Below are 72089 nucleotides of genomic sequence, written 5' to 3'. Positions count from 1 at the left end.
CTGTGATGGCCGCAACCAATGCAAATACACAGTTGATCATGCAAATTCTTCAAGAGTGCAATCAAGGCGGTCATGGGAATCAAGGCAGCAATCAGAGTCACTTTGCTACACTCAACCAGTTCCTTGCTAACGGGCCAAAGACTTTTAGCAATTGTGTTGAGGCAACCGATGCTGACGATCGGCTTGTGGATCTGTGTAAGCATTTCGAGTGCAGTAACGTCAGGCCTGAGTACTTTGTCAAGTTCGTTTCCTTCCAACTCAAAGATCAAGCTGCAGAATGGTTCCAGCAGTACAAGGACTCCAGAGGTGGACGTGTTATCACTTGGGATGATTTCCGTCGAGATTTCCGAGCTCATCATATTCCGCAGAGCGTGGTTGAAAGCAAGCGTGAGGAATTCTGCAATCTGAAGCAAGGCTCTTTGTCTGTCTATGACTACAACAAGTTGTTCCAGAAGCTCGCCTGCTTTGCGAAGCAGGACGTCCCTGATGAGAAGAGCATGATTTATCAGTTCAGGGGTGGTCTTAGAGAAGAAATTCAGCTCGCTCTTGTCCTCTTCGAGCCCTTGAGATACGATGAGTTCTACAACATGGCACTGAAGCAAGAGGCTGCTCAGTTGAGGTGTGATGCTTCCAAGAAGCGAGTCAGAGATGTTACTCCTTCGTCCTCTACTCAAGTGGCCAAGTAGCAGAAGTTTTGGCTTCCTCCTCCTCCGTTCCGTCAGCCGTTTCAGCAGAAGAGCAAAGGTGGCAGTGGTTCTTCCCACCCACCCAACCCTGGCTTTCAGAACAAGACTTCGTCTCAAGCTCCAAGATCGAGTGCTCCGTATCACCGTCCGCTTTCATAGGTCACGTGCAACAAGTGCCAACAGAAGGGTCACTATACCAACAAGTGTTTCAACCAGAGGCGTCTTCCTCCTCCTCCTCCTGTCAGATCGGCAAGTACAGCTGTGGTCAAGCATAACCCCAAGTCCTTCAAGGTCAACTTGATGAATGCAGCTCAGGCAGAGGACTCATCAGATGTGATCATGGGTAACCTTCCTGTTAATGATATTCCCGCAAAAGTTCTTTTTGACATGGGTGCATCGCATTGTTTCATCTCAAGGCCATTTGTTTCTAAGCATGAGTTGCCTTTGCAAGGTTTGCCTAGACAGTTATCTGTTGTTTCTCCGGGTAAATTCATGAATACAAGCGCTTTTGCCACAGATGTTTCTATCACATTGGGCGATTACAAGTTTCTCTCTTCTCCGGTGGTTCTTGGTAACTCGGATATTGATCTTATTCTCGGAATGGATTGGCTTTCTAAACACAAGGCTCAGCTTGATTGTGCAGCCAGGCAGATTCATTTGACTCATTCGTCTGAGGATGTAATTGTCTTTGCCGCTCGTGATGATAGCATTCGTCTGTTTTCTCTCAATGAGAAGGGTGAATTGGATGCCATCTCTCAAATTCCAGTCGTTTGCGAATATCAAGACGTCTTTCCAGAAGAGCTCCCAGGAATGCCTCCGCACCGGCTAGTTGAATTTGTTATTGAACTTGAGCCTGGCACGGAACCTGTGTGCAAACGTCTTTACAAGCTCGGACCTAAAGAGTTGAAGGAGCTGAAGAAGCAACTCGATGAGTAAGAAAGAATGGGTCTCATCCGGCCTAGTTCTTCTCTGTGGGGTTGTGGTGTTCTTTTTGTGAAGAAGAAGGATGGAACGGACCGACTTTGTGTTGATTACCGTCCAGTGAACAAGAAGACCATCAAGAACAAATACCCACTTCCCAACATAAATGAGCTGTTCGAGCAACTCAAAGGTGCTCAAGTATTCTCCAAGCTTGATCTCCGTATGGGTTATCACCAGATTCGCATTCGTGAAGAAGATATTCCCAAGACAGCATTCAGAACAAGCTTTGGTTCATATGAATACACTATCATATCTTTTGGCCTCGCCAACGCTCCTCCGACGTTCTCTCGCATGATGAACTTCATCTTCAATGCCTACACCAATGACTTTGTTTTGGTCTATCTCGACGACATTCTGGTTTTCTCCAAGAACAAGGAAGATCATGCCAAGCACTTGCGTTTGGTTCTCGATAAGCTCAGAGAACATCAATTCTACGCCAAGTTCTCCAAGTGTGAATTTTGGCTTGATGAGGTTCTTTATCTTGGTCATATCATCTCTGCCAAGGGCATTGCCGTGAATCCTGAGAAGGTGTCCGTAATTGTGAATTGGGAACCTCCTCAGAACATGAAGCAACTCCGCAGTTTTCTCGGTCTGGCAAGCTATTGCCGAAGATTCATTGAAAACTTTTCTAAGATCGCGAAGCCTCTCTCAAATCTTCTTCAGAAGCACGTCAAGTACGTTTGGTCTCTGGAGTGTGATATTGCTTTCAACACTTTGAAAGAGAAATTGATCACTGCTCCAGTTCTGACTCCGCCTGATGAATCCAAGCCGTACGAGGTCTTTTGCGATGCCTCTCTCCAAGGTCTTGGCGCAGTATTGATGCAAGAGAAGAAAGTTGTTGCTTATACATCTCACCAGTTGAAGCCTAATGAGAAGAACTACCCCACTCATGATCTCGAGTTGGCGGCAGTTGTGCATGCTCTTTTGACTTGGAGACATCTTCTATTGGGAAGAAAAGTGGACATTTTCACTGATCACAAGAGTCTCAAGTACATCTTCACTCAGCCTAATCTCAACCTCAGGCAAACTCGATGGGTCGAAATGATGCAAGAGTATAATTCGAGTATCGAGTATACTCCAGGCAAGGCCAATGTGATTGCTGACGCTTTGAGCAGAAAGGCTTACTGCAACAGTCTGATTCTTAAGCCTTATCAACCCGAGCTTTGTGAAGCTTTCCGCAAACTTAATCTGCAAGTTGTTCCTCAAGGTTTCCTTGCCAACCTTCAAGTCTCTCCTACCTTAGAAGACCAGATTCGCCAAGCCCAGCTTCTTGATGCTATGGTGAAAAAGGTGAAGATTGGGATTGCCAAGAGTCAGTCCAAGTATAAGTGCTACCGCCTTGATGACAAGGACACTCTCTTCTTCGAGGATCGTATTGTTGTGCCCAAAGGTGACCTCCGTAAAGTGATCATGAACGAGGCTCACAGTTCTCTCCTCTCCATCCACCCTGGGAGCACGAAGATGTATCAGGACCTTAAGCAAGCTTATTGGTGGACTCGAATGAAGCGCGAGATCGCTCAAGTTGTGAATGAATGTGATGTCTGGAGAAGAGTGAAGGCAGAACACCAAAGGCCAGCAGGTCTCCTCCAACCTCTTGCCATTCCAGAATGGAAGTTTGACCACATTGAAATGGACTTCGTGACTGGGTTTCCAAAGTCCAAGCGTGGCAATGATGCTATATTCGTTGTCATCGACAAACTCACCAAAGTGGCTCACTTTCTGCCTATCAAAGAGTCGATCACTGCAGCTCAATTGGCGGAACTCTATACCTCCCGTATTGTCTCTCTGCACGGTATTCCTCAAGTGATCTCTTCAGACCGTGGCAGCATCTTTACCTCGAAGTTTTGGGATTCTTTCGAGAAGGCCATGGGCACCAACATCCGCTTCAGCACAACTTTCCATCCTCAAACAAGCGGTCAAGTCGAGCGTGTCAACCAGATTCTTGAAGATATGCTCAGGGCTTGTGTGATCTCCTTCGGCATGAAGTGGGAGGATTGTCTTCCTTATGCCGAATTCTCCTACAACAACAGTTTTCAAGCAAGTTCGGGCAAGGCCCCTTTTGAAATTCTGTATGGCAGGAAGTGCCGTACCCCTCTCAACTGGTCTGAAACTGGTGAACGTCAGCTTTTGGGTAATGACTTATTCACAAAAGTAGAAGAAATGTGCAAAGTCATTCGTGATAACCTCAAAGCAGCCCAATCCCGTCAGAAGAGCTACTATGATAGTAAGCACCGCGATTTGGCTTTTGAGATCGAAGATCATGTTTACCTCCATGTCTCTCCTATGAAAGGTACTCGTCGCTTCGGTATCAAAGGGAAGCTTGCCCCTAGATACGTGGGACCTTTCAAGATTGTCAGTAAGAGAGGCGACCTCGCCTATCAACTCGAGCTTCCTTCAAACTTTGCAAATGTTCATGACGTTTTCCATGTCTCTCAGCTTTGAAAGTGCTTCAAGACTCCGGACCGCACCGTCAACTTCGAGGACATTGAGCTCCAAGAAGATCTCTCTTATCGTGAGCACCCAGTTGAAGAGACTGAACGCAAGACTCGCAACAAGTCAATCAAATTTCTCAAAGTCAAGTGGTCACACCATTACGACCGTGAAGCTACCTGGGAACGCGAGGATCACCTCCGTTCTGAGTACCCGGCGTTCTTTCAGTCCCAGATCTCGGGACGAGATCCTCTCGTAGTGGTGGAGTGTTGTAACACCCCGGATGTAACTTTCCCTATTTGTACTCCAACTCTTGCCGTTTCCGGTGTTAAGTTATATTTATTTCCTCGAGTTCGGGTCTTTGTCTCCGTGTGTTGTTGTCGTTGTCATGCATCTCTTATCATGTCATCATGTGCATTGCATTTGCATACGTGTTCGTCTCATGCATTCGAGCATTTTCCCCGTTGTCCGTTTTGCATTCCGGCGCTTCGTTCTCCTCCGGTGGCCATTTCTAGCTTTCTTTCGTGTGTGGGGATTAAACATTTCCGGATTGGACCGAGACTTTCCAAGCGGCCTTGGTTTACTACCGGTAGACCGCCTGTCAAGTTTCGTATCATTTGGACTTCGTTTGATACTCCAACGGTTAACCGAGTGACCGAAAAGGCCTCGTGTGTGTTGCAGCCCAGCACCCCTCCAATTTGGCCCAAAACCCACCAAACTCTGCTCCATGTCCTAGAGCGTTCGATCACGACCGCGTGGCCGAAAACTGCACCTCATTTGGACTCTCCTAGCTGCCTCTATGCCTATTTAAACACCCCCCATTCCAAATCCCGGGTCTCCCCCTCGTCCCTAACCCTAATCCTCAGATCCGCGCCGGCCGGACACGTCCGCCCCGGCCGGACGCGTCCGCCGCCGCCCCCTCGTCCAATCGCCACCTGGCACGTGGGCGTGCGCCCACATCCCCGCCGCCAGGCCCGGGAGGCCCAAGGCCGGCCCCCGAGGCCCAGTCCTCCGCCGCCGCCGCACTGGGGCATTGCCTCCGCCCCGCCGCCTCGGAAGCCGACCCCGCCGCCTTGCTCCTCCTCGTCGGCTCGCTGGAGCCCGCGCCGGCCACCGCCTCCTCGCCAGCCGAGCTCGCCCGCGCCGCCCGCCTCCGCCGCCCGCCGCCGCCGCCTCCGGCGCTCCGGTGGCCGCCGCCCGGAGCCGGCCTCGCCTCGCCCTCGCCGGCCGCCGGCGTCCTTGGTTTCTGCCAGTCGGGAACAGTGCCGCCGCCACCTCAGGAGGCGCGCCCAGATCTGGATCGGGGTTGCTACAGTAAACCCTAATCCGGGGTAGTTTTTTTTACCAAGTCCCAGAATTTTTAGTTCATATGCCTATGTTCGCGGCTCCGTAACTTAGCATCCGTAGCTCCGATTCATGCATATAGCATATCAAAATGTTCATCTCAGAGAGTACATCATTTCATTCCATTGCATCATTTTCATTTGAGCTCATCTTGATGCCCGAAATGCTGTTAGAAGAGGGCTACTTGAGTTAATTGTCAGATCTGTTACTCCGTTTAGCACTTTTGTCATTTTTGCGATGATTAATGTTGCATGATATGCCCGTGATTTCTTCATATGTTTTGTTAAGGGTTTTGTCATCTATCAAGAGGTGCAACTCATGTATTTTTAGGATGTGTGTGGTGACTTGTGCAAGCTTGCAAAGAGGTGCACTTGCTAATTCTGTTTTCAGGGACTTAGTGATTTCACTAAGTCCTAGGATTGTTTAGTTCACGATGCCATATGTTCTCGTTGTTTCCTAGTGATCCGTGCCCCTTTTGAGGATGATCAGTAAGGGAGTTTTGTTAATCTTGTAGTGCTCTATCCATCCATGTCTTTTTTTGCAATTATGGAGCAACCTAGCTTGAGTCAATCAAGCTCTACTTTTGCTTCGTTGCGAATCTGGGCAGATCATCAACTTGTTTGCGATTTTGCCGATGTTATTGTAGTTGATCCATGCATGCTATGCTATTGTTCTTGCCATGTATAACTTGTATTTTGTGCCTTCTTAAAGGATGTATACTTGTCTTGCCATGACTTGTACCGTGGTGAGTGCATCGAGCTCGTAAACATGCCTTTGTGAGTTATGTTTCAGCATGTCCCAGTTTTCACTAAGTCTGAAAACTGATTATGTTTTTGCTATGTTCGTGTGCTTGTTAGTATATTTTGTGATCCCTTTTGACTCAAGGTCACTAAGGGACTTTTGCTAAGATTGTTGAGTAGCTCCATGCCATGTCTTTCTTTGTCATGTTCAGGTCCTGTAGCATGTTGTTTTGTTGCTCCGAAGAGGGCTATATGATCTGAAATTCCAGACAAGTGTTAATTTCACTAAGTCTGAAATCTGGTTACCATTTGCGTTTTTGCCATGCTTGTTTGAACCTGTTAGTGGATGAATTGGCCGTAGCTCAGTGCTAGACCTTTGTTAAGCATCTTGTGTGCATCTCTGCCATGTATTTTGTTGTCATTTTTGGTGGCTGTAGCATGTTCATTTCGTTGCATTTAGATGCCTACTTGCTGTAAATCGCAGACGGTGTCATTTTTGAATCGCTTGCCATTTCCAAACCGTAACTCCGATTCCGGCGTTCTTTATATCGTTTTCAAGCGATTTCATCTCATCTTTCCAGTGGCACACTTGGAATTCCAAGTTGAGGCCAGGTTCATGCATTTCCTGTCATATCTTGCATTTTGCATCCCGCATCGCATCCCGCATAGCATATCATCATTTCATCATATTGCTTGGTCTTGCACGTGGTTGATTGTATCCTTGTTGCTTGTTTGTCTTGTTTGGGTAGAGTCGGGAGACGAGTTCGCTAACGAGGAGCCCGTTGAGTTTGCTTTTGAGGATCCAGTCAACTCTGACAACTGTGCAGGCAAGATGATCATACCCTCGAAATCACTACTATCTTTGCTATGCTAGTTTGCTCGGTCTTTTGCTATGCCATTGCTATGATGCCTACCACTTGCTTGCAAGCCTCCCAAATTTCCATGTCAAACCTCTAACCCACCTTGTCCTAGCAAACCATTGATTGGCTATGTTACCGCTTTGCTCAGCCCCTCTTGTAGCGTTGCTAGTTGCCGGTGAAGATTGGAGGCCGTTCCTTGTTGGAACATTTATTTACTTGTTGGGATATCATTATATTGCCATGTTATCTTAATGCATCTACATACTTGGTAAAGGGTGGAAGGCTCGACCTCTCGCCTAGTGTTTTGTTCCACTCTTGCTGCCCTAGTTTCCGTCATATCAGTGTTATGTTCCCGGATTTTGCGTTCCTTACACGGTTGGGTTATAATGGGAACCCCTTGATATTTCGCCTTGATTAAAGCTTTTCCAGCAATGCCCAACCTTGGTCTTACCATTCGCGACCTAGCCTTTTCTTTCCCTTTGCTTCTGCAGACTCAAGGGTCATCTTTATTTTACCCCCCCAGGCCAGTGCTCCTCTGAGTGTTGGTCCAACCGAGCGATGTCCGGGGCTACCAGGGGCAACTCTGGGCTGGCCTACCCGACGTCTAGCTCATCTGAGTGTGCCCTGAGAAAGAGATATGTGCAGCTCCTATCGGGATTTGTCGGCACATTCGGGCGGTGTTGCTGGTCTTGTTTTAACCTGTCGAAGTGTCTTGAGTTACCGAGATACCGACTCTGATCGGAACGTCTTGGGAGGAGGTCTATTCCTTTGTTGACCGTGAGAGCTTGTCATGGGCTAAGTTGGGACTCCCCTGCAGGGATTGAACTTTCGAAAGCCGTGCCCGCGGTTATGGGCAGATGGGAATTTGTTAATGTCCGGTTGTAGATAACTTGAACCTTAACTTAACTAAAATGAATCAACTGAGTGTGTTGCCGTGATGGCCTCTTCTCGGCGGAGTCCGGGAAGTGGACACGGTGTTGGAGTAATGTTTGCGCAGGTTGTTCTCTAGTTTCTCGCTTGAGCTTGCCTTCTCTTCTCGCTCTCTTTTGCAATAAGTTAGCCACCATACTTGCTAGTCGCTTGCTGCAGCTCCACTCATATAATACCTTGCCATACCTATAAGCTTAAATAGTCTTGATCGCGAGGGTGCGAGATTGCTGAGTCCCTGTGGCTCACAGATTACTATTACACCAGATGCAGGGCCTGATGATTCCGCTCTAGGAGACGCGTATCAGCTCAAGTGGGAGTTCGACGAAGACTCTCAACGATACTATGTTTCCTTTCCCGACGATAAGTAGTGGTGCCCAGTTGGGGGTGATTGGGACCGTGTCGCATGTTGGGTTCTCTTTTATTTTGGCGCCGTAGTCGGGCCTTGAGTGTATGGATGATGTAATGTTATTTACTTGATTGACGTGGCGAGTGTAAGCCAACTATGTTATCTCCCCTTTTATTATTACATTACATGGGATGTTTGTGAAGATTGCCTAACTTGCGACATATGCCTTCAATGCGATTATGTCTCTAAGTCGTGCCTCGACACGTGGGAGCTATAGTCGCATCGAGGGTGTGACAATGTATGATCCAGCGATGGACGTGTAGATTTATCCACTTACCACAGTGACCTGTCAGATAGGCAAGACCGCGATTGAAGAACGCAATTAGCCTGAAGTCTTTATAATTCGCAGATCTTGTGGGCACTTGGCAGATTACAACCTTGAGCAAATCAAACTTGGTATCATGTTGGCTACTGTAAGATTCCGAGTATTCTGGGCCGTGGTGCCAAAGCAGTGCAGTGTTAATCGAAGGAAGGGGGATCAATCGCCGGGTGTAGACCTCCACGAGCATCCAGCTGCCACGACCATCGATGAGCACCATCCAAGACGTGTTCATGCCGACCCAGTACATACCATTAATGTAGTTGAGGCTGACGGGGATCGGATCGCAGTCAAGGGGGTTGATGCTCGCCACCCTACAATCGTTATGCTATGTGACATGCCGTTTCTGAAGATCAGGCGACATCAGCAAGCAAGGAGCTGGCTTAAAAAGCTCCGGCCTGAGGGCTTTGAGTAAACGGTACAACCCCGACGAGAACGTGACGAGCGACATGATACTGAGATTGTCCACACGCGAAACAATGAGCTTGATTACCTCTGTGGGGAGCGAATTCTAGCCACTCTTTCGGCGGACGCTGCTCGGTTCTGCCATTGTTAGTGCTTGGGTTTCGGACGAGGGGGGAGGCGCCTTAGCGGGGATGGAAGATTGGACGAGATTATGTGCAGACAAAGATGGAGAAGCGAATATGTGCTGCGGGAAGTGGACAGGTGATGATGACTACAACACGCCGCTTGACTTACGAGACACATACCAGCAGCGTAGGGTCATGTCGATGCCAGACAACTTGCTTGAGTGATCACAATACTGGTACTCCCTACAGTGCTATGCCCTAACTTGCTTGAGTAGAGTAGTAGAGTAGGACTCTGCTCTACTACTAGCACCGGAGGAGCAGTATATTCTAATCTAAGATAGTTACAAACTTTAATGCCCGAGCATGGAACGACTACGAACCGTGATCAAAGACCGTGTCTATGTGGTGTTTGGACATGGGCGACAACCTCAACGCCAACGGTGCTGCTCCCGTTGCACCGTATGTGTTTCTGTCCTTCCTGTTCGAAATCGTGGTAGAATTCATGTTTCTACTCTGTATCCTACTACTATGCTAGTCCACATGATTAGTTTCATCTCTGTTATAGCCGTCATGATTTATTTTGTGCTTATTCAGATTAAATCTCGTAGTAACTTGCTCATATATTCAACTGGCGCAACGTGCCCTACAGCCACTCCCGTTTCATGGACGGCCTGGTCGATGCCTCCAAGGAGCCCTTCGTCCACTGCTATGAGTGCCTGATGCCGTTTTATGGCTCGCCGACGGACATGGTGCATCACCTCACGGATGCGTGCAGCAGTCACTGCTGGCCCTTGGCGGAGAACATCAAGTACGAGACGTGCTACTCGTTCGTCATGCCAGAGTCGCTGGAGGATCACCGCCGCCTGCTAGTCTCGGAGGAGGACGTCAACGTCTTCCTCTTGATCATGGGCACCGGCGAGGCCCACGCAGGCCGCCACCCCGTCTCTGTAATGTGTGTCAGGGGTGATGCCGCTGACGCTGACACTGACACTGACACGAGGCCGATGTACGAGTGCGTGGTCAGTGTTACTACCCCTCCGGGTCGCGTGGGCGGCGACACCGACCTCATCGAACGGACTTGGACTCTGGGGAGCTGGGACTATCCCGCCAATGTGGACTTAGAAAACCCATGGCATCCTTTACCCGCCGACGCGGTGCACGGGGACTCCAAGGAGGTTCACCCGGACATACGCATTATCAAGTTAAATGTTGATCATTAGTCTTCGCTCAATGTAACCCGCTGTCTAAGCATGTGGAGACTTCCATGCAGGATCTTGCTCTATTGGAGTATCGCGCATGATTAAAAGTGTATCCGTTTATGGTTTAGTCTAGAATCTTCCATGTATGAATTTTTACTACAGTACTGGTGAAAGACTTACGATGAACCATTTCTTACATCTCCTCTGCCCGCTTGCAAGTCATCCTAATTTAATCCCTCCGTCTAGGTGTATAAGGGCATGGTTAATATTACTTAATAGTATAGCCAACTGTTGACTATAAGAAAGTGCCATGTCATCTGTAGCCAACATGTATAACAATCGATACTCAAAAACTAATTCTTAAAGATCATTTCTTGCAAAGCACAATAAGTGTTATTTCTTCACAAGTTCTGGATGCAGGTTGAACAGTTGAACGCTTTTGTTTGCAAAAGATACCTTTTATCTATTTCACCCGGATGTTTGTGAGCTCTAGAGATGAAATAATATCCGAAGAAACCTATCGATACCCGTTACACATGAGATGACCCCCACATACTTTGTCAAAATAAACTCCCCGATCAATGCATTTCACTCTTCGGTGCAACGCACGAGCACCTTACTACTATAGATTAGTACGACCAAAAATTGAACTAACATTATATATAGTACGATAAATGCTGATGCATGTCACCTAAAATATAATTCAAAACTATGTTCAAATACGAATCCAATGATATAGTTTTTGTTGACATGCACTAACATTTTGTCAGTTAAATCTTCAGTCAAATTCAATGGGGGACTAATAAACCATGACCGATGTAGTACAAGTGTAGAGGGCGGCGCTGCACGGGAGTCTCACCTCTCACCCCGCTCATGGCGCAACAGTAAAGCCTTCATATCACAAAACCCAACCACTCCCAGTAATAAGTGGCCTAGTAAAATAAACGGACAAGCAACCATCACATCCCTCCGTCTTTTTTGCATTTCATCTCTCTGCATTTACTTTCTCCGGTTCATCTCGCACACTCGATCCCTAGCTACTACTCCTAGGGCCAGTTCTTTTGGCGGCTTCCCCAGCTTTTCCCACAAGACTAGTCACAGTGGAGAGTAACAATAAGGTGCCTCACTCATTTATTTGGGCTTCTAAACTACTACTCCATCCTGGTTTATTCCTCACCATTGTAATTTGTGCTAAATTTTGACCAAAGATTTAACTGGTTTATTCCTCATCATTGTAATCCCTCCGTCTAGGTGTGTAAGTCATCTTACGAAAACCAAATAATCCCAAAACACTTAGGCGCGGTGCATTAACTTCTACCTCATTTCTTGTTTCTTGACATATCAACCAATAAGAGATAAAGAATGTGCATGCTTTTAGTGACTTGAGATATCAAACACGACATGCAGTGGTTAGTTCATTGCATGCAATACTATTAATTAGCAAATAAAAATTAACGTTTCTTGTTTTCTCCTCCTCCTTGGTCACGGTGCACAGCCTAAGATGACTTACTCATATAGACGGATGGTGTAGTGCATGTGACATGCACTAACATTTCATTAGTTAAATTTATGATCAAAATTTGACACATATTACAATCGGGACCAATAAACCAGGACGGAGGTAGTAGTTATGGGATTACTAATCTAGAAGCCTAAAAGAACTGGCCCCTGGTACTCCTACTAGTAGTAGTACTCAAGTTGGAATTCCAATTGCACGACACAACTTGTTAGGCAAAAAATTCAATACAGGGTGTAGGAAGCAGTTTGGGAATTTGCATGCCTTTCCAACTAGTGAGATACTCCGTACAAAGTACGACAGAGAAATAACCACAGAGAAGGAAGCTAAAAGTAAACAATCAATCAAGCATTTTTGCATTTGTTCTGCATTGAATCATTTCACAAGCTTGACTAGTGTTGTTTTTCTACTTTTACAAAAACCGCATCGTAATGTTAAAACGTGCATTTGCACGTACATAAGTAATAGTAGTACTCCCTCCGTCTAGGTGTATAAGTCTTCCCTCCTTCTTGGTCATGGTTTTTTTGAATATTTACCGTGGGGTAAAACCCCACAACCCATTTATTAGAAAAGGAAAAGGTCCAACAAAATACAAAGCACTGAGAAAGTGCCAAAACAAAACAAAGGTCTTATCTAATACTTACCTATAGTTACAAAGGGCCATGACCCAAGGTATGGGCTGAAGCTAACCTATATTTACAGAAGTGTATTGACCCAAGCTCTGAGTTGAGCTCTAACGCTAACATTCAACCTATGAGCCAAAAGAAGGATATCATGAACAAAATTGCATCTCCAAGCGGTAAAACAAGCCTGCTCTCCCCTAAAGATCCTCCCATTTCTCAGGATCCAAATATTCCATGCTGCTGTGAGCATCACCTCAAAGAAGAATGGTTGGCCAAAACTGGTTCTGGCATTGGAAACACACTCCTGGGTGTTAGACCCCTGGGACCAGTCAATCTGAAGATAGTTCCACACTCTGGAGCTGAAATTGCACTAGAAGAACAAGTGAGATATGTCCTCATGGACATAAGCATTACATATAACACAAAGATTATCCTCATCTGGTGTCCTCCAGTGCCTTCGAACCAGCATATCTTTGGTGTTAAGTCTATCAAAGAACAATAACCAACCAAAAACTTTAACCTTCATTGTGCATCTGCTCTTCCATAACCATTTGCATGGCATAATAGTGGGCATATGAGAGTGCATGATAGTATAGAACCCTTTGGCCGAAAAGGACCCAGATTTGGAAGGCCACACCCACTGATCAGGAAGGAGAGGATCTCTTTGCAGGTTTAGCAGCCAACCTTCCAGAATTGTTAGCTCAGCAGCAGCTTCTTGGGAGATGGGCAGGTAAAACATGGAGAAAAGGTCCTGGGTCTGAAGCACATCCCTAATTGAGACCTTATCATCAATCACAAAATAGAACAACCTAGGAAGCCTCCTTATAAGGGGCAAGGAAGAGCCAGCCACATGCCATGCATCATGCCAGAACATAGCAGTGTCCCCCATGTTAATATGAACAGAAGCAACGGACCTGTATGTATTATTCAGCTTGAAAACATCCCTCCACTAGAAAGATCCAGTCAATACAGTTGCCTGAGGAACAATGTTGTCATAGTAGGAATCCCAAATTAAAGATACCCAAGGTACATCATGCTTATTGAAGAATTTATGGAGATGTTTCATGAGCAGCCCCTGATTCTGTATATTTAGATTGAGGATGCCCAACCCTCCCTTATCTTTAGGCCTGCAAACCAGGTCCCAAGCTGCCAGAGATTGTTTTGGTGTATCTGTATTTCCTCGCCAAAGGCATTGCCCAAAAATCCTATCCAACTGCTTGATGATTCCAAGAGGTATATGCAAAGTGCGGGGGAAATAAATTGGGATGGAAGTTAAGACTGAAGTCAACAGTTGTAACCTGGAGCCTTGGTTAAGCATTGCAGAACTAGCAGAGAGCCTTCTTTCAATATTATCCACTAGGGGGAGGAGATCCACAATTCTGGGTCTGGTGGTACCAAGGGGTAAACCAAGATAAGTAAAAGGGAGATCACCTATCTTGCAACCCAGGAGAGCAGCCAACCTGAGGGCCTCATCATTAGATATATTCAAAGGTATCATAGAGGACTTGGAAAAATTCACCTTGAGGCCAGTAGACTGTTGGAACACAGCCAACATATCCTTGAGAGCCACCAATTGCTCCTCCACAGCAGGCAGAATGATAATTGTGTCATCAGCATACTGGATGATTGGGTAGTTAGGATCATGGGATGGTATTGGGAGTGTCAGAGACCCTTGAGCCATCATATGGTTAACCATAGACTGTAAGAGATCAACAGCAATAACAAAAAGGAGAGGTGATAATGGATCACCCTGTTTGACCCCACACTTACATTTAAATTGCTTCCCTGGAATGCCATTCAGTAAAACAGAAGATGTCCCAGATGACAGAATCTCCCTAACCCAAGCAATCCATTTGCTATCAAAACCTTTATGATGAAGAACTTGCAGAATTACCTCATGCTCCACTGTATCAAAAGCCTTGGCAAAGTCAAGCTTAAGGATTATGATAGGTCTTTTTGATTGCTTGCATTGATGGATGTACTCAAATGCCCATGCAAGGCAATCCTGAATGGACCTACTTTTCAAAAATCCATACTGGTTCTTATGAATGCACTGCAAAATTACCTTCTGCAACCTATTTGCCAACAGTTTGGTGAGTAACTTCAGACAGCTTTTTGTAAGGGAAATGGGCGTGAAATCATCTAGCCCCTCAGGAGAAATCATCTTGGGAATAAGGGTGATGAGTGATCCATTGATGTTCTCCAAAGATAACTCTCCATCATAAAAAGCCTGGATGAGCTGCAAAAAACCCCGCTCAATGATAGGCCAACATTTCTTAATAAACATGCCATTAAAACTGTCCGGACCAGGTGCTCTTTCAGTGGGAAGCTCCTTTAAAACCTTGTTTATCTCCTCCTGAGAGAAAGGAGCAGATAGCACATCTAGCCCATCCACCTGCTGGATCAACTGTGGGAGATCAAAGCCCATGTTAATGCCTTGAGCATGACCCATCCTATTCTTAAAAGAGGACCACAAAATTCCAGCCATTTGTGTTCGATCTGAGACAGGATCATTCCCATCAACCTTAAGACTAGCAATTGCATTTTTTTCTCAATCTTTCCGAGGCCATTGCATGAAAGAACTTTGTGTTGGGGAACGTTGCAGAAAACAAAAAAAATTCCTATGGTTTCACCAAGATCCATCTATGAGTTCATCTAGCAACGAGTGATCGGATTGCATCTACATACCTTTGTAGATCACGTCCTGAAGCGTTCAAAGAACGGGGATGAGGAAGTCGTACTCGACATCCAAATCACCGGAGATCCTAGCGCCGAACGGACGGTACCTCCGCGTTCAACACACGTACGGTCAGGGTGACGTCTCCTCCTTCTTGATCCAGCAAGGGGGAAGAAGAGGTTGATGAAGATCCAGCTGCACGATGGCGTGGTGGTGGATGCAGGGGTCACCGCAGCACGGCTTCGCCGTTCTGCTGCGAGAGTGAGAGGTGTAGCAGGGGAGAGGGAGGCGCCAAGAGTCAAGGGTGCGGCTGCCCCGCCCTCCCCCCTTTATATAGGCTCCCTAAGTGGGGGGGGGGGCGCCGGCCCTAGGAGATGGGATCTCCTAGGGGGGGCGGTGGCCAAGGGTGGAGTGGCCCCCAAGGCAAGTGGGGCGCCCCCCCACCCTAGGGTTTCCAACCCTAGGCGCAGGGGGTGGGCCAAGGGGGGCGCACCAGCCCACTATGGGCTGGTTCCCCTCCCCACTTCAGCCCATGGGGCCCTCCGGGATGGGTGGTCCCACCCGGTGGACCCTCAGGACCCATCCGGTGGTCCCGATACAATACCGGTGACCCCCGAAACTCTCCCGATGGCCGAAACTGCACTTCCTATATATAATTCTTCACCTCCGGACCATTTCGGAACTCCTCGTGACATCTGGGATCTCATCCGGGACTCCGAACAACTTTCGGGTTACTGCATATTCATATCTCTACAACCCTAGCGTCACTGAACCTTAAGTGTGTAGACCCTACGGGTTCGGGAGACATGTAGACATGACCGAGATGGCTCTCCGGTCAATAACCAACAACGGGATCTGGATACCCATGTTGGCTCCCACATGCTCCTCGATGATCTCATCGGATGAACCACGATGTCGAGGATTCAAGCAACCCCGTATACAATTCCCTTTGTCAATTGGTACGTTACTTGCCCGGGATTCAATCGTTGGTATCCCAATACCTCGTTCAATCTCGTTACCGGCAAGCCACTTTACTCGTACCGTAATGCATGATCCCGTGACAAGACACTTGGTCACTTTGAGCTCATTATGATGATGCATTACCGAGTGGGCCCAGAGATACCTCTCCGTCATACGGAGTGACAAATCCCAGTCTTGATCCGTGTCAACCCAACAGACACTTTCGGAGATACCGTAGTATACCTTTATAGTCACCCAGTTACATTGTGACGTTTGGTACACCCAAAGCACTCCTACGGTATCGGGAGTTACACGATCTCATGGTCTAAGGAAAAGATACTTGACATTGGAAAAACTCTAGCAAACGAACTATACGATCTTGTGCTATGTTTAGGATTGGGTCTTGTCCATCACATCATTCTCCTAATGATGTGATCTCGTTATCAATGACATCCAATGTCCATAGTCAGGAAACCATGACTATCTATTGATCAACGAGCTAGTCAACTAGAGGCTTACTAGGGACATGTTGGTGGTCTATGTATTCACACATGTATTACAATTTCCGGATAACACAATTATAGCATGAATAAAAGACAATTATCATGAACAAAGGAAATATAATAATAATCCTTTTATTATTGCCTCTAGGGCATATTTCCAACAGTCTCCCACTTGCACTAGAGTCAATAATCTAGTTACATTGTGATGAATCGAACACCCATAGAGTTCTGGTGTTGATCATGTTTTGCCCTAGGGAGAGGTTTAGTCAACGGATCTGCGACATTCAGATCCGTATGTACTTTACAAATCTCTATGTCTCCATCTTGAACATTTTCACGAATGGAGTTGAAGCGACGCTTGATGTGCCTAGTCTTCCTGTGAAACCTGGGCTCCTTGGCAAGGGCCAATAGCTCCAGTGTTGTCACAGAAGAGAGTCATCGGGCCCCGACGCATTGGGTATGACTCCTAGGTCGGTGATGAACTCCTTCACCCAGATTGCTTCATGTGCTGCCTCCGAGGCTGCCATGTACTCCGCTTCACATGTAGATCCTGCCACGACGCTCTGCTTGCAACTGCACCAGCTTACTGCCCCACCATTCAAAATATACACGTATCCGGTTTGTGACTTAGAGTCATCCAGATCTGTGTCGAAGCTAGCATCGACGTAACCCTTTACGACGAGCTCTTCGTCACCTCCATAAACGAGAAACATTTCCTTAGTCCTTTTCAGGTACTTCAGGATATTCTTGACCGCTGTCCAGTGTTCCTTGCCGGGATTACTTTGGTACCTACCTACCAAACTTACGGCAAGGTTTACATCAGGTCTGGTACACAGCATGGCATACATAATAGACCCTATGGCTGAGGCATAGGGGATGACACTCATCTCTTCTATATCTTCTGCCGTGGTCGGACATTGAGCATGAGCTCAATTTCACACCTTGCAACACAGGCAAGAACCCCTTCTTAGACTGATCCATATTGAACTTCTTCAATATCTTATCAAGGTATGTGCTTTGTGAAAGACCTATGAGGCGTCTTGATCTATCTCTATAGATCTTGATGCCTAATATATAAGCAGCTTCTCCAAGGTCCTTCATTGAAAAACTCTTATTCAAGTAGGCCTTAATGCTGTCCAAAAGTTCTATATCATTTCCCATCAAAAGTATGTCATCTACATATAATATGAGAAATGCTACAGAGCTCCCACTCACTTTCTTGTAAACGCAGGCTTCTCCATAAGTCTGCATAAACCCAAACGCTTTGATCATCTCATCAAAGCGAATGTTCCAACTCCGAGATGCTTGCACCAGCCCATAAATCGAGCGTTGGAGCTTGCACACCTTGTCAGCATTCTTAGGATCGACAAAACCTTCCGGCTGCATCATATACAATTCTTCCTTAAGGAAACCATTAAGGAATGCCGTTTTGACGTCCATTTGCCATATCTCATAATCATAGTATGCGGCAATTGCTAACATGATTCGGACGGACTTCAGCTTCGCTACGGGAGAGAAAGTCTCATCGTAGTCAACCCCTTGAACTTGCCGATAACCCTTAGCGACAAGTCGAGCTTTATAGATGGTAACATTACCATCTGCGTCCGTCTTCTTCTTAAAGATCCATTTGTTTTCTATCGCTCGCCGATCATCGGGCAAGTCTGTCAAAGTCCATACTTTGTTTTCATACATGGATCCTATCTCGGATTGCATGGCTTCAAGCCATTTGTTGGAATCTGGGCCCGCCATCGCTTCTTCATAGTTCGAAGGTTCACCGTTGTCTAACAACATGATTTCCAAGACAGGGTTGCCGTACCACTCTGGTGCGGAACGTGTCCTTGTGGACCTACGAAGTTCAGTAGCAACTTGATCTGAAGTTTCATGATCATCATCATTAACTTCCTCTCTAGTCGGTGCAGGCACCTCAGGAACATTTTCTTGAGTTGCACCACTTACCGGTTCAAGAGGTAATACTTCATCAAGTTCTACTTTCCTCCCACTTACTTCTTTCGAGAGAAACTCTTTCTCTAGAAAGGATCCATTCTTGGCAACAAAGATCTTGCCTTCGGATCTGAGGTAGAAGGTATACCCAATAGTTTCTTTAGGGTATCCTATGAAGACACATTTTTCCGACTTGGGTTCGAGCTTTTCAGGTTGAAGTTTCTTGACATAAGCATCGCATCCCCAAACTTTTAGAAATGACAGCTTAGGTTTCTTCCCAAACCATAATTCATACGGTGTCGTCTCAACGGATTTCGACGGAGCCCTATTTAAAGTGAATGCGGCAGTCTCTAAAGCATAGCCCCAAAATGATAGCGGTAAATCGGTAAGAGACATCATAGATCGCACCATATCTAATAGAGTGCGATTACGACGTTCGGACACACCATTACGCTGAGGTGTTCCAGGCGGCGTGAGTTGTGAAACTATTCCACATTTTCTTAAGTGTGTGCCAAATTCGTGACTCAAGTATTCTCCTCCACGATCTGATCGCAGGAACTTGATTTTCCTGTCACGTTGATTCTCAACCTCACTCTGAAATTCCTTGAACCTTTCAAAGGTCTCAGACTTGTGTTTCATTAAGTAGACATACCCATATCTACTCAAGTCATCAGTGAGGGTGAGAACATAACGATAACCACCGCGAGCCTCAACACTCATTGGACCGCACACATCAGTATGTATGATTTCCAATAAGTTGGTTGCTCGCTCCATTGTTCCTGAGAACGGAGTCTTGGTCATTTTACCCATGAGGCATGGTTCGCATGTGTCAAATGATTCGTAATCAAGAGACTCTAAAAGTCCATCTGCATGGAGCTTCTTCATGCGTTTGACACCTATGTGACCAAGGCGGCAGTGCCACAAGTATGTGGGACTATCATTATCAACCTTACATCTTTTGGTACTCACACTATGAATATGTGTAGCATTACGCTCGAGATTCATTAAGAATAAACCATTCACCATCGGAGCATGACCATAAAACATATCTCTCATATAAATAGAACAACCATTATTCTCGGATTTAAATGAGTAGCCATCTCGTATTAAACGAGATCCTGATACAATGTTCATGCTCAAACTTGGCACTAAATAACAATTATTGAGGTTCAAAACTAATCCCGTAGGTAAATGTAGAGGTAGCGTGCCGACGGCGATCACATCGACCTTGGAACCATTCCCGACGCGCATCGTCACCTCGTCCTTCGCCAGTCTCCGCTTATTCCGCAGCTCCTGCTTTGAGTTACAAATGTGAGCAACTGCACCGGTATCAAATACCCAGGAGCTACTACGAGTACTGGTAAGGTACACATCAATTACATGTATATCACATATACCTTTCGTTTTGCCGGCCTTCTTGTCCGCTAAGTATTTGGGGCAGTTCCGCTTCCAGTGACCACTTTCCTTGCAATAAAAGCACTCAGTCTCGGGCTTGGGTCCATTCTTTGGCTTCTTCCCGGCAGCTTGCTTGCCGGGCGCGGCAACTCCCTTGCCGTCCTTCTTGAAGTTCTTCTTACCCTTGCCTTTCTTGAACTTAGTGGTTTTATTCACCATCAACACTTGATGTTCCTTTTTGACTTCTACCTCTGCTGATTTCAGCATTGCAAATACTTCAGGAATGGTCTTTTCCATCCCCTGCATATTGAAGTTCATCACAAAGCTCTTGTAGCTCGGTGGAAGTGACTGAAGGATTCTGTCAATGACCGCGTCATCCGGGAGATTAACTCCCAAGTGAGTCAAGCGGTTATGTAACCCAGACATAGTGAGTATGTGCTCATTGACAGAACTGTTTTCCTCCATCTTACAGCTGAAGAACTTGTCGGAGACTTCATATCTCTCGACCCGGGCATGAGCTTGAAAAACCATTTTCAGCTCTTCAAACATCTCATATGCTCTGTGTCTCTCAAAACGCTTTTGGAGCCCCAGCTCTAAGCTGTAAAGCATGCCGCACTGAACGAGGGAGTAATCATCGGTACGTGCCTGCCAAGCGTTCATAACGTCTTGTTCTGCAGGGGGAGCAGGTGCTTCACCTAGCGGTGCTTGTAGGACATAGTCTTTCTTGGCAGCTATGAGGATGATCCTCAGGTTCCGGACCTAGTCCGTATAGTTGTTGCCATCGTCTTTCAGCTTGGTTTTCTCTAGGAATGCGTTGAAGTTGAGGACAATGTTGGCCATTTGATCTACAATACATGTTATAAAGATTTTAGAATAAGTTCATGATAATTAAGTTCATCTAATCAAATTATTCAATGAACTCCCACTTAGATAGACATCCCTCCAGTCATCTAAGTATAACATGATCCGAGTTAACTAGGTCGTGTCCGATCATCACGTGAGACGGACTAGTCAACATTGGTGAACATCTTCATGTTGATCGTATCTTCTAAACGACTCATGCTCGACCTTTCAGTCTTCTATGTTCCGAGGCCATGTCTGTACATGCTAGGCTCGTCAAGTCAACCTAAGTGTTTGCATGTGTAAATCTGTCTTACACCCGTTGTATGTGAACGTTGGAATCTATCACACCCGATCATCACGTGGTGCTTCGAAACAACGAACTGTCGCAACGGTGCACAGTTAGGGGGAACACTTTCTTGAAATTATTATGAGGGATCATCTTATTTACTACCGTCGTTCTAAGTAAACAAGACGCAAAAACATGATAAACATCACATGCAATCAAATAATAATAGTGACATGATATGGCCAATATCACATAGCTCCTTTGATCTCCATCTTGGGGCTCCATGATCATCTTGTCACCGGCATGACACCATGATCTCCATCATCATGATCTCCATCATCGTGTCTCCATGAAGTTGCTCGCCAACTATTACTTCTACTACTATGGCTAACACGTTTAGCAATAAAGTAAAGTAATTTACATGGCATTTCTCAATGACACGCAGGTCATACAAAAGATAAAGACAACTCCTATGGCTCCTGCCGGTTGTCATACTCATCGACATGCAAGTCGTGATTCCTATTACAATAGCATGAACATCTCATACATCACATATATATCATTCATCATTCATCACAACTTTGGCCATATCACATCACAAAACACTTGCTGCAAAAACAAGTTAGACGTCCTCTAATTGTTGTTGCAAGTTTTACGTGGTTGCAAGAGGGTTCTAGCAAGAACGTTTTCTTACCTATGTTAAAGCCACAATGTGATTTGTCAACTTCTATTTACCCTTCATAAGGACCCTTTTCATCAAATCCGCTCCAACTAAAGTGGGAGAGACAGACACCCGCCAGCCACCTTATGCAACTAGTGCATGTCAGTCGGTGGAACCGGTCTCACGTAAGCGTATGTGTAAGGTTGGTCTGGGCTGCTTCATCCCACAATACCGTTGAAGCAAAATAAGACTAGTAGCGACAAGAAAGTTGACAACATCTACGCCCACAACAAATTGTGTTCTACTCGTGCAAAAAGAACTACGCATAGACCTAGCTCATGATGCCACTGTTGGGGAACATTGCACAAAACAAAAAAAATTCCTACGGTTTCACCAAGATCCATCTATGAGTTCATCTAGCAACGAGTGATCAGATTGCATCTACATACCTTTGTAGATCACGCATGGAAGCGTTCAAAGAACGGGGATGAGGAAGTCGTACTCGGCGTGATCCAAATCACCGGAGATCCTAGTGCCGAACGGACGGCACCTCCGCGTTCAACACACGTACGTTCAGCGTGACGTCTCCTCCTTCTTGATCCAGAAAGGGGGAATGAGAGGTTGATGAAGATCCAGCTGCACGACGGCGTGGTGGTGGATGCAGGGGTCACCGCAGTAGGGCTTCGCCGTTCTACTGCGAGAGGGAGAGGTGTAGCAGGGGAGAGGGAGGCGCCAAGAGTCAAGGGTGCGGCTGCCCCTCCCTCCCCCCTTTATATAGGCTCCCCAAGGGGGGGCGCCGGCCCTAGGAGATGGGATCTCCTAGGGGGGGCGGCGGCCAAGGGTGGAGTGGCCCCCAAGGCAAGTGGGGCGCCCCCCCACCCTAGGGTTTCCAACCCTAGGCGCAGGGGGTGGGCCAAGGGGGGCGCACCAGCCCACTATGGGCTGGTTCCCCTCCCCACTTCAGCCCATGGGGCCCTTCGGGATGGGTGGTCCCACCCGGTAGACCCCCAGGACCCATCCGGTGGTCCCGGTACAATACCGGTGACCCCCGAAACTCTCCCGATGGCCGAAACTGCACTTCCTATATATAATTCTTCACCTCCGGACCATTCCGGAACTCCTCGTGACGTTTGGGATCTCATCTGGGACTCCGAACAACTTTCGGGTTACTGCATATTCATATCTCTACAACCCTAGCGTCATTGAACCTTAAGTGCGTAGACCCTACGGGCTCGGGAGACATGTAGACATGACCGAGATGGCTCTCCGGTCAATAACCAACAGCAGGATCTGGATACCCATGTTGGCTCCCACATGCTCCTCGATGATCTCATCGGATGAACCACGATGTCGAGGATTCAAGCAACCCCGTATACAATTCCCTTTGTCAATTGGTACATTACTTGCCCGAGATTCGATCGTCGGTATCCCAATACCTCGTTCAATCTCGTTACCGGCAAGTCACTTTACTCGTACCGTAATGCATGATCCCGTGACCAGACACTTGGTCACTTTGAGCTCATTATGATGATGCATTACCGACTGGGCCCAGAGATACCTCTCCGTCATACGGAGTGACAAATCCCAGTCTTGATCCGTGTCAACCCAACAGACACTTTCGGAGATACCCGTAGTATACCTTTATAGTCACCCAGTTACGTTGTGACGTTTGTACACCCAAAGCACTCCTACGGTATCCGGGAGTTACACGATCTCATGGTCTAAGGAAAAGATACTTGACATTGGAAAAACTCTAGCAAACGAACTATACGATCTTGTGCTATGTTTAGGATTGGGTCTTGTCCATCACATCATTCTCCTAATGATGTGATCTCGTTATCAATGACATCCAATGTCCATAGTCAGGAAACCATGACTATCTATTGATCAACGAGCTTGTCAACTAGAGGCTTACTAGGGACATGTTGGTGTCTATGTATTCACACATGTATTACGATTTCCGGATAACACAATTATAGCATGAATAAAAGACAATTATCATGAACAAGGAAATATAATAATAATCCTTTTATTATTGCCTCTAGGGCATATTTCCAACACTTTGAATTTTCCTCACCCACCTTGATATATCTGATTGTACACCGCTGCTTCCAATAAATGTAATGAACACGCAACAATTTTTCATGGTGCAACTTAACTATCCTTCTTGGTCACGGTGCACAACCAAAGATAACTTATTGACCTCGACGGAGGGAGTAGCACAGTCTGCAAGCATATATTGAGAGAGACGTGTAGTGCAATGGTATATAGTAAAGTTTGTGCTATATGCACGTACTTGCAAAATGCGTACGAATACACTAGGTTTCCAAACTTTCCCTTTTACATACTTAATTAAGGACGCTAAAAATTCCTGAACGTTCAGGATTTATCATTTGTGTCCCAAAACTAATGAGATCGCCTTACGAAACAAAAATTATACTCCTCCTAAAAGCCACGGCGCTCGCAGGAGCGCTTGCGGCGCGCCACGAGTGCCCTGGTGCGCGGCCGTTTCCCAGCGCGCCGACACAACGCCTCTTCCTCAGCCTCGCAACTCGCGAGGTGCTGATTGGTGGCTTGCCGACGGGCGAGCACGATCTCACCGGTGTGGTGATCCGGCGCCAACAAGTACTCCTCCTCGCTGGAAGCATGCACCTGGTCCACGTACCGCCAAGCATGGATGAGGCGCTTGGGCCCGACTGCACTCAGGGCGTCGGCACGGGCATCCTCCGCCACCCTCACGGCCCTTGCACGAGCCTTCTGCCAAAGAGCCAATTGCCTAACTCTCTCAGACGCGACATAGGCCTCCCAGGCAGCTTGTTCCGCGGTGAGCTTCTCTTCCTCGGCCTTCTTCTCCGCCTCTATTTTGGCGCGCTCTGCTGGAGGCAAAGCCTCCCAAAAGGCGACATCCATTTCTTTCCAAAGCTCCTCAAGGCTGGGGGGCTCGGCGGGCAGCACGACGTTCTCCTTGTAGCATGGAGCCGACGCATCATCTGGCGCGTGTGCTGGCAAGATTGGGAACGCCGACGCGTCCACCTTGACGCGTCGCGGCGAGGAGTGGAATGCCTGTCGGAGTAAATAACCATGGGTAGCCTAGACGGCTCCCCCTGGCCCTTCTGAAAAAATTACGAGCCGATTCGACTCTCCAGAATCCAAGACACGGGGCCGCCTTCCCCTTGCCGGCTGTCTCCCAGGCTGGCTATCAGAAGGCGGCCCGACTCCAGCCCTCATGAAGGAAAGACACGGGAGGGCCGGCTCCGAGAAGCCGGCCGCGAGAAGGCCGACTCCAAGAAGCCGGCTCCCCCAAAGCGGTCAAGATCGTACCCTCGAAGTCTGCATCCACATTACGGCGATGTGACGGGGCATGGCTACAGTGAAGCCTGCCACCCCTGAATCCCGGAGCATGACTGGCACAGTGCGTCGTACGGGTGGCCATGACCCGTCCGGCGCGGCACTGTTGCCACGTTGACCCTGATGTCATCCATGACGGGCTGCCAGCGTGGCCCACAGGCGGTGGGCCCCTTCGGGCAGAGAGACACCCGAAGGCGGCCAGGCCTCCCCTAGTCGGCCCAAGATAGAGCCGGCTCCCCCCAGCCGGCTTGCCACCTCCCTCGAAGAAGACGCCCCATTAAGGAGACAAGACGCGGTGAGGCTACAGCGATCACCCGCCGGACGGCGGCACTGTAGCCACGCCCACCTCGGCGAAGCCCTCGTCACCAATATTGAGCAACAATAACCAGCCCCTGACAAGGCCCTGGACGGGGGGGCCTGCCTGTCGACCCAGGAGCCGGCAGCCGGCGGGACCCACCAGCCGGCGGGCCCCAGTAGTCGGTGCAGAAGCCGGCGAGCGTAGACACAGACGGCTGGGCCCCACGCCCAGCCGGATTACCATTGTACCCCCGGGGGTAGGCCTATATAAACCCCCTGGGACACCCATGCAAAGAGAGATCGATCCCTCTAGTCTTAGACACCACATAGGGAGGAGAAGAGAGCGAGCCGTGCCCTTCTTCCTCCTCTCGCCAAACAGCTCAAGGAGCATCGTGTAGCTACTTGTTCATCTAGTGATCATGCGGAGACCCCGCAGAGCAGCAGTAGGGGTGTTATCTCCATGGAGAGCCCCGAAGCTGGGTAAGATTCGCCGGCGTGCATGTCTTCGCCTCATCCCGTTTCCAGGCACCGGCGACGTCTTACTGGCTCCCACAATGATAAGCCACCCGTTGGCATATGTCGCACCTACCACCCGACATTTGGCGCCCACCGTGGGGCCAGGTGCACCATCGTCCAGAGATCTGTTCTGGACGAGAACCCTTTTCCTTCCCCGCGAGCGTAGCCAGCCCGGCACGCCCGATGGCGCTTGCCACGACGCACTGCAAGGCGTCACCAACATCTGTGCGGCGAGCAGCCTCGCCGATCTCCTTGACAAGACCCTCATCTCCGACGAGCTCGCCTCCGACGCGGGCACCGACCACCTCGTGAACCTACTCGGCCAACTCCACGTCTCCGGCGAGCCTGCTGTGGACTTGGAGTCGGTTGGCTCCACCGATCCGATGCCTGTCGACTCCGACACGGCCTCACTCGACACTTTCCCCACCAACGTCGCAATCTACAACGACCCGCTTCCTAGCACCGATGGCTGCGACGTTGTCACCACCGAGGTGATGGTCATCGGCCACGGCGGCGCTTCTGACGAGAGCGCCCACGACACCCCGCGCGCGGCGGTCCACGACTTGTCCATCCCCCTCCCGGCCGATGCCGACGCCGAAGCACTGGAGGCTCTCCGCCTCGCCCTCCTCGCGGAGGGCCGGAAGTTGGTTTCCATGAGACGCCTCGCTGAGGCCCACCGACGTGAGGCCGACCGCGCCGCCTTTGGCACGCCGCCCCCAGGCGGGCCCAGCCGGGCCGGCATTGTCAAACAGCGCGGCGCTGTCATCGCCGATACGCTAGGAGTCGACCGCCCAGTCTATGCCACTCCGCTCGAGAACCTGTGCGCCGCCCAGGTGGCCGTAGACAAGCTGGATGGACTGGGGGCCGAAGAACTCCCCCACATGACCCGACGCATCCAGCACCTAATCGATGCAGCCGCGCAGCGGCACGAAGCTGACACCCACGCCGAAAGCCCTCCCCCGCGCCGAGATCATGGCGCGACGTCCCGGACGCCAAGTACGGGTAAAACCCGCGCACGGTGTGAGAAAGAGCCGGCTGCCAGCCGAAGCCGAACCCGAATCTCCATCGAGCGAGACGCAGAAGGCCACCCCCGGGCCGTGGAGTGGCGGGGCAACCCGCCTCTGCCTCGGCCCCGTGGATAGAGATATCCCACCCCGCCGCCTGTTGCGCATCCGACTCTCAGCGGCCGGCTAGGTCGCCGCGAGGGAGTCGGCGAGAACGACGCCCGCCATCGGATCGACCGCCTGGCGCGATCCCTGGCGCTGGAAGAAGAAGACGATGTCGGCCCGCCTTGCTTCGGCCCCTGCATCCGCGACGAGCCTTTCTCCAAAGGGTTCTCGCTCCCAAGAGACACGCCCAAGTACAACGGCTTCGTGAAGCCGGAAGATTGGCTGATCGACTACTCCATGACGGTTAGCATAGCCAACGGCAACAGGCGCGTTGCCGTGAAGTACGTGCCCCTCATGCTGCAGGGCACGGCGCGGACCTGGCTCAACAGCCTCAAGCCATACAGCATCAACAGCTGGCTAGACTTCACAGAAGCCTTCGTCCGCAACTTCACCAGCACCTACAAGCGGGCTCCCAAGCCCAGACAGCTCTTCTTGTGCGTACAAGGCCCCGCCGAGTCCACTCGCGACTACCTCATGCATTGGGCCGAGCTCCGCAACTCTTGCGAAGGGGTGCACGAGGTGCAAGCCATAGAATACTTCACTGCGGGGTGCCGAGAAGGCACCCTCCTTAAGCACAAGCTCCTCTGCGACGAGCCAACTACCCTCGACGAGTTTCTGGTCATAGCGGACAAGTACGCCACCACCGACTCCTCAATGAAGATCGAACTCCGGGTAGACGCGTTCGGGAAGGTACTCAACCCGACGCCCAAGACGTCGGCTGGGGACTCCAGCCGACGCCCACACTAGAACGACCACAAGCGCAATGGCCCCGTGCCACCCTCCACCAGTCGGCAGGTGGCCATAGTCGAAGACGAGCAGCCCGAGGCACGGCCCGCACCCAAGAAGTAGAGGGGCGGCAAGCCGGCTTGGCAGCCGGCCTTCTCCTACGAGCAGACTCTCGACGCCCCATGCAATTTCCACAGCGGCGCGAAGCCATCCAACCACACGACCCGGAAGTGCCACTGGCTCACCCGAATTTCCAAAGGCGAAGGGCTTGTGCCGCCTCCGCCTGCCGGTCCGCCGCCTCCGGCTCCGCAGCCGCCGGCCGCTCGGCCCGCAGTCGGAGCCGTGCATGATGAGTTCCCCAACGAGCATGCCGCCTATGTCATCTTTACAAGCCAGCCCGAAGACCAGCGCAGCAGACGCCGAGAGCACCAAGAAGTCAGCATTGTCGCTGCCAACCCCGCCGAGCACATGCACTGGTCAGAAAAACCCATCAGCTGGAGCCGGGCCGACCACCCGGAGGTGATGCCGTCTCCCGGCTCTTATGCGTTGGTTTTGGATGCCACCCTTGCAACGGATAGACGCGCCGCCCGTTTCTCCCGCGTGCTGATAGACGGCGGGAGCAGCATTAACATCCTGTACCGTGACACCCTGGAGAAGCTGAATGTCAAGACGAAGCAACTCATGCCTAATTGGACTGTGTTCCATGGCATCGTACCCGGCCTGTCCTGCGCCCCCATTGGCAAGATCAAGATTGATGTACTTTTTGGGGACAAGGAGCATTTCCGCCGAGAAGCGATCTGGTTTGAAGTGGCAGACCTGGAGAGCCCCTACCATGCACTGCTTGGCCGACCTGCCTTGGCCAGGTTCATGGCAGTTCCCCACTACGCATACCTCAAGATGAAGATGCCAAGCACCAAGGGCATCATCACCATAGCCGGCGATTACAAGAAGTCCTCCGAGTGCGCAGCAGCAAGCAGTCGGCTGGCCGACTCCCTTGCGATTGCCGAAGAAAAGAAGATGTTGGACCGAGTCGTGGCCATGGCCGGCAAGCAGTCGGCCTTGTCCCCCGATCCCAAGGAGCATGATGCTCAGGGGTCTTTCCAGCCGGCCAAGGAGACGAAGAACATACCTCTTGACCCCGAGCACCCAGAGAGGTTCACCGTCATTGGGGCAAGCCTGAACAGCAAATAGGAAGGCGAGCTCGCCGATTTCCTCCGTGAGAATCGAGACATCTTTGCATGGTCCCCCAAGGACATGCCGGGTGTTCCGAAGGAATTCGCCGAGCACAAACTACACGTCCGAGAAGACGCAAAGCCAGTCAAACAACTCCTCCACCGACTGTTGGAGGAGAAGAGAAGGATTGTGGGAGAGGAGATAGCCCGGCTTCTGGCAGCCGGCTTCATTATGGAAGTTTTCTTTCCAGAGTGGCTCGCCAACCCGGTCCTCGTGCTAAAGAAGAACAACAAGTTGCGCATGTGCATAGACTACACGAGCCTCAACAAGGCCTGCCCCAAAGATCCCTTTGCTCTGCCAAGGATTGACCAAGTGATAGACTCCACGGCCGGATGCGAGCTGTTGAGTTTCTTGGATGCTTACTCAGGATACCACCAGATAAAGTTAGATCCGGCAGACCGCCTGAAGACCGCCTTCATCACGCCATTCGGAGCCTTCTGCTACCTGACTATGACATTCGGCTTGAGAAATGCCGGTGCCACTTTTCAGCGTTGCATGCAGAAGTGCCTCCTCAAGCAGCTCGGCAGAAATGCCCACATCTACGTAGACGACATTGTGGTGAAGACGGAGAAGCATGACACCTTGCTGGAAGACCTCAAGGAAACATTTGAGAACCTACACCGGTTCCAAATCAAGCTCAACCCCGAGAAATGCGTGTTCGGAGTGCCAGCCGGCCAGCTCCTAGGCTTCCTGGTCTCCGAACGCGGCATCGAATGCAACCCAGTAAAGATCAAGGCCATTGAGAGAATGGCGATTCCCACCAAACTTCGAGACGTCCAGAAGTTTACCGGATGCTTGGCCTCCCTGAACCGCTTCATCAGCCAGCTCGGAGAGAAAGCTCTTCCCCTCTACCGCCTCATGAAGAAGACCAACCACTTCGAGTGGAATGACCAAGCCGACCAAGCTTTTCACGAGCTGAAGAAGATGCTGGCCACGCCGCCTGTCCTGGCGGCGCCGACTGAGAAAGAGCCCATGCTCCTCTACATTGCCGCAACCAGCCGGGTGGTCAGCACCGTCATCGTAGTCCAACGCCCAGAAGAGGGCCGAGCCCAGCCGGTCCAGAGGCCGGTGTACTATTTGAGCGAGGTGCTGTCTACCTCGAAGCAGAACTACCCGCACTACCAGAAGATGTGCTACGGCGTGTACTTCGCCGCCAAGAAGCTGAAGCCCTACTTCCAAGAGCATCCCATCACGGTCGTATGCACCGCCCCGCTGGCCGAGATCATAGGCAGCCGGGATGCATCCGGCCGGGTGGCGAAATGGGCCATCGAGCTGGCCCCCTACACGATCTTCTACCAGCCTCGCACCGCCATCAAGTCCCAAGCATTGGCCGACTTCCTCGTCGACTGGGCCGAGACCCAGTACCTACCGCCAGCTCCCGACTCCACTCATTGGCGCATGCACTTCGATGGGTCCAAGATGCGCACCGGCTTGGGAGCCGGCGTCATCCTCACCTCTCCCAAAGGCGACAAGCTCAGATACACGCTGCAAATTCACTTTGCCGCCTCCAACAACGTGGCCGAGTACGAGGCGCTCATACACGGGCTCCGGCTTGCCAAAGAACTCGGCATTCGCCGGATCCTATGTTATGGCGACTCAGACTTGGTGGTCCAGCAATCATCCGGCAACTGGGATGCCAAGGACGCAAATATGGCAAGCTACCGCTTCCTCGTTCAGCAGATCAGTGGGTATTTTGAAGGATGCGAGTTCCTCCATGTACCACGAGCCGACAACGAGCCAGCTGATGCCCTGGCTCGAATAGGCTCCACTCGGCAAGCAATACCAACCGGTGTCTCTCTACAATGCCTCCTCAAGCCGTCTATCAAGCCGTCTCCAGAGTCCGATTCCATCTTCGTGCCGCCTGACCCCGACGCAGCCGGAGCTGGCTCGAAGAACCAAGCAGGTGACCCGGGGACTTCGATAGTCGGCCAGGGGGCATCAGCAGGCGGCTCGGGGACTTCCGTAGTTACGCCCGACCCGGGGACTGCCACACCCGGCTCGGGGACTGCGGTAGTCGGACCGGAGACTACACCAACACAACAGGCGGCGGCCGACTCCAGCATTTCACCACCCAGCCCGCCCGCCCTGGTCGCAGTAGCCGTGTTGGCAATAGAAGAGGTCGCAGCTCCATCATGGGCTCAATCCATCCTCAACTTCCTAATAAACCAAGATCTGCCGGCTGACGAAGCAGAGGCAAGACAAGTCCAACACCGAGCCGGAGCATACACAATCGTCAACAGAGAACTCGTCAAGCGCAGTGTCACTGGAGTCCTCCAGCGATGCGTTGAGCAAGAGAAGGGCATTGCAATCCTCAGAGACATCCACCAAGGAGAATGCGGCCACCATGCGGCCTCAAGATCACTCGTCGCCAAAGCCTTCCGCCATGGTTTCTTTTGGCCGACTGCTTTGGATGACGCCAAGGAGTTAGTTAAACATTGCAAAGGGTGCCAACTCTTCAGCTCCAAGCAACACATGCCGGCTTCAGCACTCAAGACCATTCCCCTCACTTGGCCCTTCGCCGTTTGGAGACTGGACATGGTGGGCCCATTCAAGACGGCGCGCGGCGGCATGACACATCTGCTTGTCGCCGTGGACAAATTCACCAAATGGATTGAGGCAAAGCCGATCAAGAAGCTGAATGGGCCGAATGTCGTCACATTTATCGCAGATATAACAACTCGGTACGGCGTGCCACACAGCATCATCACCAACAATGGCACGAATTTTGCCAAGGGAGCCTTGGCACATTTCTGCGCGACGCAAGGCATCCGGTTGGACCTAGCGTCCGTTGCCCACCCGCAGTCAAACGGCCAGGTCGAGCGAGCCAACGGCCTCATCCTTTCCGGCATCAAGCCCCGACTGGTCGTACCACTGGAGCGTTCAGCCGGCTGTTGGCTCGATGAGCTGCCGGCCGACCTCTGGAGTCTGCGCACTACGCCAAACAAGTCAACCGGCTTCACTCCTTTCTTCCTTGTGTATGGTGTCGAGGTGGTCATCCCAACTAACATCGAGTTCGACTCGCCTCGGGTAGCCATGTACACGGAAGCGAAGGCCAAGGAAGCACGAGAAGACGGCGTCGATCTGCTGGAAGAAGGCCGACTGTTAGCCCTCAGCCGGTCCGCCATCTATCAGCAGGGCCTGCGCCGCTACCACAGCCGGAAGGTCAAGCCAAGATCCTTCCAAGAGGGCGATCTTGTGCTCCGGCTGATCCAGCGAACAGCCGGCCAGCACAAGCTCTCGGCCCCTTGGGAGGGCCCCTTCGTCATCAGCAGAGCCTTAGGCAACGAATCCTACTACCTAATCGACGCGCAGAAGCCGAAGGCACGAAAAAGAGACGACTCTGGCAAGGAGTCGGAACGACCATGGAACGCCAACCTCCTCCGAAGATTTTACAGTTGAAATGCAGTATGTATCACGCTAACTTTTGTACTAAGTACGAGACAAATAGGCCCCCCGAGGAGAGCTCGGGGACTGCCATCTTTTTATCTATGAATGAAAAGTGTCATGCTTATGACCTTGTCATTACATTCACTTTTTCTGTCCGGCACCGGGTTCGACTAGTCGGCCCGGGGACTGGCCGCCTGGAGTTATATTAGAAGTCCTACCCGACGGTCAGACAAGTAGTGTGCCGGCTCCCAAGCCTTATCTTGCCAAAAGTCGCAGTTCGAAGAACCGGCTGTCCGGCTGGCAAGAGTTAAAGGCAGGAAAGGGCGCCCACACGAAAAACGGCTAGGGACTAACGGACTAATATAACAAAAGCCGGTTTTTCTCCCACCGCCGACCGACTACCAGAGTAGCCGGCCGGCCGGCTTCCATTCACCTCGCTTCAATCTAAGAAAGCTCGAGTACTTGCCTTCCCAAAAGGGGAAGGCGGCAAAGGAAACAGCCTAAGGATAGAAAGCATACATGAATGGAAACCAAACACGTACACAATAATATTTACATAAAAGACCTTCAAAAGGCCAGCATTCAACATAGTTCGAATACACCCCCAGTGGGTGGAACTGCGCAAGTTTAATAAAATATGTTCAAAAGACAACAAGCAGGAAAAAACAAGGACGGCAGACTAAGCCAAGGGAGCGACTGGCGAGTCAGGCAGGTTGGTGGAGATGGCAGTGCCGGCTAGAGGAGTGGCCGGCTGGCGAACCTCGGCATGATCACCGCCTCCTGTAGAGGGCGCGCTAGCACGCGCCTCGTTGCTGGATGCATGATCAGGCTGAGGCCGGCTGCCCGCTTCACCAATCAGCTCAACGTCTTCGCCTTCCTCTCCTTCGTCGTCTTCGCCTTCATCACTGGAGGCGATCTCCTCTGCCAAGTCTTCACCCGCTGCCGGGTCCAGCCCAAACCACTCCTCCGGCTGGGCAACGCCATCGTCATTAATCTCAGGAGCGAAGACGCTAATGTCAGTACACTCGGCGATCGTCGAAGCGCGCTGAGCGATAGCCGGCCGCACCTCCTCCAACTCTTCGTCGGCCTCCAGCCGCCAGGTGCGCAGCTGGTCCAGGTTCAGCCCCGGATACCAGGCTCGGACGAACTCCAGCGCCCGCCCAGCTCCAAGTCGGGCTGCCGACGCCTTCCAGGCCTCGAAGCGGCCAACCGCCACCTCCAGCCAGTCGGCAGTCCGACTCGGGGTGCGGGGAATCGTCTCGCTTGGCCAGAGGGCGGCCAACACCTGCGCCCCGGTGCGCTAGAGGCGGCGGAGCATACAGTGAGCCGGCTGCAGCCGGGCTTGGACCGCCAAGAGCTGCTCCTCAAGCGTCCGGCTTGCGTCCGGCGCGATTTCAGCCCCCGCCTGCCGGCGTGCCTCGCGATGGGCCTCGATGGATTGGGTGGCGAAGACGGAGTAGCCGGGAAAGTAGTCTGGACAGAGAACAAAAATCAGCATAAGTCAGAACACAAATCAGGGATCAAGGGGCAAGCAGGGAGTGAAGAAGGCGGCTTACCGTTGATCAGATCTTTGATACGACTGAAGCCCTCGCTCAGCGCCTGCTTCGCTTCAGCCTAGCCCGCCACTTCGGTCTCGAACTTGGCCTTCAGGGCGTCCTCGTTGTCCTGCGCCTTCTTCATGGCCGCCTTGTGGCTCTCCTCCTGGTCGGCCAACTTCTTGGCCAGGTGGTCACGCTCCAGGACCAAGGCACTGTACTCGGCTTCCTTGGCGCGAAGGGCGGCCTGGGCTCCGCTGAGCTGCTCCCTCAAGTCAGCATTGGCTCCTGCAAGCATGAAGACAAAGGAAATTAATAAGGTGAAGTCGTCAAGGAAGATCCGACCCGGCTGCTCAACAGTCGGTCCGAATCTCGGGGACTACACCCAGTGGGTGCACTGATGCGCCCCCACAGGAGATGAACGAGACAAACACGCACTCCGGCTACTGGTCAGGTCCTCGGTTCTCCGGCCCAGCTCCTGAGCCTGGGAGTTGAAGGCGGCTGCACGGAGGTTATGATACTCCTGGAAGATTATACAGGAGGCAAGGATAAGTTAAGTTGTCAGAACCTAGTAAGTTCCAAGCCGCCTGCGCAGCAGCCGGCTCGGAACTCGGGGACTACACCCAGTGGGTGCGCTAACGCGCCCCCACGGAAGAAATCAAAAAGAGCAAAATAACCAAGCCCAGAAGACTCACCCGGATGATGGCTCGCGTCGAGAGAAACTCCTGGGTGTATCATTGCAGCGAGGCAGCCTGAGCTTGAAGCCGGTTCCGGACCTCCTGGGCCACCGCGTTCAGCTCGCCCGTCCCCTCGCTAGGAGTCCACTCGGACGTGCTGGCGCTGGCCGCCTCCAAGGCCTCCACCGTCTGGCTGGCGCCCGTTGCTCGGTGCGGTTCCGGCGCGGAGGCACCACCCCCAGCACGCCTGTGCGATGCCGGCTGCACCTCGAGGCCGACCCCTACCTCTGGCTCACCCCCGGACGGCTGCTCTGGTGCCGCAGCTGATTGACCGCTTTGGCCCGCTCCAGTCGGCGCCGTCTGCGACGCCCTCTCCATGAAGATCGCGTGGTCCTCCCTCCTCTCCATCACCAGCGGGCCTTGGTCGACCTCCTCCCCGACACAGGAATGTTGGGGGCCACGGCGCGGAGGGGAACGACGAGCAGCGGAGGCTGGTTGTGCGAGGCCTCCGCCTCCGTCTCCGCGGCTGCCGCCTTCGCCCGGGCCTTGGCCGCCGCGTCGGCCTGCTCCTTCGTCGCCTGGGCGGTCCTTCGCTCCGCCGCCTCCCGCTCCTCCCGTGCGTTCCGCTCCATGGCCTCCCTAAGGTCGGCGCGGGGATCCACGCGGCGGGAGCTTGAGGACCCTCCAGTCGGCCCGACTACGGAGCTGCCAGGACCTCGCTCAAGAGAAAGCGGCGCCCTGTCCGGCAAGCAAAGAAAGGCTTAGAAAAGCTTCGGTCGAAAAAGATAAGAAAAATATATACGCAAGACATTCGACGACTTACGCCGAGATCGCCTGCGGCTGCTTTACCGCCTTGCAGAAGCGGGCCGCCTTCGCGGCCGCCTCATCCCGCCTGGTCGCCGCCATGGAAGCCTTGTATTTCTTCGGCCGACTGCCGAAGAAGGTCGACGCGGCCCGGCGCTTCTGCGCGCCGCCGCGGGCAGCCGGCACGGCAGACGAACCCGCGCCTTAATGATCAGGCGCCGGCTGGCGGTTCGGGGCGGCTTTGACCTCGTCGTCATCCGGCTAGTCTTTGAAGCTGGCCCCGAGTCCTGCGCCTCCGGCCTCGTCGCCTTCCCCCATGATGGAGTCTTCCATGGTGGCCGCTCCCAGGTCCGGATCATCGGCGTCGTCCACCGTGCGGTCGGGGAGGAGTTGGCGCTCTACCCCTGCAGCCCCGGCTGTCGGTGGAAGAAGAGGGTTCTGCTAAAGGCAAACCAATTGATCAAGAGTCGGCTATCATGAGGCCGGCTGCAAAAAAAAGAAAAGAAGAAAAAACTTACGGCAGGTGGAGGGTTGGCGCGGGAATACGGCTCCTTGCCGTATCGCCAATCCTCGGTGAGCTTGCAGTTGTAGATGTAATTCACCATGTAAGACACCTCTGCATGAGGCATCTCCCTGGTGCTCAGCCGGCACGGGTCGAAGCAGCCGCTCATCTGACAGATCATGTGAGGCCGGCCTTGGAGCGGAAGAACCTGACGCTCCACGAAGGCGGCCACCAAGTCGGCTCCGGTCAGGCCCTCCGACTGGATCATCACCCGAAGCCGGGAGATGGCTGCGTCCCCGGCCTGAGACAGCGACCTAGCCTGGTAGCTCCATGAAGGTTGCCTCCCAGCCGGCGGGCCGGCTATGTAAGCCAGCAGGTTGACGTAGTCGCCTTGCTGGGCGACGTTCTTCACATAAAAAATAAGACTTCTACCAAAGCTTCACCAACTGGATCAGCGGAATGGACGGGAACGGATTGTTCTCGCTCGCCCGCCTCATGGTTATGAAGGCCTCGCAGGGGGCGGGCACGCCCGCGACGACGGTGCCGAGCTTGCTTTGGAAGAATTCCCCCCAGAGCTCGAGTGTGGGGAGAACTCGTAGAAAACCCTCGCACAGGGTGACGAAGGCCGACAGCAGCATCACCACATTGGGCGTGAGGTGATGCGGCTGGAGGTGGTAGAACTCGAGGAAGGCTCGAAGGAATCCGCTCACCGGGAGGCCGAAGCCGCGCAGGCAGTGCGAGCGGAAGATCACCCGCTCGCCCTCCTCCGGTGCCGGCAAAATCTCCCTCGCCGGCGCTTGACGAACCCGCACTAAGTTCTCGCCCGGCAAGCGCCGCGTCCGGCGGAGGAACTCAACGTGGTCCTGGTGGACGTTGGAGCCATCCCACGAGCTCGACAGCGCCATGGGGGCGATGCGGCAGAGAGCAAGACGAAGCGACGGCAGAACGGCGCGGCAAAGAGTTGCTGCGGTGAAGAGAAGAAGAAGGAGGGCAAGAAGGGGCGGAGTGAGGGAGAGCGCGCGAGCCTCTGCCGCTCCCCCTCCTCCTCCTACTTATAGACCCGCGCGGCGGAGCCGAGGAGGCGCGGCGTGGGGGAACGTGGGGATCAACTGCGCCCACTCCCCCATGTCCCGTGATTATTATGCCCTGATGGCATAATAAAACCGCCGCGGGAAGGCGAGCGGTCCAAGTGGGCCGCAGAAGATCCGCGCATGGGCCGAGGCCTATGATTGGCGGGCCCAGGCCTGCGGCAGCGTCCCGTCACGCACGTGCGTTGGCAGGACTTCCTTGCCACGTGGCCCGCGGAAAGGCACGCGGTCAGCTCGCAGGGCAACCCGCGTTCCAGCCTACAGGAAATGGAGCTTTCCGAAGACGGCGCGCACAAGCAAAGCCGCCCCCTCGGGATAGGAAGTTGACCTAGCTTCTCGTCCTTTTGTCAGCCTCGAAGCTCGATCAGCTTCGGGGAGTACTGTCGGAGTAAATAACCATGGGTAGCCTAGCCGGCTCCCCTGGCCCTTCTGAAAAAATTACGAGCCGATTCGACTCTCTAGAATCCAAGACACGGGGCCGCCTTCCCCTTGCCGGCTGTCTCCTAGGCCGGCTATCGGAAGGCGGCCCGACTCCAGCCCTCATGAAGGAAAGTCACGGGAGGGCCGGCTCCGAGAAGCCGGCCGCGAGAAGGCCGACTCCAAGAAGACGGCTCCCCCAAAGCGGTCAAGATCGTACCCTCGAAGTCTGCATCCACATTACGGTGATGTGACGGGGCGTGGCTACAGTGAAGCTTGCCACCCCCGAATCCCGGAGCATGCCTGGCACAGTGCGCCGTACGGGTGGCCATGACCCGTCCGGCGCGGCACTGTTGCCACGTTGACCCTGATGTCATCCACGACGGGCTGCCAGCGTGGCCCACGGGCGGTGGGCCCCTTCGGGCAGAGAGACACCCGAAGGCGGCCAGGCCTCCCCCAGTCGGCCCAAGATAGAGCCGGCTCCCCCCAGCCGGCTTGCCACCTCCCTCGAAGAAGACGCCCCATTAAGGAGACAAGACACGGTGAGGCTACAACGATCACCCGCCGGACGACGGCACTGTAGCCACGCCCACCTCGGCGAAGCCCTCGTCACCAAGATTGAGCAATAGTAACCAGCCCCCGACAAGGCCCTGGACAGGGGGGCCTGCCTGTCGACCCAGGAGTGATTGGTTATCTTTGCAAGTCTCTTCGAATTATCAGTTTGGTTTGGCCTACTAGATTGATATTTCTTGCAATGGGAGAAGTGCTTAGCTTTGGGTTCAATCTCGTGGTGTCCTTTCCCAGTGACAGTAGGGGCAGCAAGGCACGTATTGTATTGTTGCCATCAAGGATAACAAGATGGGGTTTTCTTCATATTGCATGAGTCTATCCCTCTACATCATGTCATCTTGCTTAAGGCGTTACTCTGTTTTTAACTTAATACTCTAGATGCATGCTAGATAGCGGTCGATGAGTGGAGTAATAGTAGTAGATGTAGGCAGGAGTCGGTCTACTTGTCTCGGACGTGATGCCTATATACATGATCACACCTAGATATTCTCATAACTATGCTCAATTCTGTCAATTGCTCAACAGTAATTTGTTCACCCACCGTAGAATACTTATGCTCTCGAGAGAAGCCACTAGTGAAACCTATGGCCCCCGGGTCTATCTTCATCATATTAATCTCCTACTACTTCGTTATTTCTTTTGCTATTTCCTTTGCCTTTATTTTACTTTGCATCTTCATCACAAAAATACCAAAAAATATTATCTTATCATATCTATCAGATCACACTCTCATAAGTGACCTTGTAGGGATTGACAACCCCTATTTGTGTTGGTTGCGAGGATTTATTTGTTTTGTGCAGGTATGAGGGACTTGCGCGTAGCCTCCTACTGGATTGATACCTTGGTTCTCAAAAACTGAGGGAAATACTTACGCTACTTTGCTGCATCATCCCTTCCTCTTCGGGGAAAACCAACGTAGTGCTCAAGAGGTAGCAAGAAGGATTTCTGGAGCCGTTGCCGGGGAGGTCTACGCAAAAGTCAACATACCAAGTACCCATCACATACCCTTATCTCCCGCATTACATTATTTGCCATTTGCCTCTCGTTTTCCTCTCCCCCACTTCACCCTTGCCGTTTTAATCGCCCTCTCTCTCTCTCTCTCTCTCTATCCTCCCTCTCTTTCTCTATTTGCCTCCTTTTGCCCGCTTGCTTTTTGTTTGCTTGTGTTTTAGTTTGTTTGCTTGTCATTATGGCTAGTCCCTTATCTTCTCCGTTGTCTCCCGAGAATGAAATTCTAAATTTTAAGCAAAGGGAGGGAGAAAATCTAAAAGATGCTTGGTATAGAATTTGCAATGCTCAAAATAGATCTACTAGGAAGCAATCTACTTCTATTCTCCTTCGCAATTTTTATGTAGGCATTACTCCTTGGCACAGATATGTTCTTGATACTATTACCGGAGGGAACTTATTGGGTAGCCATACTTTTGATTCTTATAATGCTATGATATATTTATTTGGCTCACCCCCTCTCTTGGTTAATGGAACTGTATTAACTTTGGAGCATGTAATGCAAAGGCTTGAAATTATTGAAAATAAGGTTGCTACCGTAGAGTTAATTGAAAATTTGGATAAAAAGATTCACAGCTGAATCTCTCAATATGGATCTAAAGTAGGAGTTACTTTGAAAAATATTAAAGAAAAGGAACCCATAGTTAATGAGAAAACAAATCATGATTCTACTAGGATCGATAAACTTGAGGATATTATTACCAACTTGGGAACCGCTTTTTCTTCCGTAAATAATACTCCAAGTCCTTCCACTAAAGTTGCCAAGCTTATGTACGTTCCTAAAAATAAGGGTGAATCCTCTAGTAAGGAAAATGCGGATCTCAAATCTATAAGTATTCATCCCAATCTTTTTGCTATCATTAAGGAACCATTTGTTACAAATGAATTTTTCGATCTTGTGCCTAAAAGTTCGATAATTAATAAAAATAAAGAAATTCCTAAAGATGGTAGATGCCTAATTGAAGAATTGCCTACCAAAGATGACAATACCTAGATCTATTCTTGCTTGTTATGCCTAGCTAGGGGCGTTAAACGATAGCGCTTGTTGGGAGGCAACCCAATTTTATTTTTATTCCTTGATTTTATATCCTGTTTAACAATAAATAATTTATCTATCATCTGTTTTGGTTGTTTTTTTTGTGTTTAATTAGTGTTTGTGCCAAGTAGAACCGTTGAGAAGACTTGGGGAAAGTCTTGTTGAACTTGCTGTAAAAAAACAGAAACTTTAGTGCTCACGAGAACTGCTGTCATTTTTGTTTGGAAAGTGATATTTAGTTAATTCTTTTTGAAGATGATTAATAGATAATTTACTCACGTCCAGAAATTTATTTTAGAATTTTTGGGGTTCCAGATCTTGCGCTAGCTACAGATTACTACAGACTGTTCTGTTTTTGACAGATTCTGTTTTTCGTGTGTTGTTTGCTTATTTTGATGAATCTATGGCTAGTAAAATAGTTTATAAACCATAGAGAAGTTGTAATACAGTAGGTATAACACCAATATAAATAAATAATGATTTCATTACAGTACCTTGAAGTGGTCTTTTATTTTCTTTCGCTAACGGAGCTCACGAGATTTTCTACTTTAAGTTTTGTGTTGTGAAGTTTTCAAGTTTTGGGTAAAGATTTGATGGATTATGGAACAAGGAGTGGGAAGATCCTAAGCTTGGGGATGCCCATGGCACCCCCGAGATAATCTAAGGACACCTAAAAGCCAAAGCTTGGGGATGCCCCGGAAGGCATCCCCTCTTTCGTCTACTTCTATCGGTAACTTTACTTGGAGGTATATTTTTATTCGCCACATGATATGTGTTTTACTTGGAGCGTCTTGTATGATTTGAGTCTTTGCTTGTTAGTTTACCACAATCATCCTTGCTGTACACACCTTTTGAGAGAGCCATACATGATTTGGAATTTGTTAGAATACTCTATGTGCTTCGCTTATATTTTTGAGTTATATAGTTTTGCTCTAGTACTTCACTTATATCTTTTAGAGCACGGTGGTGGATTTGTTTTATAGAAACTATTGATCTCGCATGCTTAACTTAGATTATTTTGAGAGTCTTAATAGCATGGTAATTTGCTTAAAATCCTAATATGCTAGGTGTTCAAGATTAGTAAAATTTTCTTAAGAGTGTTTTGAATACTAATAGAAGTTTGATGCTTGATAATTGTTTTGAGATATGGAGGTAATAATATCAAAGTCCTGCTAGTTGAGTAGTTGTGAAATTGAGAAATACTCGTGTTGAAGTTTGCAAGTCCCGTAGCATGCATGTATGGTAAATGTTATTCAACAAATTTGAAACAGGAGGTGTTATTTGATTGTCTTCCTTATGAGTGGCGGTCGGGGACGAGCGATGGTCTTTTCCTACCAATCTATCCCCCTAGGAGCACGCGCATAGTACCGAGGTTTTTGATGACTTGTAGATTTTTGCAATAAGTATGTGAGTTCTTTATGACTAATGTTGAGTCCATGGATTATACGCACTGTCACCCTTCCATCCTTGCTAGCCTCTTCGGTACCGTGCATTGCCCTTTCTCACATTGAGAGTTGGCGCAAACTTCGCCGGTGCATCCAAACCCCGTGATATGATACGCTCTTTCACACATAAACCTCCTTATATCTTCCTCAAAATAGCCACCGTACCTACCTATTATGGCATTTCCATAGCCATTCCGAGATATATTGCCATGCAACTTTCCATCATTTCGTTCATCATGACACATTCATTATTGTCATATTTTCTTAGCATGATCATGTAGTTGACATAGTATTTGTGGCAAAGCCACCGTTCATAATTCTTTCATACATGTCACTCTTGGTCCATTGCATATCCCGGTACACCACCGGAGGCATTCATATAGAGTCATCTTTTGTTCTAGTATCGAGTTGTAATCATTGAGTTGTAAATAAATAGAAGTGTGATGATCATCATTTTCTAGAGCATTGTCCCAAGTGAGGAATAAATAACAAAAAAAGAGAAAGGCCATAAAAACAGAAGGCCCAAAAAAAGAAAAAAAAGAGAGAAAAAGAGAGAAGGGACAATATTACTACCCTTTGCCACACTTGTGCTTCAAAGTAGCACCTTATTCTTCATGTTAGAGAGTCTCTTGTTTTGTCACTTTCATATACTAGTGGGAATTTTTCATTATAGAACTTGGCTTATATATTCCAACAATGGGCCTCCTCAAGTGCCCTAGGTCTTCGTGAGCAAGCAAGTTGGATGCACACCCACTAGTTTCTTTTGTTGAGCTTTTCATACATTTATAGCTCTAGTGCATCTGTTGCATGGCAATCCCTACTCCTTGCATTAATATCAATCAGTGGGCATCTCCATAGCCCATTGATTAGCCTCGTTGATGTGAGACTTTCTCCTTTTTTTGTCTTCTCCACATAACCCCCCTCATTATATTCTATTCCACCCATAGTGCTATGTCCATGGCTCGCGCTCATATATTGCGTGAAAGTTTATAGGTTTGAGATTACTAAAGTATGAAACAATTGCTTGGCTTGTCATCAGGGTTGTGCATGATGAGAGCATTCTTGTGTGACGAAAATGAAACATGACTAAACCATATGATTTTGTAGGGATGAACTTTCTTTGGCCATGTTATTTTGAGAAGACATAATTGCTTAGTTAGTACGCTTGAAGTATTATTATTTTTATGTCAATATGAACTTTTGTCTTGAATCTTTCGGATCTGAATATTCATACCACAATTAAGAAGGATTACATTAAAATTATGCCAAGTAGCACTCCGCATCAAAAATTCTATTTTTATCATTTACCTACTCGAGGACGAGCAGGAATTAAGCTTGGGGATGCTTGATACGTCTCCAACGTATCTATAATTTTTGATTGCTCCATGCTATATTATCTACTGTTTTGGACATTATTGGGCTTTATTATCCACTTTTATGTTATTTTTGGGACTAACCTATTAACCGGAGGCCCAACCCAGAATTGTTGTTGTTTTTGCCTGTTTTAGGGTTTCGAAGAAAAGGAATATCAAACGGAGTCCAAACGGAATGAAACCTTCGGGAACGTGATTTTATCAACGAACAAGACCCGGGAGACTTGGACCCTACATCAAGAAAGAAAAGAGGAGGCCACGAGGTAGGGGGCGCACCTACCCCCCCCCCCCAGGCGCGCCCTCAACCCTCATGGGCCCCCTGTTGCTCCACCGACGTACTCCTTCCTCCTATATATACCTACGTACCCCCAAACGATCAGGTACGGAGCCAAAACCCTAATTCCACCGCCGCAACTTTCTGTATCCACGAGATCCCATCTTGGGGCCTGTTCCGGAGCTCCGCCGGAGGGGGCAACGATCACGGAGGCCTTCTACATCAACACCATAGCCCCTCCTATGAGGTGTGAGTAGTTTACCTCAGACCTACGGGTCCATAGTTAGTAGCTAGATGGCTTCTTCTCTCCTTTTGAATCTCAATACAATGTTCTCCCCCTCTCTTGTGGAGAACTATTCGATGTAATCTTGTTTTTGCGGTGTGTTTGTTGAGACCGATGAATTGTGGGTTTATGATCAAGTCTATCTACGAATAATATTTGAATCTTCTCTGAATTCTTTTATGTATGATTGGTTATCTTTTGAAGTCTCTTTGAATTATCAGTTTGGTTTGTCCTACTAGATTGATCTTTCTTGCAATGGGAGAAGTGCTTAGCTTTGGGTTCAATCTTGCGGTGTCCTTTCCCAGTGACAGTAGGGGTAGCAAGGCATGTATTGTATTGTTGCCATCGAGGATAACAAGATGGGGTTTTCTTCATATTGCATGAGTTTATCCCTCTACATCATGTCATCTTGCTTAAGGCATTACTCTATTTTTAACTTAATACTCTAGATGCATGCTGGATAGCGGTCGATGAGTGGAGTAATAGTAGTAGATGCAGGCAGGAGTCGGTCTACTTGTCTCGGACGTGATGCCTATATACATGATCATACCTAGATATTCTCATAACTATGCTCAATTCTGTCAATTGCTCAACAGTAATTTGTTCACCCACCGTAGAATACTTATGCTCTCGAGAGAAGCCACTAGTGAAACCTATGGCCTCGGGTCTATCTTCATCATATTAATGTCCTACTACTTAGTTATTTCATTTTCTATTTACTTTGCCTTTATTTTACTTTGCATCTTTATCACAAAATACCAAAAAATATTATCGTATCATATCTATCAGATCTCACTCTCGTAAGTGGCCTTATAGGGATTGACAACCCCTATTTGAGTTGGTTGCAAGGATTTATTTGTTTTGTGCAGGTACGAGGGACTCGCGCATGGCCTCCTACTGGATTGATACCTTGGTTCTCAAAAACTGAGGGAAATACTTACGCTACTTTGTTACATCATCCCTTCCTCTTCGGGGAAAACCAACGCAGTGCTTAAGAGGTAGCATGCATAACAAGGTTTTTCCATTCAATGTCTTCTAGCATAGGAGACTTCACCGGAAATTCGTTTATAGACTTGCCATCAAAGTGTGATTTCCTCAAGTAACACCGATACTGCTCCAATGCTTCCTTGAAAAGCACAAGCAAGCTTTGCTCGTCATGACTATCTAGATTGACCCTCGCCTAGTTACAACAATGTAATGTAAATCATTGATGTGTTCAATCAGTAGAAAATAGGAAAATAATAACCATGAATAATAGCACTTACACGTAAGTTGGACAGGAAGATGTGAAAATGGTGTTTGTCTCATAATAATATTCCCATGATGGGAATATATGCACGTAGTCCCTAACAACATTGAAAGCATTGTCTTTTAAACTGGGAATAAATGGAATGGGGTTCCGATCTGCAGGAATTGGCCGTCTCTGCAGTTGGGATAGGTCTTTGGCCGGTGGACTTGCTGTACTTTTTGCTGGAGTGGGATTTTTCTATGGTACAGCTGGTGCTATGGCAAATGAAATCAGTATACCTTTTGCTGGAGTGCAGGTCCTGTGTGGTGGGGCTAGTGGTGTGGCCAGTGAAGTATGGGTACAGTCTGCTGGATTCGGTCCTACGTTTTGTGTCACTGGTTGTACAACCAATATAAGTGGGGTGCTGTCTGATTTCTCTGGCACCACCACGTTTTTCAAGGACTTTGCTGGTGGTCCTTCAGGTTCGGCAATCACCCTCTTCCTTTTTGATGTCTGATGCACAAGAATAGCATTTGAGTGGAAAAACATGGTATGATGATAGAAGGAATATGTATTGATAATGGATGGGCATGGCATCTCGACATATATGATGAGTAAACTAAGCAGATGGCGGTGCAACAAAGTAGAAGAAATGCAAGACAACATATGCAAGATACCCGCAATCAATAAAACATTGCCAAATTAGAACAGGCACCTTGATGGGTGAACAGGATAGGCCATCTGCCTTTGCTTCTTGAGGTTAGAATAGTCATTAGGATCATATTCTGAACAAGAATCAACAGGTGGGGAGCGTATGAGTTTCATTGCATCCAGAATGGAACTCAATGCCTTGGTGCCAATTTTGTAAGTCATTGCAGTGTTTAGCTTCAAGAGTGGACTGCTGCTAGTTCGACACAAAGCAGCTACACAGATCATAGTGTAGATATAACGAGAAAACCATAAGCATCAGAGTAAAATCAGCAAAGTGGAACTTGCTGGAATATATGTGCTAGTATTGCTGGTACGGCTAGAAAGGCTTCGGATACCAGCTCTATTCAAGTGAAGGTGCGGTACTGTTAATATCAGTGTAACTCTCAAAGGCGACACAGCTCCCTGCATTTCCTTGCTATTCTTATAGGATTCAAGTGGGCAGGCCACTACAAATCCTATTCCTATGTTTACAAGATCCTACAAATCAAAAAGGCTCAAAATGTCCATCACAACCGACCGTATAAACCTCTACACTGCAAATGTCCCTGCTCATCTTTAGTACAAGGAACATACTGTACTACTATCATACTCCCTCCGTTCCAAAATATAAGTCTTGGTAGAGATTTCCACTATGGATCACATACAGATGTATCCAAATACATTTTAGAGTGTAGATTCACTCATTTTGCTCCATATGTAGTCCATGGTGGAATATATATACAAAGACTTGTATTTAGGAACGGAGAGAGTACATATTAAATAAGAACGAAAGAGGAACATGGTAAAGAAGAGCAAGCAGATTTTGGATAATAAAATGTTGGTTGCGCAGTGCCCACACATGATGAACCAAAGCGCATTAAGAATGCAACTCCCAGTTGTCTCTCGACCATTTCAGGCGGTTGGATGAAGATCCTACGTCTCCTAACCCTTCTTATTCCTCGTCTCTGATTCTTCCCATACAGAACACCGCACGGGCCGCCGGCCGGACCACCGGCCCCCACCGCCTGTGTTCCTCCGCCACCCCCACCCCCACCCCGCCCCAACCCCCACCCGCGCCAAGTTTTCTTCGTTCAGCGAGGCCCCACAACCACCCGAGCCCCTTCGATCGCACCGGCGAACTCCGACGAGCTCTGAAAAATCGACTGACCCAATTTTGAAATTTAGTCTACTGTGATTTAACTAGCGTGGAATATAAAATGGGAAAACCATAAGCATTGGGAGTATAGTGTTGAGCATTCCATGGCGGATCTGATGGTGCAAACCGGACAAAGGCAACTTCGCAACCAAGACAAGAAATCAGAGTAAAGCAGTGGCGATCTATTTTCTTGCTGCGATAAATAAGTTGAGCAGATACGAAAGAGTACCGCCTTTGGTGCGGCGGCGTGTACGCATCTGCTGGGAATTTCATGATGTTGCGGTAGCGATGGCTGTCAGCGGCATGGAAGCAGATCTAGGAGGGTAGACGGTGGCGGCGGGCCACGGTGGACGAGACGGTCGTAGGAGCGGCGCCGGCAAGGTGGACGACGACGGGGATGAAGCGAGAGGACGGGATGCAAGGATCCCGGTCCGATGCCGTGGATGAGAGAGGTCGATCTCTTGTAATGGACGGCGGTGTCGGGGTATCAAATCTGGTATGGTGGAGGAGGACGGCGGTGGATGGGGTGGTGGACAGCGGCGGACGGAGGAGGGTGGGGTGGAGAGGGTTTTTGGCGCCCACGGAGTACGAATGGGGAAACGGGAGGTAGAGAGGAAGGGGGGAACCATGTATTCAGGGCGCGCTTGTCTAAAATGCGAGGAAATTTACAAACTTAGCCTCCGTTTCAAATTTCTACTACATCACAGCAACATTAGTCGGTTGGGGATAGGACGGTAATCTCGCATACACCGAATATTTGCCGACGAAAGTTTGTTTTTGGCGCCCACCGTGTATGAATATGAATCGGGGAGGGAGTCGATTTCGGCCGAGGACACAATGTGTTTTGGCGCCCACCATGTATGAATCCAGGTGAGAGGCGGTTACCTCACGTTTGGGTGAAATTACAAACCTACCCCTATCGAAACCTATAGAAATCCAGCAGATAGGCTTTGCGTGGCAAGGATAGGCAGTAGTGATTTCCATCTCGCAAATTTTGGTTTCGGGCGGTTACTGCAACTTTCCCTGCTTTGTTCAAATTTTGCAAAGTGCATGTTTACCGTGCCAACTCAATTCGAATCCCATTTGTATTCCATTTTTTTCGAGCGGGATCCATTTTTAATTGGAATTACATTCTATATACATCATTTTTTATATATACTTTCAAAAGCACAACAAAGAATTCTGCTCCTTTATATGTATAATATGATTTACAAATACAACAATCTCTAAATCTTAAGGTTGAATTCGAAACAATTTAACCAAATTATGTTCTACTAAAATGTATGGATCAGTAATATCTACATATTAAATAACATAGCTATGCGTGAATTCATATGAGTATGCATGTTTGATAGATCAATTTTGGTTCGAGTATGGATTACATCTATCATCATCTCGAATTCAAATATTTGAATCCCTTTTTTGTTCACTCCTTTCACGCCCATCTCTCTCGCATGCATGCTCCTTCGGGTAGCTATCACTCTCTTTTCTCCAGCTCACCCGCACGATCACTTCATGTTTCTCCTATCCTCGCAAACATGGTCTCTCGACATCTCCCTTGAGAAGTGTCACACTCTCCCTATCATTATACATTACATGGTTTTCATTATCTCTCACGTCTCTACTGTTCTCTGGTATCACTTGGTACCTAAGCTTTCTTTTTCACCGCCACACACATAGTCTCCACTCGTCTTTCACTTTGTCTTTCTCTCTATGGGATTCTCTCACACACACCCTATATGTCTCTACATATGAGTCATACCACTAAAATTACTCTCTCTCTCTCTCCTATAGACACAACATTTGTTGCGGTCTCCTTTTCGTCTCCATCCCAGACTGACATTATTCATTTGTTTACGGATCAGACAACCCCGACTACCGTCTCCTCTCTCTCTGTCGGTGTCAAAACCGGCGGATCTCGGGTAGGGGGTCCCGAACTATGCGTCTAGGCCGGATGGTAACAGGAGGCAGGGGACACGAAGTTTTACCTAGGTTCGGGCCCTCTCGATGGAGGTAAAACCCTATGTCCTACTTGATTAATATTGATGATATGGGTATTACAAGAGTTGATCTACCACGAACTCAGAGAAGCTAAACCCTAGAAGCTAGCCTATGGTATGATTGTTGATATGTATGTTGTCCTACGGACTAAAACCCTCTGGTTTATATAGACACCGGAGAGGGTTAGGGTTACATAAAGTCGGTTATAATGGTAGGAGATCTGATCATCCGCATCGCCAAGCTTGCCTTCCACGCCAAGGAAAGTCCCTTCCGGACACGGGACGGAGTCTTCAATCTTGTATCCTCATAGTCCAGGAGTCCGGCTGAAGGTATAGTCCGACCATCTAGACACCCCCTAATCCAGGACTCCCTCACTCTCTCTCACAGACACACAAACACACAACTCCTGCTTCCACTCCCCTTCCCGACTACCATCTCTCTCTCACACACACAAAACTCTTGCTTTCACACCCCGACTCGTATTTCTCTCACAAACATTTATCGACTAGCTAGCCTCTAGATAGGTTTATACACCCGCACACTCGTGCTTCCACCATCGCATACATGTCTCTCTCCCGCTCCTTGTATCTATGTAGATTTTTCTTCCCTTCTTGAGACATGCCCTCTCGATCGTGCACACACACACTATCGCCTCATTTTAAGCTGATACCTATCGCACACACACTCCTTGTGTCTTTGTCACACATGCACTCTGTCCTCCTCCACTCTCCCTCTCTCTCACACACACATGGGCTTTTTGCAACAACTAGCAAGATGCCCATGCGTTGCACGGAACATCAAGATGCATTTGTATGAGTAGTTTATCTTGTGGGGGAAAAGGATGAACGAGGGAAGGCCTTATTTGCAAATGTGGAGAGGGGTGTGGGTATCTTTTTGCAAAATTGCCATAGTTTCCTTCCTATCCGCCAGATATAGATCGGACGGCCTATATTGCAGGATGGCAGGCACACGATCATCACCGACAATGCTTTTTATAAGAGTAGGGATAAAAATAGAGTTGGTGATGATGCTGGGCCTGCCATCTTGCAATGTAGGTCGTCCGATTTATATCTGACGGATATGAAGGAAAATATGGCAATTTACCCGCACTCTTCACCACATTTGTAGATAAGGCCTTCCCTCGTTCATCCTTTTCTCCCATAAGATCTTGATGTTCCATGAAACACATGGGCATCTTGCTAGTAAGAGTATAAATTAGACATATACCACTTCTCGAATCTTGAAACCAACAACATTCCTCCCTTATCTCATCAAAACCGCCAAAGGAATATATTTTGAGTGAAACATAACATATTTTTAGTGATATACGTATTTCAAAACTAGACTTTTTTTCTATCAAATCGGTGAATATGTATTAATCTACTTTGATCGTGTCGCAACGCATTGGCACATTGCTAGTAGTTATTATAATTTTTTGGACACCAGACAAATAGTGGAGTACATATACGAAGAGAAGAGGCGCACGCATGCAGTCGGCCTCTCGTTGTCTCGCACACATTAGTGTTATGTAAAGGCGATGTTAACAAATAAACCCTAAAACCCTAGGTGCACGATTGCTGCATTCGCGGGTACCGGGTACGTGGTGGAGCACCTTTGTAGGAATAGTCAGCTCGCGTGATAATTTGATCCATAGGAGTTGATGGTCGGGACCACAGGTGAACGACTTGGAGCGCGGTGGCTCGCCAGTTGCCATAGATCGAGTAGCCATGTTTAAAATATCGTTTTTTCAGCGGGGTTAAGAGTTCCAATTTTCAATGGCGCGTTATAAGTAGTAAGTAGTTTTTAGAACGATTGGTATGGAGCGCAAATGGAATTCATAGTACTACATACCTCCTTGGCGTATGGTTGTATGGTGTTTTTGTGATGGAGGTTGTATGGGTTTATGTTGCGAGATGTTGAATCTGGTAGTTCTAGGGCAAATACTATGGTTTAGATTTAGATGCTGGTTTTCAATAATGAAAATCGGAAGGGGAAACCCTTCTTTGATTAAAAAAACTACTACCTCCATTCTGGTTTACTAGTCCCCATCATACTTTGGGTCAAAGTTTGTCCACGAATTTTACTTGTAAAATGTGAATGGAAAACGAGATTTTGTTATACCCAAACAAAAAAGGACTGGAGGGAGTGATTGCTCTGACACAGACGCGACCTCTCATAGCGCAGGCATTGAACCGGCACGCTGTCCAAGAGGGCCGCACTCGCTGCAGGCCCGGCTGAGCACGCCTCCTCGCCGCGTGCAACCAGCTTAAGGGCCAGTTCTTTTGGCGGCTTAAAAAATAAGCCGCCTCCTCCCTAGCTTTTGTCATAATCCCCCTCCCTTATTTATTGGGGCTTCTGAACTAGTTATGGGATTACTAATCTAGAAGCCTGCATGAATTTTGGGAGCGGCTTATTTTTTAAGCTGGGGAGAGGCAGCTTATTTTGTAAGCCGCCCAAAAGAACTGGCCCTAAGACTGCCCCGCCTACCTTCATTGAATCCGCGCGTGTCCAGCAACACGTCCTTCCGCGAGCCGGCAGGCATTTTAGAACACAAAAATGACTAAAATATAATTAATTTATGCATGGTCTTGACTTGTTGTGCTCGCACTGGTAGCAGGAACTAGTAGAGGATTTTCTTTATTTATAACTCTCCTCACATTTTTTTGGCTTTGAAGTGAATCATGGTTGTGGACATTATGTATGAATGTGCAGATATCTGTGAACATGAGTTTGATGTGGAAGTTGAACTTGGAATGTCGGTCTTGCGCGTGAACTATACCATGTCCAATGCTTCGTCTGTTATTGTTTGGAAAGTAATTGTTGTTATTACATGACCTGAAAAAAAACATTTTGTGCCACATCAATAGATGCACGGACATCACAACAGGCATGCTGACTGGATAAACATTTGAACCTAGCTATTATGAAGGAAATTTTGTATTGACAACAGTTTTAGATAGCAGGAGACGCCTAGCCTGCTCTGCCTCTGCTAGCTTATTTCTGGCTTCTTCCATCTCTTCTTTGGCTTGGGTGAAGAGAGCATCTGATTGCTCTTTTCACTTCTTCGGGAACTTAGCTACATTCTCAAGGGCTGCTGCATGCTTTCTTTCAGCCTTTACTAATGCCAGGAGGACACGAACAGCTGACGACTCCACCTGGCTTGTGTGTAATCCAGTATCATGTGGGAATTTGCACCTTGTGTCTAATCCAGCATCATTAGGGAACTGGCACCTTGTGTGTAATCCAGCCTCATTTTGGAAACATGATCTCGAGGTTGACCATACGTCCCGCCTTGCAGGAATTGCATCCTGACATGAAGTTACTTCTTTTTTAGATCAATACTCAGAGCAACCTAGATCCATTTAGTAGAAGCCAGATAAACAGAACTCGGAGAAGTGAATTCAGAAGGAAAAAAATAAAAACAGACTACAAGGTGAGAACACCCACTTCCTACATCAAGCTAAAAGCGAAAGCATTAGGATGATTAAGACTCTTCTTATTACACATCGAAGAACACCACGCTTAAGAGAAACAGAAAATGCAACATATACACATCGAAGAACACGAGGCTACACAAAAGTAATTGAAAGGGTGTTACTTACCAAAGCTCGTTTTATAGGTTCGGTGCAGCTCCTCTTTAACTTGCCACGCTCCTTGAAGATGTCCCGAATATCCCGTGTTTGGTCTTCATTGCTCCTCTGCATGTTCGCACTCGTGGTTTTAAAATCTCAACATGGCAAGAAAAATATACTACTAGTAATACTCACGCATCTTGTGGGCAACATTAAAGCACTCGTCTGCCATGTTAGAGCATCTCCAACAGAATCGCAATGCGTGGCGCTTTAAAAAAGCGTTTACAGTGCTGAGATGGAGAAGTAGATACTAGAGAGTAGAGGATAGTTCTCAGCATAGATAGATAAAAAAGATAATTCAACTACTCCTCATCGTACGACTCCTCCTCGGTGATGTCCTCCTCCGACGTATGACTGTAGGCGTGAAGATACCGATCGTCGTCGGATTCCCAGGGCGACGCTGCTCCTAGAATTTGGCGATGTGGCGACATGGTGGCGTGGCGGCGGCGAGGCAAAAAAGAGCGGGGAGAGAGCGGTGGCAAGGCACAGAGCGATGGGAGGGCGTTGGATTTTATAAAGCGCGCCGGACGCCGCGCGCCAAAACTAGCGCACGACCGGCCGCTATTTCCCCCACGCGTGCGATCCTTTCCCGACGTCTCTACTATCTCTACTCTCTTCTCTACTGTTATATTTATTTTATATTTAATATTTAATATTTATCTCTACTTCCTTTACTGTCTACTTTTTTCTCTATATTTTTTTTCTTGCAATATAGGCCGTCCGAATATCTGACAGATAGGAAGGAAACAAATGGGAATTTTGCAAAAAGATACCCATACCCCTCTCTAGATTTACAAATAAGGCCTTCCCTCGTTCATCCTTTTCTCCCACAAGATAAACTACTCATACAAATGCATCTTGATGCGTGCAACGCATGGGAATCTTGCTAGTTCTAAAAACCTTTCCATCATTTGCCACACTACTGGTTGCAGATGAAAAACCTACCCAAGCACAGCGCGATACAGGAGCGACGCACAATTACAAGCTGATATTCTGTTGGACAATGGAGGCTATAACCAATACTTTTATAGGAACAATAGCACCCAGGAAATTTGAAGGGTAGGTATGAACAAAATTGGAACTGCACATTTACTGCTAAGTGATTCAATACACACATTACCAATCGAGGAGGAGAACGATGGTCGCGGCGGCCTCTGTGAGTCATGGTCGGCAACGGGAGTCAGTTCATTGTCCACGACGGTGGTACTTCTGCGCTTGGCGTCGGCTTCCGGGAAGCAGATTCGAGACCGTGGAAGACGATGCCGGGGAAGAGGCTCCGTGTACGACAACGACGGTGGACCAGCTCCAGTGCGGCGTACGAGGTCGTCAATGAGGCAGATGCGCTACGGTGGACAAGTGCGCCGATGTAAAGGGGAGGAGCATGAAGGTTGCGGTGCTGTGGAGAAGTCTATTTTGCGGTGGGGATAGAAAATGGGGAGTATTCAGGTGTACTACTCTGGGTGTCGGGGTGGGGTTGGCTGGGTAGGGTGAACCTGAAGTTACGGAAACAGCTCCCTACCAAGCGTCATCCGTAGGCCTGTTCCGAAGGCTATGATGGTAACTTCCCACTGCTCGAATCAGGGTCGCGGGAGATTTTCCCACCGACCTCAAAATTCTGTGACACTGGACTCCCCGTGTGGCGTTTTGAGTGATTTGGCTAAGAAACTAGCGAGTAGTAGTAGTAAACTCTGCATATTAGGTTTGACCGAAGTCAAACTTCCTAAAGTTTGACTAAGTTTATAGAAAAATATAAACATTTACCATAACAAATATGTATGATGTGAAAGTACATTCAATAATGAATCTAATGGTATTTATTTGTTATTGTATATGTTAATTTTTTTGTTATAAGCTTTCTAAGAGTTTACAAAACTTGACTTTGACCAATGCTAATACGCGGACTTAAATAAAAATGGAGGGAGTACACATTTGTTTTCTTAGTTTGTAGTGAACTAATCATTTGTTGAAATTGTGAAATAAATATATTAGGCTATTGAATTCGAATGTAATGGTCTATACAATTCAATAGTTACAATCATTGTCGAATCCCAAGATGTATACAAGGTCTATAGTACTTCACAACATGCTCAAACTCACATAATCCCAGTCAAATGAGAATCTAAATGCATTTCATAGTTATTACTCCCTCCGTTTCTTTTTACTCCGCATATAAGATTTGGTCAAATTCAAACTACACAAAGTTTGACCAAAATTATATAAAAAATTATGAACATCTACAATACTAAAACTATATAGTATGAAAATATGTTTCATGGTGCATCTGATAATATTGATTTCATATTGTAAATGTTTATATTTTCTAATATAAAGTTAGTCAAACTCTACAAAGCTTGACTTTGACCAAACCTTATATGCAGACTAAAAAGAAACGGAGGGAGTACTTCGTAGGATGCAACAAAAACAACCATAACTCTACATCAGCCATTATAGAAGCAACATTTTGACATATCCCAATGTGCGAATGAAATGTGCAGAGAGAGCTTTTGAAGATGGAGCAGATAGGGCGGGAAAGATTGTATGTATGTGGACGAGAGAGTAGGAGACAAACCTAACGAGACAGAGAGAGAGAGATAGAGAGAGAAAGAGAGAGGAAGAAGTTAGGTCTATGAGAAAGATGGATACATGTAATATACATGAGATGCATGTGCATCTGGATTCTGTATACGTGGAAGGAGAAGAGACAACATGTTTGATGAGAGATCTAGAAAAACATGGACGAGAGGGGAAGGATCTCGTGGGTTGAGGGATTGACAATTTTGTGCGGGGGAGAGAGGGATTGGTAATTTTGTGCAAGAGAGAGAGAGAGAGGGTGGGGGAGGAGTCAGTCAGCCATCATCACATCACCCTGCTTCCAAATGACCCCACATTCTCTAGCGCGGTGTGGTCGCCGTCTTTGGTCTGCTCAATGCCCTCTTTGAAGATTGAGGTGTTTTGCATGTTGGGGTGCAAAGAAGCACAATGAGAGTGGTCGCCGTATAACCCTGGATGGGGATGAATTGTGTGCTCGGGGGAGTGTGTGTGTGTGTGTTGTGCTACGTGTGTCTGTGTGTGTGTGTGTGTGTCAGATATTGAGAGAAAACAAACCTATGGAGAGAAATGGGTATTCACGAAGAGATTGTGCGGGCCTTGAGGTGGGCAGGGGCCGGGTGAGGGTGTCAAAATGTGCGCGTTGATGCATGTGTTGCATGCGACCGTGCGAGGGACGGACGAATCGAGAGAGATGGTTGTCGTGTTACGGATGCTCCTCTCTCTGTCTCTCTCTCTCCCTCCCTCACACACACACACAAGTAAACTAGAAGACCGTTCTCTCATGTATACACAACGTATCGGCATCTGTGTATGTCTCACTCATGCATGATCATTTGCACATTCACAACTCTCTATGTTTGTATCACACGCACACCGTCTCCACATTGCCCTTCCGCCACAACACACATATGGACACATACACACGTTCTCTCTCAGTCACACACACAAAATTAGTATTAAAAAAACTAGGGCGCACCTAAAACGTCCAAATCCAAATAAACATGAACTGGAGCTAAATTCAAATATATCGAAATATTGCAGCGTCAAGAACTTTCACAGGAAAAAAAGTTGAGTGATATTCGAGGATTGTTTTCACACACACAAAAAGGTTTGGCGGATGTCCTTCGAGCGCGACACGGTGACGCGCCGTTCGATCGACCGCGCGGCCACGGTTCATGCGCTTGCACAGGATTCTGTATCATGGTTGTGGTACTAACTAATAAAAGCGCTGCCTAAGTCTAATGTTTACGTGTACTAGTACGGTTTTGTTTTAAGTTTGACCAACCTTTTATATAAAACTAAAGTAAGCTCCCACACGCGCAATCATCAATATGCCGCCGCCGTTGCGCATGCCGGCGCCCGCCTGCTCCGGCCAACAATTTCTCGCCCATCACCGCCGTGTCACCGCCATCCCTGTGCCATGAAGCCGAAGGCTCGCCCGCTCATGTCGTCTGCAGTCCCTCCTCGCGATGCCACCGTGCTGCCAAGCACGCGAGCAGCTGGTGGAGCCGCGTCTATGCACACAGCATACAAAGAGGAGGACGAGCGCGTGCTCCAGCATGCCGGCGAGAAGGAACTAGCGTGTCATTGTCGTCTCCGTTCGCACGGAGGAGGCGCGCATGGTGGCCGTCGCGGCGGAAGCCGGTCGCGCGCGCGTCAAGCATGCAAACCTAGTGCGCGCGTCGAGACCTTGAATGCCATGTGGATCCTGCAATCTGAAGGAGCAATTTGGGTCAGTCGACTCATGTGAGCTGTTTGATGCAACATGGATGGCTAGAAGGGCTTCTTCCACCTCTTCTGCCGTCTTCTTCCTTCACTCCGTCGAACTTCTTTCACAAATCGACTGACCCAAATTATACTACTAGTACGAACGTATTAAGTACAGTAGGAACACGAAGATACGAGCAGTAGTACCAACTTCAAGAAGAACAGTAGTAAGACATAGTACTAGTACTACTGTACATACTAAAGAGTTCAAATAACGAGAAAGAACATAAACATAGTTCTGCTGGGGCCTCAACACAACACACCCTTGAAAATAAACTAAGCAACTAGTCCGCTTGACACTTCAATAGAACCAGCATGAGCGACTGCACTGCCACCTACTCGGAGTCTGAGTCCATGTCCTCGACTTCATCCTCGTCCCTCTTCCTCTTCCTCTTCGCCGATGCTTCTTTGCTTGAACCGGACACTGGGCTCTGCTTCTTCATCCAACCCTTGTAGATATTTAAACAAAGGTAGGCATCCATTGCTGCGTACATGATGTGATCTTCATCTAATGTCTTCGACTCCCATGCATGATGAAACTCGTGATGAGGTTTCTTTAGTTTAGCGTACGAAGGATCAATCATGGCTGCTACCAGGGTCAGCATTGAAGGTTGAAAGGAGGACACCAGGCTTGCCTTCTGGAGATCAAAGGGCTGGCCTACAATGAGACCTATCCGACGCAGGACATCCCTGTCGTTCTTAAAGCCTACAGTAACGAATTTCACTCTTTTGTCCTTGAGGAAGTTCTTAAAATCCTGGCACTCAATGTCGGCATGGCATATGTGGTAGACCAAGCAAACATTATGTACGCAAACCTGGATCATGGCGGGCTTCTTCCTCTCTTCGTCCTTTAGATCCTTCTCTCGTCCCAGGACTGTGGTGTACTCAACATCTAGCCCAGCGACCCACTCATCCGTTGAACTGTTGAACATGCGTAGGAAGCGAGCAAGCCATGCTTTCACCGTCTCGGATCCACGTGTGTAGATGACGATGAACTGATCATCGGTGATGGCTCTAACCTGGTACTCAACAGCGACCATGGAGATTTGGGAGGCCATGGATTTTGGAGGAGGGTTAGGAGAAGTTGAATTGTTGTACCCCGCAAAAAAACTGGGAGCAAACTAATGTGAAAGGATGGGACGACTGGGAGCGAACTGTTGTAAAGTAGAAGACGGGGACGAGTAGGGTGTGCGAATGGTGTGGGGTTACTGGCTTGCCTGGTGGATAAACGGCTGCAAGCCCCCAAAGATTTCTCGAGAACTATGCGGGACCCACTAGATGTCATGTCTACTAGACCCATATCGTAGGCCTCACGGTATAGCTTCTGCCTGTTCGCACACCATGCCGGTGCGTGAATATAACTTCACTTAATTCCGTCAAACGTCGCGCCTCCCACGACCTTCGCCTCCCTCGCACGGTCGCGCCCGTTGAGACTTTGACCGGCTATAAATGAGCAATTTTTTTGCCTTTTTTAGACAAGCAAATTTTTTTTGCCTACTCCGCATGCATGATACTCCCTCTGGTCCTTTTTACTCCTGTCAACCGTTTGCAAAGTGTTTGACCAAATTTATACTTTTTTAACACCACCTTATATTAATTAACCAGCCACACCAGTACACTCATTCGATACAATATTCACCACACATGGCGGTACGTTATTTACAAGAATACCATCTAATCTATTGTCAAAGCTATACTTAGCGATTAAGTGTGCCACCTTATTGGTCGAACGGCTAATCTTTGACAATTGAAGATTGTTGATCAACTTCGAGATGCTCAACGCTTTCATCTTCAGGTCACGCATAGTAGACCTGTCATAGTCCCCCGATGCAAGAGATGCTACCACAAAAGTGCAATCAGTCTCTAAAATTACAGGATTATGAAGAGAAATACCTATCTAGAGACCGGCAATGCAAGCCCTAAGCTCCGCTTCCTCCACGCTTTGACAGGCATCAATGAAATCCCATGACCAAATTTATACTAAAAATATCAATATCTACAATACTGATTATAATGAGTATAAGAACTATGTTTTATAATGAGTGTAAAAATATTGATTTGACATTGTGAATGTTGACACATTTTTCTATAAGTCTGGTGAAAGTAGAGGTACATTGACTTCAGACAAAACTTAAATGCACAATGCAGACTAGTTCCTCCGTCCAGGTGCGTGCCATGTCCTATCTTGTCATCACAACAAGGTTAGCTATTATAGTACCACTACCTCCCTTCTAGTTTAAAGGGCTCAATTCAAAATTTTCACCTACTCTTAGCAAGATAGTAGAGGCGGTGGAATAGTTTTTGAAGTCTGCAAAAGAACTCAACTAGTGTTGTCGTTCTTCACAAAAAAATGTGTTTACCAATGCATGCATGAACACTAGTTACTCTAACCCCCCTCTCTTCTTTAATTCTTTGCCACATCAGCATGTTTTCTATTCCCGTGTGCATGATACCAGCTAAGATACCACCATTATGGCCAGCCTTAATCATCGCATGCAATAATTTAGTGCACCTTGAAATATGAACTCCGCATGCAATAATTTAATGACTTGAGACTATATCTAGCCCGGCATGCAAGATGACTTATTATGCACCGTTTCCCATACCTGCAGGAAGCCCGTTCGTCTCCAAATATTTTCCTCTCCATGTGTGGAAACAATATGCCTGACAAGCTCTCCTCCCTCCGGCGGTCCCACCACTCCACCCCGTGTGAAAAAATCTGCATGCATGAATCTCCTCCCCCCATGCTCGTCCAATCCGTTGTGACCAGCAATATTTCCACCCCTTCGCTCCCCCGTAATTTACTCCAACAAATATGCCCACGTAGCTGTTACTTAACTAAAGGTGCATTGGGTCACTGACATATGGGCCAAACAGGGGTCTGGCCCACATGTCAGTGACGCAACTGGACCTATAGTTAAGTCAGTGCAGCTCAGTCCATATCTTACGTAGGTGTGCCATTGCTCGCTATAAATACTGCGCCTCCCACGACATCGCTATCTCCTCCCCCTCACGTTCACGTTCATCGCTATCTCCTCCCCCTCCCTCTCACGTCGACCACCATGGCATCACCACTCCCAAGCCCTAGGAGCCCATCGCTGCACCGCGCGGACGGTCACGCGTCGCTGTTCCTTTCCTCGCCACCACTAGTCGAGGAGGATGCGTCGGTGTTCCGCTCCTCACCGCTACGCGATGCGTCGTCGTTCCGTTCCTCGCTGCCACTAGTCGAGGAGGACGCGTCAGCGTTGCGCTCCTCGCCGCGACGCGACACATGACCATTCCATTCCTCGCCGCCACTAGTCGAGGAGGACGCATCGGCATTGTCGGGTGGTAGGTGCGACATATGCCAACGGGTGGCTTATCATTGTGGGATCCAGTAAGACGTCGCCGGTGCCTGGAAACGGGATGAGGCGAAGACATGCACGCCGACAAATCTTACCCAGCTTCGGGGCTCTCCGTGGAGATAACACCCCTACTGCTGCTCTGCGGGGTCTCCGCATGATCACTAGATGAACAAGTAGCTACACGATGCTCCTTGAGATGTTTGGCGAGAGGAGGAAGAAGGGCAAGGCTCGCTCTCTTCTCCTCCCTGTGTGGTGTCTAAGACTAGCGGGGATCGATCTCTCTTTTGCATGGGTGTCCCGGGGGGTTTATATAGGCCTACCCCCGGGGGTACAATGGTAATCCGGCTGGGCGTGGGGCCCAGCCGTCTGTGTCTACGCAAATATTATTCGTAGATAGACTTGATCATAAACCCACAATTCATCAGTCTTAACAAACACACCGCAAAAAGAATATTACATCGAATAGTTCTCCACAAGAGAGGGGAATAACATTGTATTGAGATCCAAAAAGAGAGAAGAAGTCATCTAGCTACTAACTATGGACCCATAGGTCTGAGGTAAACTACTCACACTTCATCGGAGGGGCTATGGTGTTGATGTAGAAGCCCTCCGTGATCGATGCCCTCTCCGGCGGAGCTCCGGAACAGGCCCCAAGATGGGATCTCGTGGATACATAAAGTTACGACGGTGGAATTAGGGTCTTGGCTCCGTATCTGATCGTTTGGGGGTACGTAGGTATATATAGGAGGAAGGAGTACGTCGGTGGAGCAACAGGGGGCCCACGAGGGTGGAGGGCGCGCCTGGGGGGGGGGGGGTATGCGCGCCCCCTACCTCGTGGCCTCGTCTTTTCTTTCATGACGTAGGGTCCAAGTCTCCCGGGTCTTGTTCGTTGAGAAAATCACGTTACCGAAGGTTTCATTCCGTTTGGACTCCGTTTGATATTCCTTTTCTTCGAAACCCTAAAACAGGCAAAAAACAACAATTCTGGGCTGGGCCTCTGGTTAGTAGGTTAGTCCCAAAAATAATATAAAAGTGGATAATAAAGCCCAATAATGTCCAAAACAGTAGATAATATAGCATGGAGCAATCAAAAATTATAGATACGTTGGAGACGTATCAATGCACTGGTCTCGTTCCCAGGATGAGGTACTGTCTATGAAATCACATGATAATTTGAACTTCTACTTTTCCGCATGTGCCTTACGGATCTTTTTTGCAGGAAATCTGCTCGAAGAAGAATTCCGGTTTGACAAGAATGACAGGATATTGCAAATATGCTGCCCGCTGCTTTGCTCTTTTTAGTACATGTTGTCATGTATCACTGTACTTGCATACATTCCTGGTTCATTATGTGACAACAGTATGCATGATAGCTTGCTTATCAATTGTTCGCTCCAAATTATCTGATCTGTATGAATGGTTACATTAGTGTAGAATATATCCAATGCCAATGTTTTTTAGCTCTGCATTGTTCTTGTAAGTACATGCTGTCGTTTATCAGTGTACTTATAATGACAGGTAGTTGTTCATGTACCATCACTCTGCAGCTTATTTTTCTTTGCCCTCCATTTTCTACACATCAGATCTATATATACTCTTACCATAAGGTTGGTACTGAAGAAGTTTAGCTGTGCATTGCTCTTGGCTGTACCTTTTGCCTGTATTGCTGCACTTAAATTTATAGCTACTTGGTTATGTAGCATCACTCTTCATCTTATCTTAAATATTCTCCATTTTTTCGTATATTATCACATCTATATTTACTCTTAACAAAATGTAGAATAAAGGCAATGCTTTTGAAGAAGATTCTGTGGTAAACTTCTTGAATTGCCCCCCCCCCATCAGCATGGACAAGGCCTTTATAGAGCCTGTCTTCATCAATAATGTAAGTTTGTCCATCTCAAGCCTTCAAACTTTGTTGTATATATTTGGTTAGGCATGACTGCAATAGCTGTTTATTTTTGGTGTTTGCATCAAATTGCTTGTTTAAAGTTTATTATGTAGTTCATAAACAAAAGTTTGTCCTTTCTCAATTTAAGTTTTCAGTTGTATAACCAAGTTCCTTCTTCATACCATGTAAATTAAACTATACAGAGCAAGTGATCTTCTTTTGCACTGCATGTATGCTTCTGTTCTTCATCCGTAATCCAGTGGTGTGGTGAACCTACCCACTACAGCACAATGTCATATTCTGCAATGTCTTAACTATGAATAATGTCATATCATTCTACTATTACTTAAACCGTCTCTTTATTTGCCAATCTGAAATGGTATAAATTGACAGCACACTAACCATTGATACTTATGAGTTCTTGATGTGTAATCCAGTGGTGTCGTGAAGCTGCCAACTCCTTCACAATGTCATTTCCTGCCATGTCTTGACCTGAACAATACCATATTGTGTTAATGCAATTTTAAACTGTGTCACTTTATTCGTCAGTAAGAAATGTGATGAATTGTCAGCACTGATACTTTTATGTGCAAAACCTGTCATCTGTCTGCTTGTTTATCTTTCAGATTGAGGAAGATATAAGTGTTGAACAAGCGCAGTCTCATCATCTTGCTCAGCTGCTTGCGCTGTAGCTCCCCAGCAGGGCTAACCTTTCTTGAACTCTATTGAAGTGTTGTCGGTTTTGTATATTATTTTCTTGGCGTGTTTATTTGCACTGGTGGCGATCTTTGATGCCCAGTGTATGTAATCTGTTGTCTGCTTGTGCTTTATTATCATAGTGGTGAACTTTGATGCCCAGTGGATGTAATATGTCATAATTTCTTTATTGTATAGTCTAGGTTTTTTCTTATTCACGATGCTACAGTTATTTTACTGTATATATATCCTGTCTTCGCAGTAAACCGGTCAAACCGTAAAATTACGGTACATAATCGGGCCGTCATGCAATCACGATGTAGGTTGGGCCTGAAATGTGCCGAACAGCTCACAGGCCGGTAGCAGCCCGAAATGAACCCCGGCCCATGATTGTGTGAATCAAATCACGGGCTTTTAATAGGCCAAAATTGTCTCGGTCCTTGTTTGGCCCATTCAGATATCGGCTGCGAGCAGGCCGGATGCAAACCGGGCCGTAGTTAGGCCCAACTATATGACGGGCTTTTAATAGGCTGAAATTAATATAGGGACGAAATGTTAAACGGGCCCTTAACAGGCCAAAACTAATATCAGGCCGAATTACTAAGTGGGCCTTTAACAAGTGGGCCCAAAAGCATAGTGTCGAGATGATGGGCCGAATCTGATATGGACCGTAATTGAGCCCAAAGCCTCTTAAAGGGCCGGACCTGATCTGGGCCGTAATTTGGCCCAGAACATGGTAGGCTTTTGATGGGCCAGATCTCATATGGGCCACTATTAGGCCCGGAGCGTGGCAGACCATTAATGGACCAGATCAAATATGGGTCGGCATTTGGCCCAAAACATAGCAGCTAGTTAATGGGCCGGCCTACTAGGGTCCTCAAAATCTTGTGGGCCTACAGCTGGGCCGGCCCATTAATGTCGGCGAAATCTCATGGGCCTTTAGCTGGGCCGGCCCATTATGATCCGCAAGAATCTTGTGGGCCTTTACCTGGGCTGGCCCATTATGGCACACAAAAATCTTGTGGGCCTTTACCTGGGCTGGCCCATTATGGCCCGCAAAATATTGTGGGCCTTTAGCTGGGCCAGCCCATTATGGTCCGCAAAATCTCGTGGGCCTTTAGCTGGGCCGGCCCATTATTGTCCGCAAAATCTTGTGGGCCTTCAGTTGGGCTGGCCCATTTAAACTTGATGGGCCAGTCCACGTGTCAACATATCATAGGCACATCTCGCCCATTGGATGAGTGACACCTGTGCCAACGCGGACCTGACACGTGTCTCCTCCAGCCAATGATGATTTTACACATGGAAAATCCCCATTGGTCGGGGCTGTTAACGGGTTATCGGATCCAAAACCCGACCCGATAGCTTAACGGTGTTCCGTTACGGTGGATGCCACGTGTCGGTCACCCTTGACGAAAGCACTTCTGTGATGCACGATCTATCGTCATGGAAGTGGACACTTCCGTGATGATAATTTTGGTAATGTCATGGAACACTTCTACGACAACACAGGTATGACTATCTTGATTCTGTCATAAAATCGTCATGGATGTACATGCATGACAGAAAACGCGACCTACTATGACAAACATGTATCATCATGGAGGTGTATTTTTTGTAGTGAGTTGGCGTGAAGACAACGATGCTTCGATGGAGATCAAGATGTCAAGCCGTTGACGATGGTGATCATGAATGTGCTTTGGAGATGGAGATCACAGGCACAAGATGATGATGGCCATATCATATCACTTATATTGATTGCATGTGATGTTTATCCTTTATACATCTTATTTTGCTTAGATCGACGGTAGCATTATAAGATGATCTCTCACTAATTTCAAGGTATAAGTGTTCTCCCTGAGTATGCACCATTGCGAAAGTTCATCGCACCGAGACACCACATGATGATCGGGTGTGATAAGCTCTACGTTCACATACAACAGGTGCAAGCCAGTTTTGCACACGTAGAATACTCAGCTTAAACTTGAAGAGCCTAGCATATGCAGATATGGCCTCGGAACACTGAGACCGAAAGGTCGAGCGTGAATCATATAGTAGATATGATCAACATAGTGATGTTCACCATTGAAAACTACTCCATCTCACGTGATGATTGGACATGGTTTAGTTGATATGGATCATGTGATCACTTAGATGATTAGAGAGATGTCTGTCTAAGTGGGAGTTCTTAAGTAATATGATTAATTGAACTTTAATTTATCATGAACTTAGTACTTGATAGTATTTTGCATGTCTATGTTGTTGTAGATAGATGGCCCGTGTTGTTGTTCCATTGAATTTTAATGCGTTCCTTGAGAAAGCAAAGTTGAAAGATGATGGTAGCAATTACACAGACTGGGTATGTAACTTGAGGATTATCCTCATTGCTGCACAGAAGAATTACCTCCTGGAAGCACCGCTAGGTGCCAAACCCGCTGCAGGAGTAACGCCAGATGTTATGAACGTCTGGCAGAGCAAAGCTGATGACTACTCGATAGTTCAGTGTGCCATGCTTTACGGCTTAGAATTGGGACTTCAACGACGTTTTGAATGTCATGGAGCATACGAGATGTTCCAGGAGTTGAAGTTAATATTTCAAGCAAATGCCTAGATTGATAGATATGAAGTCTCCAATAAGTTCTACAGCTGCAAGATGGAAGAGAATAGTTCTGTCAGTGAACATATACTCAGAATGTCTAGGTGCCACAACCACTTGACTCAACTGGGAGTTAATCTTTTTGTTGATAGTGTCATTGAAAGAGTTCTTCAATCACTGCCACCAAGCTACAAGAGCTTCATGATGAACTATAATATGCAAGGGATGGATAAGACGATTCCCGAGCTCTTCGCAATGCTAAAGGCTGCGGAGGTATAAATCAAGAAGGAGCATCAAGTGTTGATGGTCAACAAGACCACCGGTTTCAAGAAAAAGGGTAAAGTGAAGAAGGGGAACTTCAAGAAGAACGGCAAGTAAGTTGCTGCTCAAGTGAAGAAGCCCAAGCCTGGACCTAAGCCTGAGACTGAGTGCTTCTAATGCAAAGGAACTGGTCGCTGGAAGCGGAACTACCCCAAGTATTTGGCGGATAAGAAGGATGCCAAGGTGAACAAAAGGTATATGTGATATACATGTTATTGATGTGTACCTCACTAATGCTCGCAGTAGCACCTGGGTATTTGATACTGGTTCTGTTGCTAATATTTGCAACTCGAAACAGGGGCTACGGATTAAGTGAAGATTGGCTAAGGACGAGGTGACGATGCGCGTAGGAAATGGTTCCAAAGTCTATGTGATCACGGTCGTCACGCTACCTCTACATATACCTTCGGGATTAATTTTAGACCTGAATAATTGTTATTTGGTGCCAGCGTTGAGCATGAACATTATATCTGGATCTTGTTTAATGCGGACAGTTATTCATTTAAATTTGAGAATAATGGTTGTTCTATTTATATGAGTAATATCTTTTATGGTCATGCACCCTTGAAGAGTGGTCTATTTTTGATAAATCTCGATAGTAGTGATACACATATTCATAATATTGAAGCTAAAAGATGCAGAGTTGATAATGATAGTGCAACTTATTTGTGGCACTGCCGTTTAGGTCATATTGGTGTAAAGCGCATGAAGAAACTCCATTCTGATGGACTTTTGGAATCACTTGATTATGAATCACTTGGTACTTGCGAACCATGCCTCATGGGCAAGATGACTAAAACGCCGTTCTCCGAAACTATGGAGCGAGCAACAGATTTGTTGGAAATCATACATACTGATGTGTGTGGTCCGATGAATACTGAGGCTCGCGGCGGGTATCATTATTTTCTCACCTTCACAGATGATTTGAGCAGATATGGGTATATCTACTTAATGAAACATAAGTCTAAAACATTTGAAAAGTTCAAAGAATTTCAATGTGAAGTGGAAAATCATCGTAACAAGAAAATAAAGTTTCTACGATCTGATCATGGAGGAGAATATTTGAGTTACGAGTTTGGTCTTCATTTGAAACAATGCGGAATAGTTTCGCAACTCACGCCACCCGGAACACCACAACGTAATGGTGTGTCCGAACATCGTAATCATACTTTACTAGATATGGTGCGATCTATGATGTCTCTTACCGATTTACCACTATCGTTTTGGGGTTATGCTTTAGAGACGGCTGCATTCACGTTAAATAGGGCACCATCTAAATCTGTTGAGATGACACCTTATGATCTATGGTTTGGCAAGAAACCAAAGTTGTCATTTCTTAAAGTTTGGGGCCGCGATGCTTATGTGAAAAAGCTTCAACCTGATAAGATCGAACCCAAATCAGAGAAATGTGTCTTCATAGGATACCCAAAGGAGACTGCTGGGTACACCTTCTATCATAGATCCGAAGGCAAGACATTCGTTGCTAAGAATGGATCCTTTCTAAAGAAGGAGTTTCTCTCGAAAGAAGTGAGTGGGAGGAAAGTAGAACTTAATGAGGTAACTGTACTTGCTCCCTTATTGGAAAGTAGTTCATCACAGAAATCTGTTCATGTGACTCCTGCACCAATTAGTGAGGAAGCTAATGATGAAGATCATGTAACTTTAGATCAAGTTACTACCGAACCTCGTAGGTCAATCAGAGTAAGATCCACGCCAGAGTGGTACGGTAATCCTGTTCTGGAAGTCATGTTACTTGACCATGACGAACCTATGAACTATGAGGAAGCAATGATGAGCCTAGATTCCGCAAAATGGCTTGAGGCCATGAAATCTGAGATGGGATCCATGTATGAGAACAAAGTATGGACTTTGGTTGACTTGCCCGATGATCGGCAAGCCATCGAGAATAAATGGATCTTCAAGAAGAAGACTGACGCTGGCGGTAATGTTACTGTCTACAAAGCTCGACTTGTTGTGAAAGGTTTTCAGCAAGTTCAAGGAGTTGACTACGATCAGACTTTCTCACCCGTAGCGATGCTTCAGTCCGTCTAAATCATGTTAGAAATTGCCGCATTTTATGATTATGAAATTTGGCAAATGGATGTAAAGACTGCATTCCTGAATGGATTTTTGGAAGAAGAGTTCTATATGATGCAACCCGAAGGTTTTATCGATCCAAAGGGAGCTAACAAAGTGTGCAAACTCCAGCGATCCATCTATGGATTGGTGCAAGCATCTTGGAGTTGGAATAAACATTTTGATAGTGTGATCAAAGCATATGGTTTTATACAGACTTTTGGAGAAGTCTCTATTTACAAGAAAGTGAGTGGGAGCTCTGTAGCATTTCTAATATTATATGTGGATGACATATTGTTGATTGGAAATGATAAAGAATTTCTGGATAGCATAAAAGGATACTTGAATAAGAGTTTTTCAATGAAAGACCTCGATGAAGCTGCTTATATATTGGGCATCAAGATCTATAGAGATAGATCAAGACGCTTAATTGGACTTTCACAAAGCACATACCTTGATAAAGTTTTGAAGAAGTTCAAAATGGATCAAGCAAAGAAAGGGTTCTTGCCTGTGTTACAAGGTGTGAAATTGAGTCAGACTCAATGCCCGACCATTGCAGAAGATAGAGAGAAAATGAAAGATGTTCCCTATGCTTCAGTCATAGGCTCTATCATGTATGCAATGTTGTGTACCAGACCTGATGTGTGCCTTGCTATTAGTTTAGAAGGGAGGTATCAAAGTAATCTAGGAGTGGATCACTAGACAGCGGTCAAGAACATCCTGAAATACCTGAAAAGGACTAAGGATATGTTTCTCGTTTATGGAGCTGACAAAGAGCTCGTCGTACATGGTTACATCGATGCAAGCTTTGACACTGATGCGGATGACTCTAAGTCACAGACCGGATACGTATTTTTATTGAACGGTGGAGCTGTCAATTGGTGCAGTTCTAAGCAAAGCGTCGTGGCGTGATCTACATGTGAAGCGGAGTACATAGCTGCGTCGGAAGCAGCAAATGAAGGAGTCTGGATGAAGGAGTTCATATCTAATCTAGGTGTCATACCTAGTGCATCGGGTCCAATGAAAATCTTTTGTGACAATACTGGTGCAATTGCCTTGACAAAGGAATCCAGATTTCACAAAAGAACCAAGCACATCAAGAGACGCTTCAATTCCATCCGCAATCAAGTCAAGGAGGGAGACATAGAGATTTGCAAAATACATGCGGATCTGAATGTTGCAGATCCATTGACTAAGCCTCTCTCACGAACAAAACATGATCAGCACCAAGACTCCATGGGTGTTAGAATCATTATTGTGTAATCTAGACTATTGACTCTAGTGCAAGTGGGAGACTGAAGGAAATATGCCCTAGAGGCAATAATAAAGTTGTTATTTATATTTCCTTATATCATAGTAAACGTTTATTATTCATACTAGAATTGTATTAACCGGAAACTTAGTACATGTGTGAATACATAGAAAAACAGAGTGTCACTAGTTTGCCTCTACTTGACTAGCTCGTTGAATCAATGATGGTTATGTTTCCTAACCATAGACGTGAGTTGTCATTTGATTAACGGTATCACATCATTAGAGAATGATGTGATTGACTTGAACCATCCGTTAGCTTAGCATGATGATCATTTTGTTTGTTGGTATTGCTTTCTTCATGACTTATACATGTTCCTATGACTATGAGATTATGCAACTCCCGGGTACCGGAGGAACACTTTGTGTGCTACCAAACGTCACAACATAGCTGGGTGATTATAAAGGTGCTCTACATGTGTCTCTGATGGTGCTTGTTGAGTTGGCATAAATCGAGATTAGGATTTGTCACTCTGATTGTCAGAGAGGTATCTCTGGGCCCTCTCGGTAATGCACATCACTATAAGCCTTGCAAGCATTGTGACTAATGAGTTAGTTGCGGGATGATGTATTACGGAACGAGTAAAGGGACTTGCCGGTAACGACATTGAACTAGGTATGAGGATACCGACGATCGAATCTCGGGCAAGTACATACCGATGACAAAGGGAGCAACGTATGTTGTTATGCAGTTTGACCGATAAAGATCTTCGTAGAATATGTAGGAACCAATATGAGCATCCAGGTTCCGCTATTGGTTATTGACCGGAGACAAGTCTCGGTCATGTCTACATAGTTGTCGAACTCGTAGGGTCTGCACGCTTAAAGTTCGGTGATGATCAGTATTATGAGTTTGTGTGTTTGATGTACCGAAGGTAGTTCAGAGTCCCGGATATGATCACAGATAATGACGAGGAGTCTCGAAATGGTCGAGACATAAATATCGATATATTGGAAGCCTATATTTGGACATCAGAATAGTTCTGGGTGAAATCGGGATTTTACTGGAGTACCGGGAGGTTACCGAACCCCCCGGTAAATGTATGGGCCTTATTGGTCCATAGTGGAGAGAGAGAGGAGACCAGGGCAGGCGCACGTCCCCTCTCCCTCTAGTCCGAATTGGACGAGGAGGGAGGGCGGCGCCCCCCTTTCCTTCCTCCCTCTCTTCCCCTTTGTCGGTGTCAAAACCGACGGATCTCGGGTAGGGGGTCCCGAACTGTGCGCCTAAGGCGGATGGTAACAGGAGGCAGTGGACACGATGTTTTACCCAGGTTCGGGCCCTCTTGATGGAGGTAAAACCCTATGTCCTGCTTGATTTATTCTTGATGATATGGGTATTGCAAGAGTTGATCTACCACGAGATCGGAGAGGCTAAACCCTAGAAGCTAGCCTATGGTATGATTGTATGTTGTCCTACAGACTAAAACCCTCCAGTTTATATAGACACAGGGAGAGGGTTAGTGAGGGAGTCCTGGATTAGGGGGTGTTCGGGTAGCCGGACTATACCTTCAGTTGGACTCCAGGACTATGAAGATACAAGATTGAAGACTTCGTCCCGTGTCCGGATGGGACTTTCCTTGGCGTGGAAGGCAAGCTTGGCGATGCGGATATTCAAGATCTCCTACCATTGTAACCGACTTTGTGTAACCCTAACCCTCTCCGGTGTCTATATAAACCGAAGGGTTTTAGTCCGTAGGACAACTTCATCATACAACAATCATACCATAGGCTAGCTTCTAGGGTTTAGCCTCCTTGATCTCGTGGTAGATCTACTCTTGTACTACCCATATCATCAATATTAATCAAGCAGGACGTAGGGTTTTACCTCTATCAAGAGGGCCCGAACCTAGGTAAAACATCATGTTCCTTGCCTCCTGTTACCATCCGTCCTAGACGCACAGTTCGGGACCCCCTACCCGAGATCCGCCGGTTTTGACACCGACATCGGTGCTTTCATTGAGAGTTCCTCTGTGTCATCGCCTTTAGGCCCGATGGCTCCTTCGATCATCAACAACGATGCAGTCCAGGGTGAGACTTTTCTCCCCGGACAGATCTTCGTCTTCGGCGGCTTCGCATTGCGGGCCAAGTCGCTTGGCCACCTTGAGCAGATCGAAAGCTACGCCCCTGGCCATCAGGTCAGGTTGGAAGCCTAAACTACACGGCTGACATCCGCGGGGACTTGATCTTCGACGGATTCGAGCCACAGCCAAGCGCGCCGCACTATATCGATGGGCATGATATAGCTCTGCCGCCGAACAGCGCTTTGTAGGCCGCACACGCATCGGTTCCGACCATTGATTCGGAGCCTACTGCGTCGATCGGGGATCAGCGGTTGGACGCTGCCTCAGGGGCTGCGATCTCAGAGGTGATCGAGCCGAACTCCAGCCCCGCACTCCGCATGGCCCGTGACTCTGAGGAGCCGGATTCCTTTCCGAACTCCGAGCCCCTCGCGCCCCTGCCAATCGAATCCGATTGGGCGCCGATAATGGAGTTCACCGCCGCAGACATCTTTCAGCACTCGCCCTTCGGCGACATCCTGAATTCGCTAAAGTCTCTCTCTTTATCAGGAGAGCCCTGGCCGGACTACGGTCAGCAAGGATGGGATTCGGATGATGAAGAAATTCAAAACCCACCCAGCACCCACTTCGTAGCCATTGTCGACGACTTAACCGACATGCTCGACTTCGACTCCGAAGACATCGACGGTATGGACGACGATGCAGGAGACAACCCAGAACCAATGCCTATAGGGCATTGGACAGCCACCTCATCTCACGATGTCTACATGGTGGATACCCCTAAAGGAAGCAACAACGAGGAAAACGGGGATGGAAAGAGGGATCGATCTCTCGAAAAACAATCAAAGCGTCGGCGTAAACGCCGACCCAAGCCCCGCCTCGATAAAGACCCAGCCATAGAGCAGGATGAGCCGGTAGACGACGAGCATGCCTTAGAGCAACCGTCCCAACAGGACAACTCGGATAGAGAAACCGAACATCCCTCCCCCGGCGAAAATGGCATTCCGGACGACCCTACGCCGGACAAGCCCACGAAGTAGAAGAACCTCCACAAACGGCTCGTTGCAACCGCACGCAGCCTAAAAAAGCAGAAGCGGAAGCTAAAAACTGCGGAAGATACACTCAGGATCAGATGGAGTAAAGTAATCAATACCACAGACAAATACGGCGACAGTCGCCGCACTAAAAGCTATCTGAAGAGAAAGCTACTGCCTGAATTCGACGAGGAGGCCTTAGAGCCCTCGCATTCCAAAAGTGAGAAAGCCACACGGTCGGATAGACGACCCCATGGCCA

The sequence above is a fragment of the Triticum aestivum genome, chromosome 4A, assembly GCF_018294505.1.
Source record: "Triticum aestivum cultivar Chinese Spring chromosome 4A, IWGSC CS RefSeq v2.1, whole genome shotgun sequence".
Classification (NCBI taxonomy): domain Eukaryota; kingdom Viridiplantae; phylum Streptophyta; class Magnoliopsida; order Poales; family Poaceae; genus Triticum; species Triticum aestivum.
The sequence above is the reverse complement of the archived record's forward strand: the minus strand, read 5'-3'. Positions refer to the sequence as shown.